Here is a 72,089-nt window from a genome sequence, read left to right on the forward strand (position 1 = left end):
CTCAGTACTGTGTTCAAGTGTCAGCCAAGATCTTGTACCCAATTTCCTGGGGTAGGTCTTCAACTGGCCCGAGCTGGTATCTGATACCTGGGTGGAGGGAGGTAGAGTCCGAGGAGCAGGAGAATCGACGTTTCAGGCATAAACCCTTCTTATGCCCGAAACGTCGATTCTCCTGCTCCTCAGATGCTGCCTGGCCTGCTGTGTTTTTCCAGCACCACATTTTTCAACTCTGGTACTCCAGCATCTGCAGTCCTCATTTTCTCCTGGCGGGAGGTAGATCTCTTGTATCAAGTGCAAGTCCAGCAGGACTAAATGTTCATGGACTGTGGTATTGAATTGTTAACTGTGCTTCCTTACTTTTCTACTTTTTAATAAGAAGGACTGTAATGTTTAGCTTTTAAACTCAGTTTTCTTTATTTTTCTGCTTTGTATCAAGATTCGGCACCTGAGGTGGTGTTATAAGTGGCAACTTGTAAACTTTTCACTGTGGTCATGTGGGTACATATGAAAATAAACCTAATTCTGATTCAGTTCAATACCGAGATTAGAAATATAGAATGTACAAGGGATTTAATTAAACAAAAGACCAGGTACATTATTAACTGCAAGCATCATTGATTGAAATGGATCTCATTGCCATTTTGATATTACATACACTGACCCCTCAACTTTAGACAATAGCCCATGCTGAAAGGCCTCCCAGACATTGATAGAACTGAGAGTGAAGTGTACTCAATTCCACAGCAGTCAGCCTTGGTTTCAATATACCGTACAAGTAGTGGCTAATACAATATCAGATAAGCAACATAATCTAAGGAGGCATTCCTAGAGTATTTGTCAGGTGTTTATCAAATGGTAAATCTGAGTTTACATTAATGAACACTTCATTTCTAAGAACCTTATCTTGTTGACTATCATTCACTCATCAAAGAAGCACAACCTTCTATTATTACTCCAACTCAAGAATATTTGCTTTGCAAATATAACTGGCCAAACAAAGCACAGTACCCTCCCTTAGCACTGTGCCTTATCATCAAAATATTAATTGTGTTCTTTCTGTGGGCAATAATTTGCTGTTAGGAATAAAATTGAACAGTTAGTGATTGCAAACAGTGGATTTCGTTTTCAATCACTTTCACTGTAAACTTCCTGTCAAAGAACAGAAACAGAAATTGCTGGAGAAATTCGATAGGTCTATCAGCATCTATAGAGAGGAAGAAAAGTCAATGTTTTATAGATTACCTATAGTATGGAAACAGGCCCTTCAGCCCAACAAGTCCACACTGACCCTCCAAGGAGTAACCCTTCCCTACATTTACCCCTGACTAATGCACTTAACACTATGGGAATTTAGCCAATTCATCTGACCTGCACATCTTTGGATTATGGGAGGAAACCCACACAGACACAGGGAGAACAGGCAAACTCCACACAGACAGTCACCTGAGGCGGGAATCAAACCTGGGTCCCTGGCACTGAGGCAGCAGTGCTAACCACTGAGCCACCATGCCACCCCAATTCAGTTCAGTGACCCTTCTTCAGCAGGCAAAAGCACAGCTTGCAGTTTTTTTAAAAATGATATATTAAGGAAAATAAGCAAAGAAAATCCTTGGCTTTATAAGTAGACCTTAGATGATGATAACTGCTTCTTCACTTCCCTAAAGACTACATCTTGACTACAAGGCCATTTCCAAGGGTGACCCTTTTTCAGGTTTGTGTTATAAGTTGAGGCTGGATAGCCGGGCACTTCTTTCAGTGGAGTGCAGGAGGTCAAGGTTGTAGAGATTTTTAAAATCAGGAAAACGATTAGTTGAAAGAGGGGAGCGAGAACATTTCGAAGGAATTTACACAGCAAGATACCATGTTTAAAAGTACCCCTGTCTCTACTCAATGTATTGTAAAGGTCACAGCAACATTGAGATACAAACAAATCATAAGACAGCAATTAACCAGAGGCTTGAAACATCAATAAACACACTCACAAACTGGGAGAGTCACTCATCCTCCCAATAGAGAGAGAGAACAGGGTTTGACAAAGAATCTGATAATTTCTTTATTCTCGTTGAAATTTAGATAAATGCGAGGTGCTGCATTTTCGAAGAGCGAATCTTAACTGGACTTATACACTTAATGGTAAGGTCCTAGGGAGTGCTGCTGAACAAAGAGACTTTGGACCTCAGGTTCATAGCTCCTTGAATGTGGAGTCGCAGGTAGATAGGATAATGAAGAAGGCGTTTGGTATGCTTTCCTTTATTGGTCAGAGTATTGAGTACAGGAGTTGGGAGATCATGTTGCGGCTGTACAGGACATTGGTTAGGCCACTGTTGGAATATTGCATGCAACTCTGGTCTCCTTCCTATCAGAAGGATGTTGTGAAACTTGAAAGGGTTCAGAAAAGATTTCCAAGGATGTCACCATTGTTGGAGGATTTGAGTTATAACAGGCTAGGGCTGTTTTCCCTGGAGCGTCGGAGGCTGAGATGTTTATAAAATGGATGGGGCGTGGATAGGATAAATAGGCAAGGCCTTTTCCCTGGGGAGGGGGAGTCCAGAACTAGAGGGCATAGGTTTAGGGTGTGAGGGGAAAGATATAAAAGGGACCTAAGGGGCAACGTTTTCAAGCAGAGGGTGGGACGTGTATGGAAGAAGCTGCCAAATGAAGTGCTGGGGGCTGCTACAATTGCAACATTTAAAAGGCATGTGGATGGGTATATGAATAGGAAGGGTTTGGAGAGTTATGGGCTAGGTGCTGGCACATTGGACTAGATTAGGTTGGGATAACTGGTTGGCATGGACGGGTTGGACCGAAGGGTTTGTTTCCATGCTGTACATCTCTATGACTCTATGACTCTATGAAGGATATAGAAAAGGTGAATGGCAGGTGTCTTTTTCCTTGGGTAGAGGATTTCAAAACCAGGGGGTGTATTTTTAATGTGAGAGGGGAAAAAGTTTAAAAAGACATGAGAGGCAACTTTTTTATGTAAAGCGGTTCGTGTGTGGAATGAACTTCCAGAGGAAGTGATGGATATGGGTACCGTTACAGTATTTAAGAGACATGTGGATAAGTACATGAATAAGAAATGTTTGAACTGATATCCACCAAGTGCAGGCAGGTGGGACTAGTTTAGTTTTGGATTATGGTTGACATGGACTGGTTACATTGATGGGTCTTTTTCCATGCTGTATGACTTTATGACTTTATAAATCATTGGTTAGGCCTCAGATGGAGTATTCTGACACCATGCATCGAGTAAAAATACTGAGGCTTTGGAGAATGTATGGAACGGATGTACAAGAATGCCACCAAAAATGAGCCACCTAGCTTGTAGGGAAAGAGAAGCTGGATTATTCTCCTTAACACAGAGAAAGTTCAGGTAAAATTTAGCAAAGCTGTTTAAAATTCTGAAGGATTTTATTGGAGTGGTTAGGGAGAAATTGTTTACAGTGGCAGCACCCAGGAGGCCCAGGCTTATATCAGTTGGCCAAAGAACCATGAGAAAAAAGGACAAACTAAACTACATAGTGAGTTGCACTAAAATCTCGAATGCATAGCCTGAATGGCAGCAGAATTTTTTAAATGGAATTGGATGCGTCCTTAAAAAGGCAACATTTGCAGGACAATGGGAGAGAGCATGGGATTGGGATAAAATGGATAGTTCTTTCAAAGGGTTGACATCGGCATCACGGACCAAATGACCTCTTTCTGTGTTATATGATTCCATGAAAGAGACACAATGACATTTATAAATGGTGTGATATAATTGAATGCTTGTTAATACACCATAATAATTTTGTTCCACAGCTCTACAATTTGAAGCATGTCGCATGGCAGCTCTCCAAGTTTCTGTAGTTTGAGAAATATAAACTCACCCACTTGAGTTTCATCATTAATCATGGTGCATGATTAGATTTGATTTATTTTAGAAGCAAACTAAAAGTGCACTGAAACAAAATAACAAATATGATAAGAATGTTAATATTTCCCTGTAGTATGTTCAAGGTTCACAATGCTGAAATAATTGGTTAAATATTTAAAAGATTGAACTTGAGAAGAATGAGAAGTACTCTAATTGAAATGTAAAATTCTTAAGTGGTTTGACAGGCTGAATACTGAGGAAATGTTTCCGTTGCTGGGAAATCAAGAATCAGAAATCACTTTCTGATTAGCTCATCGTCTACTTAGGACTGAGGTGAGGAATATTGTCTGTTTGCGAAAAGGTTGGGAACTTTTGCAATGTACCTCAGAGGGCTGTGGATACTCAATTGTTAGGTATTTTCAAGAGAAGTTCAAATGCAGTTTTATTTAGCAACTAATGGACAAAGGATACATGAATGATGTGGGAATTTGGAGTTAGGTTAGCCTATCAACCATGATCTGTGTCAAATAATGGAATAGGCTTGAAAGATTGAATGACCGAATCCAATCCTTATATTAAAATGTTCTTTTATTTTTACAACCAATTCAACACGTCCCAGATAATAAATCAACTTAGCAAATGTAATAATAATTGACATTTTTCAAAATATTTTGCAGTATGTTATTTCACCAGATGGTGTGTTAAATGGTTGGATGCTACATATTACTACCTTCACTGGCTTCTGTCTGATACATGTCAAACAATGTGAATCTTTGATATTGTTATTTCCTTTGGATACTGTTAACAGAAAAGGTTAATAGAAGAGGCAGAATCCTCTTGTTTAATTTAAACGGCCACATGAATACAAGACAGAGTTTCCAAACTAGAGTATAAGTTCCTGAAATTTCAGGTTATCGTGAAAGTGATATATGAGGCACACTTCTTAGTTGCTGAGGTTCTTGTGAGCGTATAATTTACACGAACCTGCCTCACCTCAGCTTTGCAGTCTCCTCACTAGGATAGTGAAGGAGGGAGGATGGATGAAACTGGATAGCACTCTGCACCCTTAGAGAACTGCAGCTGCTGCCCAATGCAGACAGCGAAGTTGTGAATCCATCAAGCAGCTAACAACAGCTTGTGCTTTCATGTTTGCACATTCACCCCGTGAACTGACGCAATTAGCCCAGGCTTACGTTTTTATCCATCATCTGCTATTCTAAGCAGCAGCCGAAGTGATCCGATATTGTACCTTTCTCCAGTCCCCATTTGGAGTCAACTTCCAGCACTTCAAAGAGAGAGGTGACCTGTTCCTGCTTGTGTCACATTCAAACTAAGAAGGCATTAATAGGTGAAAGCCAAACCTCACTGGAGAGAGGGTGCTCAGATGGCTCAATCCAAATAAACAAAAGCTAAGTCTGAGAGTTCATTGTCATTGAAGCCCTGACAAAATGATTTTCTTGTAAACACTTTCACCTAACTCGCTGTTTGGCAAGGTGCAAACTGCAGTGAAAACCTGATGGATCACATGAACACAGTTACCATATGCTGCTGTCCCTGCAAGCTGTTCTGTTTCCTTGCTATGAGGATCATTGCTGACATTGATGCTCCCTTTCAGCTAAGCCATGATGACCCTCCTCCCCCCCCAGTCTCCTCCAAACCCCCACCCACAACCCCACCCCTCACTGAAAGATTAATGGTGCTGCTCCACTGCTGGTAACATTGAAAGTGTTACCTGGCTACAGTGAACAGGTTCCAATGTGAAAACCAGCTGCGCATGAAAAATGAATCAGCTTCAACATGTTGCATTTTGTGGAGAAATAAATACTGCTGAAGGTCAATGAAAAATTGGTCTATTTTGTCTGAGAGTCATGTTTGATTCAGTCAGCACAGCATAATAAATATGAACACAATGGGTACATTGCAAGTTTACACATCAGGTTACTGTATGACTCAAGTCTGTGTTAAACCAGACTGCTCTTTGCTAGAACCAACAGATTACAATGTTGCGCATGTTCAAGCAGACGCCAGTGCTCATGTTTACGCTGATTTTATCGTAATCATCTGAATGTTTCACTGAATTTCACTGGACCAATGTCAACCAAATGCCACTTAGTATTTAACAGCTTCCCACCAATTGTGATACATGCTGAATGCTCCACCATAAATATGTAAGCATTGAATTAGATTAGATTACTAACAGTGTGGAAACAGGCCCTTCGGCCCAACAAGTCCACACCAACCCGCCGAAGTGCAACCCACCCATTCCCCTACACCTAACACTATGGGCAATTTAGCATGGCCAATTCACCTGACCTGCACATCTTTGGACTGTGGGAGGAAACTGGAGCACCCGGAGGAAACCCACGCAGACACAGGGAGAATGTGCAAACTCCACACAGTCAGTCACCTGAGTCGGGAATTGAACCTGGGTCTCTGGCGCTGTGAAGCAGCAGTGCTAACCACTGTGCCACCGTGCCGAATCAACTCCATAAACAAAACTGGTGTTTTTTTATTCACACATGGTTGAGGACATCGCTAGCTGGCCAGCATTTCTTTGTAATTGCCCATCCCTAGTTACATTTGAGAGCGTGGTGGTGAGCTGCCATCTTGAACCGCTTAAGTCCCTGTGCTGTAGGTAGATCCACAATGCCCAACACCAATATGGATCAAGGAATAGCAATATATTTCCAACTCAGGATGAGTGACTTGGAGAGGAACTTGCCAGTGGTGGTGTTCCAATATATCTACTGCCCTTGACCTTCTAAATGGAAGTGATTGTGGATTTTGAAGGGGCTGTCTAAGGATCTTGGGTGACTAGTCTGTGAGATAGCTCTCCCAATTTTGGCATTAGCCTCCAATGTTTGCAGAGACGACAGGGCTGCTTCTGCTGTTGCCTATTCCATTGCCCAGGTTCTTACTGGGTGGTCCGTCTGGTTTCATTGGAAAAGCACAGCAGGTCAGGCAGCATCCAAGGAACAGGAGATTCGACGTTCCAGGCATAAGCCCTTCTTCAGGCTTATGCTCAACACGTCGAATCTCCTGTTCCTTGGATGTTGCCTGACCTGCTGCGCTTTTCCAGCAACACATTTTCAGAGTCAACCATATAGCTATCTGTCTGGAGCCATATGTAAACGACACGAGGTGAAGATAAAGGACACTTTTGGATAATTGCATGCAATTCCAGTCTTCTTCCTATTGGAAGGATGATGTGAAACTTGAAAGGTTGCAGAAAAGATTAACAAGGATGTTGCCAGTGTTGGAGGATTTGAGTTATGGGGAGAGGCTCAATAGGCTTGAGTTGTTTTCCCTGGAATGTCGGAGGCTGAGGGATGACCTTGTAAAGGTTTATAAAATCATGAGGGACATGGATAGGTTTAGTAAATAAAGTCTTTTCCCTGGGGTAGGGGAGTCCAGAACTAGAGAGCATAGGTTTAGAGTGAGAGGGGAAAGGTATAAAAGAGACCCAAGGAGCAACCTTTTCACACAGAGGGTGATGTGTGTATGGAATGAGTTGCCAGAGGATGTGATGGAGGCTAGTGCAATTGCAACATTTGAAAGACATTTGGATGGGTATATGAATAGGAAGGGTTTGGAAGGATATGGGCCAACTGCTGGCAAACAGGACTAGGTTAGGATATCTGGTCAATATGGACAAGTTATTTCTGTGCTGTACATCTCTATGACTCTATGACTCTATTATTAAGCCAGATGGTGTTCCAACAATTGACAATAGTTTCATGATCATCTTAATTTATTGAATTCAAGTTCTACCATCTGGCGGGACTCAAACCTTTGTCCCCAGGACATTAGCTGAGTGTAATGATTGGAACCATGGACAAGTGGACTTCACTGACTATAAGATTCTTGATTAGAATTGTTAATCTGTGTCAATGAGGGAGCCCTGGCTGACAGATATAAACAGGAGATTTAGAAGGTCTCCTCAGTCTATTGACTGGCTTTGAGCTGGCTGGTCACAGCCCATTTACAATGTATATGTAAATAAAGGGTGACTTAGTGATGGGATACTGGCCTCTGACTGAGTTTTTCAATTAAAAAGTGGCAATAAAACCACAAGGCCACTGCCTCCACCTGCTGTCCTGAGTTTATGGCATGCCCCATGACTGATGGAGCCATTGTACAGGATATTGGGCCTTTGAAAAGTTTATCTTCTCTTCAGATTCACCTGTAAATCCATGTTACTACCCACATAATCTAACCACTAGGCCAGCAAGGGATCACCGTACAATATTGAATTAAAACAGATTAGAATTGTTATCTTTGGAATTCTACAATTCGATTGAGATTGCTGCCCTGTATGAGGAATAGAGAGAGAGAGAGAGAGAGAGAGAGAGAGAGACAGCAAGTTAAAAACAGTGAGCAATGTCTATTAATTGGCCATATGGTGGAACTGTGAGACACTGGGGAAGGATAGGTCAGGGGAGTTAGAGCAGACTCTTTCCAGTAGTCCAAGGTCTAAAATGTAGAAGGTATAGAATAGACAACAGAGGAGATGTATTCATATTCAGAGTCTTGAGATTATTAATTTCTCTTCTAGGTTTGGATAAGAAATATATAGGTGGGGTTGAGAGGGATATAGACCAAATGTTGGCAAAACGGACTCGGTCAGATTGGGATGTCAGGTCAGCACAGACAAGTTGGATCAAAGGGTCTGTTTGTGTGCTGTGTGACTCTATGACAGAAGGTTTGATTAGAATAGTGGATGAAAGGACTTGAAGCAATCTAGGAATGCCATCTTCTATTTCATGATTATCATGATCGTTGGCAAAAGGGTAATAGCATAGCTTGCTCCAGGACTCCTGAGCTCACCACTGTTTACCTTCAATTGACTCAGACGAGCTACAAAGTTCCGCCTCAAAGACATGATTTGGAGATGCCAGTGTTGGACTGGGGTGTACAAAGTTAAAAATCACACAACACCAGGTTATAGTCCAACAGGTTTAATTGGAAGCACTAGCTTTTGGAGCGCTGTTGACTTGATCACCTCTCATCTCCTAAGCAGCAGTCAGCCTAAAGTGCACGCCATGTTATTGGTGAAATGCAACAGATGTCATCTTGTTCTATAATTTGCACACGGTGCCCCTTATATTTTTAACTTACATCTCATTCTCACCATTGAAGAGTTTCACTGTAACAGCCTTGCGTATTTAATCATGAATGGCTTAATCTTTGAGACAAGAATATCCACTGGCAGGATCAAACAGGTAGCTGAACTGACAAAGTTCCAGGAATGACATTGAACCAGGACAATCCTAATGCCAATGGAGGTGTCATTGGCACCGTCCAGATTGGCAGGATGATGGCAGGCCAGGCTGTCACTTGAGGAAAGGTGAAGTTGAACAGCAAGTGGAGGGAAGCATTACATGTTAATTGAGCAATTAGAATGGTACAGCTTCTTCAGTTGTACAGAGGGTGCATTGATCATATAGGGCTGGAAAACTCCGATTATGAGATCTTTGTCTGAATGTTAACTGTTCTCTGGAGACAGGCTGAGACATGGGAGTGGGAGTGGCAGAAAGAGTTAGGGGAAATATTCCCAAAGGCAGGTAACATAATCCTAGCCGAGGTGTTCACTGGACAAATCAAGCCCCAGACTGAAGTCTAGCTTGATAGATCATTCTTTTTGGTTTAACTAAGATGATCTTTCACTGCGACACAAATACGCAATGCTGCAGCTTTGGATTTAATGATAAAACAAAAGTATGTTATGCAAATGAAATAAAGATAAAATAGAACTGTATATAATACAAATTTAAATATTTAGAAATGCATATCAACATACATTTCCTTTAATCATTTTTCAATACTCAAACCAGAGAGAACTCTGTCTTCTTTCATTTTTAAAAAATTTTTTGTCACCCTTTATTTCGGTGTGCTTAGTACTTGACGCTGGTCCAGCTCCCTCACAGCCAGCTCTCCAAGTGGATGGAAATCCTGACATCCATGTTCTCTTTTTTTTCCTTCACCCCCACACTACCACCTAACTGCGGTAGTGCTTATTTTTTCCCCAGCACCCATGTTGTGTGTGTGCAGGTGTGAGACACAGTGAAAGACACAAGGTGCACGATTCTTTATTCAAATTTCCACCACCAGGAAGAAAGGAAACACCCGAGTGGCCAGTGATAAGCAGTGCCCTTCACATCAAAGGGCAATGCTGTGTGATCAGTGAAGGGGGAGGGCAGGGATTAAATCAAAATAGAGTTGGAAGGGGAAATAATGCACTCCACTCCCTGTGGCACCCACCTCTCCCTGAACAGCTCCGGGGTGTTGGTGGAGACCGCGTACTCCTTCTCCGGAGACACCCGGGCTCTAGCGTAACTGCGGAAGAGGGGCAGGCAGTCAGCCCTAACGACCCCCTCCACGGCCCGCTGCCTGGACTTGGTTATGGCCAGTTTGGCCAGGCCCAGGAGCAGACCCATGAGGAGGTCTTCAGACCTGCCCTTCCCCCTCCGTACTGGGTGCTCGAAGATCAGGAGCGTGGGACTGAAGTGCAACCAAAAGCAGAGAAGAATATTTCCCTCAACCCCTTCATATGTATAGGTCTTGATTTAACTGTGGCTTTAATTCCTTGCCTTGCGAATTTCATAGCTTGTCTCTGGAGCATCCATATAACCTACATTGACTTTCTCAGCTTCAAATAACCCATTCAGCATTGTAACCAAACACCTCTGGTCTGGAGCTTTAAAGCTAAACTCTTTATGCTGAGATAATCTATTTTCTAATGGTTCTAAACTATCTCCCTACTATAGGAACAACTATTTTACACATCCAGTTTCAACCAAGACTTCTGATAAACAAAACGCAATCTGAAACTCAAAGCTTTTCTTTCAAACGAGGGGTATGGTCCCTAAATCCAGTCAACAATTTCAGAATATTCTATCTTAAAGTCTATTGCACTACATTGTTTACTTTGTTTACTTGTGAGTTCTCCCAATGTAAACAAATTTCTATTAGCCTGCACCAACTCTTTCTCTCAAACTGTGTATTTTAAAAGAAATGTCCATGGTAAATACAAGCTAATCAAAAAACCCATTTCAGGTATGTACATCAAGCCCACACACCACAACTTTAAAGTCCACATTAAATTATATTAAAATACATATACAACATACACCTCACATCACACAGGAATAGCAGCAGCTTGATTACCTGTTGATCAGAGACAGTGGTCAATAAACCTAATTAGCTTGTCAATTATCAACCATTAATCAACCATTAATCCTGAAGAAGGGCTCGTGCCCGAAACATCGATTCTCCTGCTCTTTGGATGCTGCCTGACCTGCTGCGCTTTTCCAGCAACACATTTTCAGCTCTGATCTCCAGCATCTGCAGTCCTCACTTTCTCCATTAATCAAGCATGGTCAGCCTGGTCTCCAGTGGACTCACAGGGGCCTCTCTGTTTGACTGCTCCATGCTGACAGAAAAGCCTGCCCCATGACAACGACAGCTTAGTTGCCAACATTGGAGGATTTATCCATCTTGCCTGATCCCTTGACTGGCCTTTAAGGGTATCTCGACATGAAGGCATCCTTTCCTTTTCCCAGCAGCCTCGCCAGTAGCCAGCCCTCTCTGAGGTTGTAGTGTACTGTCTGCAATCTGATTGGGCTGGCAGTTCTGAAAAGTGGATCATCCTCATTCTCTGGGTGATGGCCTCATTAGCAATCTCCTAACTGGCCAATGCTGGTAGTATCTGACTGAGACGCCACCGCCCACCATGCGGCTTCAGAATCCACCGTCAGTCCCAGTGGCAAAACCAGCTGAAAAATCCTGCTCCTCCTCTCTCCCAATGCTGATGGTGCAGCATTAATCTTGGTCTGTTGGGGGCAGCACAGGCCTCAGAGGAAGATCTATTCTCTGAAGAAACAAGCCATGCCCGTCCTCCTTAACACAGGGACATCACCACAATTGTTTGTGAACTAACACAAGCTGAGAAGAATGGCACATCTGACCAGGAGCAGGTGATGGAGGCAGTGAAAACTCTGGCCATTCTCCATCAGAAGACTGAGGTCAGCTCCAGCCTTGCTCAGCTCAACACTGGGGCTGAGCCCGAGGGGTCAGGTACGAGGTGGGTGCATGTGGAGTAGTAAAGGGACATGTGTGGCTGTGTGTCAGAATTTCCTGAGGCAGAACAAACCTCCAATGGAGTCACTCCAATGAAAGAATGGCTTGTTAAATGCCTTTATGATGGCCCAGCTCACCTTTTTAATTTTCCACTTCCTATTTTACCAAAGGCATTGAACAATCTCGCTGTGGAGAAACCTTGACATGGAAACTTGAGTGAGTACCTGCCTGTTCAGCTCACCGCTGGCTCTGACTAATGCTCGTGTCACATGCAACTAAAAGTACAGCTCAGGGCACCAGTCATAAGCGTCTGTTGGCCACAAACATTGGCATTCACCATTTGCAGAGCCCTGGTGACCATTATGCCACCTTTCTGATAAACTGCAGTACTGACCTGCATTGTAGGTCTGCATCGCCAGCAAACAGCATTGAAAGGCGGCTGCAAGGTCACTCTGCATAGTCAGACAGGCATCCAGCTTAAGGATCAGACCAGACTGTAGCTTAGGCTGCTCACTCACTTAGCCTCCGCTTGCATACTTACAACATACACCTCACATCACACAGGAATAGCAACAACTTGATTATCTGTTGATCAGAGACAGTGGTCAATAAACCTGCCCTGCCTTGCCTCACATTGCAGTGACAATTAACGGTTGTATGTCTTACTCCATTAAGGGATGGACATCTTATTGTCTGACATTGTGTTATGCCAATCTTACACATGCAGCACTTACTAACAGCTTATGTGGCAAACACACCACATATGCGCCAAGTAGGCGGCCATGTCTCCAAGTCTTAGAGGGAACCAGACAACCAAAGGATCTGGGTTCTTCCTGTCTGAGTGTGTCCAGTTGGATGGCTCAAGGGGGTAGGTCACAGTGTCTACATCCTCAGGAGGCTAAGGAACTTCAGCAACTCCACAATGACTCTTGCCCATTTTGATAGCTGCACTACAGAAAGCATCCTGTCTGGATACATTACGCTGTGGTTTGGCAACTGCTCTTCCCAAGACCATAAGAAACTACAGAGAGTCATAATGACAGCCCAGTCCATCACACAAACCAGCCCTCCATCCATTGACCCCCATCTATACTTCCTGCTGCATCAGCAAAGCAACCAATACAATCAAAGACCCCTCCCACTCGGTTATACTCTCCTGCACCCTCTTCCATCAGACAGAAGATATAAAAGTTTGAATACATATATGCAAAGTTTCAAGAACATCTTCTTCCCTGCTGTTATCAGACTTTTGAATGGACTTTTCAAATGTTTCTCTCTACACCTTCTCTGCAGCTGTAACACAGTATTCTGCACTTTGTTCTCCAAAGCTGGGGCACTTTGTATATTACAATCTGCTGATATAGCATGCAAAGCCCCATTTTTCACCGTATCTCAATATGTGTGACAGCAATCACTCAAACACAGAGACTGGTGAGAAAGAGGAGGAGGCAAGGGTGGTCATGCCCCAGGAATGAGACTGTGCAAGTCAGTCTTTGGGACTGGGGGGCTGCAGGCTGGGGACAAAGGGGAATGACAGTCATTGAAGAGGGCTGAGAATATCTCCTGTTATGTGAGAAAACATGGATGGAAAAAGGGTCACGTAGGATTGGGGCTCACGTCCTGAATTCAAGTGTTTGGTCACAGCTGGCATAGTCACCCCACATGCCAGCGGCTGGGTGAAAAAGCTGGGCAGTGCTGGCTCATGTCAACAGGAGAAAGCGAGGACTGCAGATGCTGGAGATCAAAGCTGAAAATGTCTTGCTGGAAAAGCACAGCAGGTCAGGCAGCATCCAAAGAGCAGGATGTTTCGGGCATGAGATTCCTGAAGAAGGGCTCATGCCTGAAACGTCGATTCTCCTGCTCTTTGGATGCTGGCTGACCTGCTGCGCTTTTCCAGCAACACATTTTCATCTCATGTTGACAGGGCTGAGTGCAGACGTGGGGAGGTGAAAAGTCAGTGGAGGTCATGTGGAGGGTGATGTGATCAGGACAGTGATGTGGGTATCTGGACACAAAAACTGCAAGCCACTCCATCGAGGCTGAAGGGTAAAAGTCAGCACTGGGGAAGAAAATGGCTGTGACAGTGGGATTAATGTGAGAACTGCAGTAGAATGAAGGGAGTGCTCACACAGTCAGTGGGACGTTCCATCCTCAAAGACTTTACCTTGCAGTCAACTCCTATACGATCCAGGATTCTGTCCTCATATCTGGTGTGGAGAGTAATGTCATGCACCCCTGCATAGGTTTTTTTCTGCCTTTTTATGGACTGCTGTCTCCTGGAATGTGGAAAAGGGATCGGGATGAGGTGAAGATAGGTGGGACAGCCGTTGTTAGCAGTGCAAGTGGCGAGAAGTGATGAGGAGTCCCAGGAAGTGAGGAGGCAGCACAGCTACCATACAGTATTAGTGGTGTTAGAGGTTGGGGGTGAGAGTCAATGAGGGAAGATGTTGCAGGCATTACTGAGAGTATGAGCCTTGGTGGGAGGTGGGTGCACTAGTAGAGACAGAGTGAGTGTGAGATGGCAGAGAGAAGAGTGTGACAATTACCCTGGAACGTGGAGATGGCATTGATTTGGTTGGCAATCTCAGACCAGGCTGCCAGGGCGTGGTGTCATGGCTTTTTCTGCCATTCATCGGGAAGAGGTTGCACCGTTTCCTGAACCCGGACTTCCAGACCCCTATTGGAGAATCTCTGGGACACCTTCCTCTTTTCCAACATGTTTCACAATCTGCCCTTGAGTAATTAGGGCACCTTTAAAAGGCCAGTGCTCATCTGGATACACAGCAGGTTTTTAAAGATGGTATGGGTGCAAGGTATGCCAGTGTTCTGACAGATATCCACTAAATCATGAGTTTTTCTAGGAATGGTACATAGTAAGATGGAGCTAGAATCAGACATGAAGGAAACCATAGGAGTGGGGTGGGTAGTCAATGAGGTCAGTTCAGTCAGATACAGTGAAAAAACACTTTTGGCACAAATCCCCCCAAAAATCTCGAAGTAACTTAAACATTCTCAAAAAAGATTAGATTCAGTGCATACAATGTTAAATGTGATTCAACATCAGAATGCTTTGTTTGGAGAAAGGGCATTGCCCTCGGTTGAAGCATGATTGTTTGAGGGAGTCGTGGGCTTCTCTGGTGTGAGGAGGTATGTTGGATTGTGATCCTTCGCCTGGCCATTACTGTCCTCTTCCTGTTCTGAAGTAGCTTGTGCCTCTCCAATTCCCACTGATGTTAGCGAGGCTGTGGATAGCATAGACAACCCTGCTATGTGGAAAACACTTGCATGTCTTTCTAGAAGGGCCAAAGCTTCATCTACTGTGGGGATCTTGGTGATTAGAAGACAACTATTGAAACTCTTATGTACTTCTGTGGTGGATTAGTGTATAAGTGTCATCAGCCAGGGCTTCAAGAATTGTCCCTTACCATCCAGCTACATCAGAACCTTGATCTCCATGTTGGCCTGGGGGTATCTTATGTGACAATGCTGTAACTTTAAAAAGGTTATTCTGTCCTTGTTTTTTTTTTGAGAGGGGTTGTAAAGGCAGAGGTGCTGAAGAATCTAGTTTAACAATGGAACGGTAGTGGCCAGTTCTCCTAGTTCAGGCTTTTTCTAGTTGTAGCTGTAACAGTCACAAGATGTGTAAGTCCAAGAGAGTTGCAAGCTTCAGTGAAGAATTCCTCTGATCTTCTGAAGTCTCTCCCTGGATGTTGTTCTGAACTGCCTGTAAGAATCTGTGTTAGAATTTACCTTTTTGCCAATGAATGTATTTATGGGATGTTACTATCTTGGGACAATTAAATAGTTTATTGCTGTATTGCAGCGGTTAAGTTTTCCAATAGTTATGTTATTCTAAATTCAGCTTTCTGTTGGTTCGTGTTTCAGCTGTAGTGTTTAAATAAAAACTGTTTTGCTTAAAGCCGAGCGGTTTGACCAGCTGCATCACACCTGGAATATCCACTTCACATCTGCCTTTAAAATAAGAAAACAGTCGGGCCTAGGCTACCTTCTTAAAACATTTTAAGGGGGTCTGGCCTGGTCCATAACAAACTGGGGGCTCTTGTCGGAATTTAATCTCTAATTCCACTTTGGATTTAGGGGTGTTAGTCTCAAAGGCGATGAGTGGTAGGTGTTCGTGTCTGTGTTCCGGGTGTTGCACTAGGTTGGTTTAAACAGTGCTTTATGTCGTAATGGCTCTTTCAGTCACCAAGAGATTTCTGGGGGTGGAAGAATTGACTTTGGGGGTTTTATAAAAGGTAAATTCAAATGCAGATTCTTCCAGGCAGGAGGGAACAACTTCCAGAGAGAGGTTTCAGAAGAAACTCTCAGAAATGTTTTACTGAAGCTTGCAACTCCCCTGGCCTCACACATCTTGTGACTGCCATAACTAAACCAAACTAGAACAAACCTGAACTGGGAGAACTGGCCACCCCCTTCCATCGTTAAACTAGATTCTTCAGCACCTCTGCCTTTATGACCTCGCTTCAAAAAAACCAAGGACAGAATAATCTTTGTAAAGTGGCAGCATTGTCAAACTTATCAGTGAGGCAACATTATGGTCCTTCGCACTTGATAGTCCTGATCAGAATCAAAATTCATGCATTCACTGATCTGGGACCTCTGTCACCACATGGATAATTAAGGTTCAAAATGCAGGTTGTGGGCTTTTGCTGATGTCAACAGATTTAGGAAGCAAAATGTAAAATTATTTAATGTTTCACATCTCCATGACACTGGACTCCTTTGGCTATAAATTCTCTGATCATGATCTTATTCTCCACAACCACCTGATGAAGGAGCGGCACTCCGAAAGCTAGCGCTTCTAAATAAACCTGTGAGACTATAACCTGTTGTTGTGTGAGTTTTAACTTTGTCCAATCCAGTCCAAAACCAGCAACTCCAAGTCTTTGTTGGAACTGTTAGTGGTCTATCATTTTGCAATTAGCAAGCCAGATAATAGGGACTAATAGATGGAATGCATATGGGTTTTCAGAAAACATTCAATTAAGGCTGAAAAGAAAAGCTGATTTCTTTTTAAATAGTGAAAGAAATGTTGGTACCCTCAGGGGACCTCATGAATCTCAGAAAGTTAATATGTCAATTGTAGCAGGCAGTTAAGAAGGCAAATGATCTTTTTGTCTTTATCTATCTCCATATTTCTGTAAGATCACCCAGCCCCACAAAGCTCCAAGATGTCCGGAGTCATCTAATTTTAATTGCTCTTCCAGTGTTGGCTGTACCTTTAAGTGCTCACAATTCTGAAATTCTGAAGTATGGCAACTCCTTGCGAGTTACCTATGGCAGATTGTATTCTTGCATATCTTACAATCATTCTGCTCTTCTCAAATGTGTTAACTGGTAAATCAATATGGAATTTTGCTTTAATATGCACCTGTGAAGGGTCGGTGAGTGTTTTTATTTTAAAGTTGCTAGGTAAGTACAAGCTGTTGCTATTGTAGGTTTTGGAGTGAAAGAGTAAAGAAGTCCTACAATGATATCCAACACCTTGGTAAAACTACACCTGGAGTGTTATGTATAGTCTTGTCTCCTTATCCAAAAAAGTAAGTATTTACTTGAGAGAGAACACAACAAAGACTCAATGTATTCATCGCTGCAATGAGGTGTTTGTTCTATGAGGAGAAACTGAAAGACCAAGCCGATATTTCCTCAGAATTTAGAAGAATTAGAGGAAATGTAATTAAAGCAATTAAAATTCTTAAGCAATTGACAGAGCAAATGTTGAATTGAATTGAATTGAATTTATTGTCATGTGTACTGAGGCACAGTGAAAAGCTTTGTCTTGTGAGCAATGCAGGCAGATCACGTAGTTAAGTAGCATAGATAAGTAAATAATAGGTAAACAACAGCAAAAACAAAAACACAGGTACAGGCAAATGTTAAGAGTTTGTGAGTCTATTCAGTATTCTAACAACAGTCAGGTAGAAACTGTTTCAAAACCAACTGGTGTGTGTGTTCAGGCTTCTGTACCTTCTCCCTGATGGTTGAGATTGTAGAACAGCATTGCCAGGGTGGGATGGATCTTTGAGAATGCTGGCGGCCTTTCCTTGATAGTGGGCCTGGTAGATGGATTTTATAGATAGGAGGTTGGCCTTTGTAATTGTCCGGGCTGAGTTCACCACACTCTGTAACTGTCTCCAATCTTGAATGGTACAGTTGCCATACCAGGTAGTTATACATCCAGATAGAATGCTCTCAATGGTGCACCTATAACAGTTGGTAAGGGTATTCACCATCATGCCAAATTTCCTCAGCTACCTGAGGAAGAAGAGGCATTGTTGGGCCTGTGTGACCAGTGTGTCCACATGAAGAGTCCAAGAAAGCCTGTTGATGACCACTCCCAGGAGCTTGACACACTCCACTCGTTCCATCTCTGTGCTGATAATGTGTAGGGGGGCATGAGTAACATCCGCCAGAAGTCAATAATGAGTTCTTTGGTTTTGCCAGCATTGAGAGCTAGGTTGTTCTCAGTGCACCATTTTCCCAGGTCTTCCACCTCCTGTCTGAAGTCTGTTTCGTTGCCATCTGAGATTCAACCGACTATGGTGGTGTCATCAGCGAACTTGTATATAGCATTAGTCTGGTATTTGGCAGCGCAGTCATGGGTATACAGTGAGTAGAGGAGGGGACTGAGGGGGGGCTCCAGTGATGAGTGTTAGTGAGGATGAAATATTGTTCCCAATTTTCACCAAATGTGGCCTGCGGACAGGAAACTGAGGATCCAGCTGGGTTTAGTCTGAGATCACTAAGTTTAGTAATCAGTCTCGAGGGAATAATAGTGTTGAAGGCTGACCTGTGGTCAATGAGTAGGATTCTTACGTAGCTGTTCTTGGTGTGAAGATGTTCTAGGGAGGAGTGAAGAGCAAGTGATATGGCATCTGACGTAGATCTGTTGCCTGATAGGCAAATTTGAGTGGGTGGGGAGACTGGAGTTGATTAATGCCATGACCAGCCTTGCAAGGATATTTCTCCACAATGGAGAGTCTAGTACCAAGAGTCACAGTCAGGATAAAGGATCAGGCATTTAGGATTAAGATGAGGAGAAGTTTCTTAATGCAAACACTAGAATCTTTGCTAGAGATCTGTGTGGATCTGTGGGTGTGGTTGCAGGACTTGAGGAGGTTAAACTGGAGATCGGGACGGGTGCGGCTATGGAAAGAATCAAATACAGCATGGGAATTTTCAATTCAAGACATTGTGGATGCTTGAATTCATGAAAGGTTTGTGACATTCATGTTGTTGTTGGTTTCGGTTGGAGTAGCAGAGTTCTGCATAACTGAGCTGACACTGCACAGCTAAATTGGAATTCCTCCAGGACTGCTAGAATTGCAGACCCACAGAAAAATGGGTTAGGGAAGACATTTAGTATCGGAAAGAGCTTGTTTGAAGATGTTTTCGTTCTCAACCTGCCGAGGCAAGTGATTGCATAAATGTAGATATTAACTCCAGATGTTAAACAGTGTCATCTTAACCTTGAGATGTACATCATCTCAGAAACACACCAATCTGAGTTCCTCTCTACAATGTATGGAGGAATAGTTTGTGAGAAAGGAAGGGGGTACCATTTATTATAATTCATCACAACCTTCAAAGAAATTGTTTTAACTTCCATCTGTTATACCAGAACAGATACAATAAAATTTATTTATTAAATATGTTAAACAAATGGGGTCTGTGTTACAAAATATTAGCGTATTGGAACAATTCAGAAATGCTAAAAATTATTTAATATCCTCGAACGTCTAGTGATGTGTAAAAGCCTTGAAGAATTTAGGATAAATACCAACACCGTTTGGTTAGATGAAAGGCCCGTATGTGTATTGTAATTTCTTTGAACTTCATTGTAACACAACTCTGTACACTTTATAGTGACACTGTCATAGAGTCAGAGAGTCATAGAGACGTACAGCACGGAAACAGACCCTTTGGTCCAATTCTTCCATGCTGATCAGATATCCCAACCCAATCTAGTTCCATCTACCAGCACCTGCCCCATATCCCTCCAAGCCTATTCATATACCCATCCAGATGCCTTTTAAATGTTGTAATTGTACCAGCACCCAAGACTTCTTCTGGTAGCTCATTCCATACACGGACCACCCTCTGCATGAAAATGTTGCCCCTTAGGTCTCTTTTATATCTTTGCCCTTCCACCCTAAATCTATGGCTTCCCCCACCCCAGGGAAATGACCTTGTCTATTTACCCTATCCATGCCCCATATGATCTTATAAACCTCTATAAGTTTATCCCTCAGCCTCCGACGCTCCAGGGAAATCAGCCCCAGCCTGTTCAGCCTCTCCCTGTAGCTCAGATCCTCCAAACTTGGCAACATTCTTGAAAATCTTTTCTGAACCCTTTCAAGTTTCACAACATCTTTCCGATAGGAAGGAGACCAGAATTGCTTGCAATATTCCAAAAATGACCTAACTAAAATCCTGTGCAGCTGCAGCATGACCTCCCAACTCCTGTATTCAATAATCTGACCAATAAAGGAAAGCATACCAAATGTCTTCTTCACTACCCTATCTACCTGCGACTCCACTTTCAAGGAGCTATGAACCTGCACTCCAAACTCTCTTTGTTAAGCAACACTCCCTCGGACCTTACCTTTAAGTGTATAAGTTCTGATAAAATTTGCTTTCCTAAAATGCAGCACCTCTCATTTATCTAAATTAAATCCCATCTACCACTCCTCAGCCCATTGGCTCATCCGATCAATATTGTGTTGTAATCTGAGGTAACCTTCTTTGCTGTCCACTTCACCTCCAACTTTGGCGTCATCTGCAAACTTCCTAATTATATCTCATGAGCTCACATCCAAATCAATTATATAAAAGATGAAAAGTAGTGGACCCAGCACCAATCCTTGTTGTAATTGTACCAGCACCCAAGACTTCTGGTCACAGGTCTCCAACAACCCTGAGAAACAACCCTTCACCACCACCCTCTCTGTCTTCTACCTCTGAGCGAGTTCTGGATCCAAATGGCTAGTTGTCCCTGTATTCCATGAGATCTAACCTTGTTAATCAGTATCCCATGGGGAACATTGTCAAATGCCTTACTGAAGTTGTTGTGGTTCTGTTCGTCGAGTTGGAAGTTTTTGTTGCAAACGTTTTGTCCCCTGGCTAGGAGACATCATCAGTGCTCTGGAGCCTCCTTCGAAGCACTTCTTTGATGTTTCTTCCTGTATTTATAGTGGTCTGTCCTTGCCGCTTCCGGGTGTCAGTTTCAGCTGTCCGCTGTAATGGTTGGTATATTGGGTCCAGGTCAATGTGTTTGTTGATGGAGTTTGTGGATGAATGCCATGCCTCTAGGAATTCCCTGGCTGTTCTCTGTCTGGCTTGCCCTATGATAGTAGTGTTTTCCCAGTTGAATTCATGTTGCTTGAATGCTTGAACATGAATTCGACTGGGAAAACACTACTATCATAGGGCAAGCCAGACAGAGAACAGCCAGGGAATTCCTAGAGGCATGGCATTCATCCACAAACTCCATCAACAAACACATCGACCTGGACCCAATATACCAACCACTACAGCGGACAGCTGAAACTGACACCCGGAAGCGGCAAGGACAGACCACTATAAATACTGGAAGAAACATCAAAGAAGCGCTTCGAAGGAGGCTCCAGAGCACTGATGATGTCGCCTAGCCAGGGGACGAAACGTTTGCAACAAAAACTTCCAGCTCGGCGAACAGAACCACAACAACGAGCACCCGAGCTACAAATCTTCGCACAAACCTTGAGCCTTACTGAAGTCTATATAGATCACGTCTACTGCTCTGCCCTCATCAATGCTCTTTGTTACTTCTTCAAACAACTCAATCAAGTTTATTAGACATGATTTCCCATATACAAAGCCATGTTGACTATCCCTAATAAATCCTTGCTTTTCCAAATACATGTAAATACTGTCCCTCAGGATTCCCTCCAACAACTTGCCCACCCCTGACATCAGGCTCACTGGTCTATAGTTCCCTGGCTTGTCCTTAATATCTTTCTTAAACAGTGGCACCACATTAGCCCATCTCCAGTCTTCTGGCACCTCACCTTTGTCTATCGATGATACAAATATCTCAGCAAGAGGCCCAGCAATCATATCCCTAGCTTCCCAAAGAGTTCTAGGGTACACCTGATCAGGTCCTGGGGATTTTGCCCCTTGCGTTGAAATAAATGCAGTTTAATTTATCAGCCCTATCCTGCGGCTTTGTTCCTGTTTGAGTCGCTTCTTTTCTCAACTGCAGCAGTCTCAGATTGACCTTTTTCCTCACTATCGCCCTGGGTCCCACCCCCACCTTACTAGTTTAAATCCTCCCAAGCAGCTCTAGCAAATTTCCCTGCCAGTATATTAGTCCCCTTCTAACTTAGGTGCAATCCGTCCTTCTTGTACAGGTCACTTCTACCCCAAAAGATCTTCCAATGATCAAAAAATGTGAATCCTTCTCCCATACACCAGCTCCTCAGCCATGCATTCATCTGCTCTATCTTCCTATCCCTGCCCTAATTCACTTGTGGCACTGGGAGTAATCCAGATATTACTACTTTCGAGGACCTCGTTTTTAAATTCCTGCCTAACTCTCTATATTCTCCCTTCAGAATCTCATCTTTTTCCCTTCCTATATCGTTAGTTCCAATGTGGACAATGACTTCTTGCTGGTCCCTCTCCCCTGTGAGAACATTCTGCACCCTCTCTGAGACATCCTTGATCCTGACACCAGGGAAGTAAAACACCATTCTGATTTTTCGCTGCTGGCAACAGAAACATCTGTCTGTGCCTTGGACTGGAGAGTCCCCTAACACAATTGATCTCTTGGAACCCAACATGCCCTTCATTGCATTAAAGTCAGTCTCAATACCAGAAACTTGGTTGTTCGTGCTACATTCTCCTGAGAATCCATCACCCCTAGATTTTCCACCTGTCCTTGCCGAGACAGTTCCTTGAAGAGGAATGGATTCAGGAGGCATTTGTATGCCTCAATTATGGACCCCCATTAACATGAGCATTATGTTCATATCCACAAGGAACTAACATTGAGCCTTGAATGTATTTGCACAAGGTAGCCTATGTGATAAAAAGTTACATAAATATTAGATTTTTTGACTGGATGCTAAAATAGTGGCAGATGGATGTTGGTGAGTTCTGTAAAGGTTTGTTTTTTAACAGATCAGAAAGTTATTTAGCACAATGATCTAACAGCATTAATTCCAAAATAAATCATGTGACCAAAGTTAGTTTGCTGGCAGGACTCCTGCAGAGTAAAAAATGAGGTCTGCAGATGCTGGAGATCACAGCTGCAAATGTGTTGCTGGTCAAAGCACAGCAGGTTAGGCAGCATCTCAGGAATAGAGAATTCGACGTTTCGAGCATAAGCCCTTCATCAGGAATAAGAGAGAGAGCCAAGCAGGCTGAGATAAAAGGTAGGGAGGAGGGACTAGGGGGAGGGGCGATGGAGGTGGGATAGGTGGAAGGAGGTCAAGGTGAGGGTGATAGGCCGGAGTGGGGTGGGGGCGGAGAGGTCAGGAAGAGGATTGCAGGTTAGGAGGGCGGTGCTGAGTTGAGGGAACCGACTGAGACAAGGTGGGGGGAGGGGAAATGAGGAAGCTGGAGAAATCTGAATTCATACCTTGTGGTTGGAGGGTTCCCAGGCGGAAGAACTTGCGCCCACACCTCCACACTCATTTCCCTCCAAGGCCCCAAGGGATCCTTCCATATCCGCCACAAGTTCACCTGTACCTCCACACACATCATCTATTGCATCCGCTGCACCCGAGTGGCCTCCTCTATATTGGTGAGACAGGCCGCTTACTTGCTGAACGCTTCAGAGAACACCTCTGGGCCGCCCGAACCAACCAACCCAATCACCCCGTGGCTCAACACTTTAACTCCCCCTCCCACTCCACCGAGGACATGCAGGTCCTTGGACTCCTCCACCGGCAGAACACAACTACACGACGGCTGGAGGAGGAGCGCCTCATCTTCCGCCTGGGAACCCTCCAACCACAAGGTATGAATTCAGATTTCTCCAGCTTCCTCATTTCCCCTCCCCCCACCTTGTCTCAGTCGGTTCCCTCAACTCAGCACCGCCCTCCTAACCTGCAATCCTCTTCCTGACCTCTCCGCCCCCACCCCACTCCGGCCTATCACCCTCACCTTGACCTCCTTCCACCTATCCCACCTCCATCGCCCCTCCCCCTAGTCCCTCCTCCCTACCTTTTATCTCAGCCTGCTTGGCTCTCTCTCTTATTCCTGATGAAGGGCTTATGCTCGAAACGTCGAATTCTCTATTCCTGAGATGCTGCCTAACCTGCTGTGCTTTGACCAGGACTCCTGCAGAGTTAATGCATGGATTGTTTATACTGCTGTGTTTACAACAGACCAGAAAGCACAAAGATATGCAGATTAGATGGATTGGCCATGCTAAGTTGCCCCATAGTGTCCAGGGATCAAAGAATCCCTACAGTGTGGAAGCAGGCCATTCAGCCAATCGAGTGTACACCACCCCTCTGAGGAGCATCCCACATAGACCTATGCCCCTTACCCTCTCCCTGTAACCCTGCATCTTCTATGGCTAACCTGGACTTCTCCAGACACAATGGGCAATCTAATAAGATCAGTCCATTTTACCCGTACAAGTTTAGACTGTGGGAGAAAACCCACACAGACGTGAGGTGAATGTACAAACTTGACACAGACAGTCGCCTGAAGCAGGAATTGAACCTGGGTCCCTGGCGCTGTAATGCAGCAGGGTTAACCACTGAACCATCATGCTACCCCACATATGCAACTTAGGTGTATTAGCCATGGTAAATGCAAGGTTATAGGGATAGATTGGGGGCTGGGTCTGGATGGGATGCTCTTTAGACGGTTGGTACAGACTCGATGGGCTGGATGGCTTCTTTCCACGCTGTACGGCTTCTATGGTTCTCTGATTAGTTTAGTTTGGTTCTTAATGCCTCAGCTCTGAAGATTCAAGAGTTCAGTTCAGAAGGATGAATAGAAGGAGAATCAAGCTTTTAGCCCAGTGGATCTCCTCAATTGTAATTGAAACCACTTACTTGGTAAAACTTTAAAGCCAGGTGAGTTTAAATAGAAATTGTCATGTTGTTTGAACTGAGAAAGTCTCAGTCAGCAGAAATGTGAAAAGTTTATGCCAATGCTCTCAGAAAGGAATCATTCAATTATCCTCAGGGAAAAAAAACCTAGGAGGTGTCAATTACATGAAAACTTAAAGATTTGAGAAAGGAATTATATTCATCGGGAATTCAGCATCTGTAAAATGATAGTGTTCAGAATCATGTTGAAACTTTGTTTTGCTGTTTGCATTAAGATCTTTCTATCTCATAGTACCTTTTTGTTTGTGTGTTAAATTTATATTCTATTGCTAAAGAACATCTGCAGCCTCATGTGAATATGCTTCAGTGACTAATCACCAAGGTAACTCACTGCAAGTATTAAAACATATTAGCTAAAAAAACAGGTTTCATCCTGACATCTGACTTGTCCAGTGTTACGAACAGCTAGGATCAAAACTAGGTAGGGGCTCTTTGGCCAGGACTGAAATTGATTGGATTTAGGAGGGATTTGTATCTCTTTTAATGAATTGAGTACATGAAGGTTCTGATCATGAAATCGTGATGCAGTTTATTGTAAGCATTGGACTTTAACAATGACTTGGAATGTTGCTTTTCTAGGAATAGAAGACATAAGACTAAACCTTGACTAAGTTTAGCTGAAAGAATTAGCAGATAAATTGAAAAGAAAAAGCAAGACCTCATAAAGATGAAACGTATAAAGTAATTGCTGAGCATCTAGAACTAAAAGAATAGAAATCTGAAATTGAGACATCACAGTGAAAAAAATAACTCAGGTTCAATTAGAAATTGAGAATAAAAATCTTGGCTTAAAAGAGAAAGGGAAATGAAAAGACTTGAATTTGAGAAAGAGAGATGGAGAAATGGAATTAAAGAAACTTTATCTTCAGTGAGAGTAAAATCATGACTTGGCAAGAGCTTAGAATAGAGGAAGGAAGTTATGCTCATAACTCAGATATGATTCCAATTCCATTGAAGGATTTGATTCAAATGCAAACCTATATTTTGTGCCTAACCTGACAGAGGATGGAGTTAAAAGATATTTCCCTTCATTTGAAAAGGTGGACAACGTGGTCAAAAGATGGTTGAAACTTAATATCACAGAGTGTTTTGGCCTGCAGGGTATGACTGTATACACCAGTTTGTCAGAAGAACAGTCTATGATAATGTGAAAAATAAAATAACAATACTCAATGCTTATGGACATGTACCTGAAGTTCACCAATTAAAATTTGGAAGAAACCTAATCAAACATTTGTAAAGTTTTTGAGAGAAAAATCAATGAGATGTTTTCTGTAGTTTCAATCACTGAAGTTAGAGAAACATGATAGCACCTGGATAGCAGTGAGTTGAGGGGTGCATAGGTTAAGTTAGCATATTTTACATTAGGATTAAACCTCGGCACAACATCGTGGGCTAAAGGGCCTGTTCTGTGCTGTACTTTTCTATGTTCTAAGATTACAGAATATTTCAGAAATAGTATGCTGATAGATCTTAGGCTGAGTACCAAGTCTCAAAGGTCTGAAAAGCGTGAAAGAATGAATGAGTACATGAGCAAGAGTTGAACAGGTGCAAGGTCACATCCCACATCCAGGAGATATCTGGTACACATGGATCCACCACTGAACACATGGAGCTGCACTGTAAGGATGGTTCAAACGGCATATTACAAGCAGACAAGACCCTTCAATCTATCTGTTCTCTCAAGCTGCTCCGGGTCATGCTGTAAGACAGGGAATAGCAGAGACTGGCAGGAAGCTGACTGCATCTGAGAAAGAAGAAGGAATCTCAAGATCTGATTCTCTTCCTCAACAGATCAATAGCCTGCTTGGTGTCATCCAGGTTAGTCTGCAACAAGTGTGGTAGTTCTCTTCTGGCTCTGTGTGTGAGGTCTTCACAGGCATAATGTCCCGAGTGCAAAGTGTGTAGCAATTGTCTCCAAGTAGCCAGATCTGATGGTGCACAGGGGGCTGGATATGTTGTGGCATCTCCGACAGCCTAACCACGCCAGTGTCACAGTTAGGTACTGCGCTTATAACTCATGATCTATTTGCCCTGGTTATAGGCCAGCTGGACATTGAGGAAGTAAAACCTTGTCCCATTGGCTGCTCGTTGGGAACCTTGCTGGCACGTTTGTACATTTATTGACACCTTGTACATTATGGATGATGCGCTGTGGATAGAAATGATGGCCCTTAGCACGTCCAACAAATAACCAGGATTTGGACAGAGGCAAGAATCTCAAGCACAACAGGCACACTTCTGAAAAGGACCATTTATAAGTGAATATTTTATATATTTGCATGAGAAGTCAATAAGTTCAATATTTTACTTTAAATTGTGAAGGCAATTTAAATACAATGAATTGACTATTTATAATTGTACAAATTATTCAAAAGGGCTACAACGCACTACAGCACTCCTGACCTATGAAGGGAAGAAGGACACCTCAACAGAGTATTCATCAAGAATGGATATCCCCGCAACTTCATCCACAGATGCCTAACAGACAAACAATGCAACCAGGACATACCATGACCTAACTCAGTAGCCATGCTACTTTACCTAAAAAATGTCTCAGAATTGATAGCCAGACCACTCCGAACGCTTGGATTCATGCCAGCCCATAAACGGACAGGCACACCCAGACAACAACTCACCAGGACAAAAGATCCGACACCCATTATGTGCAAGGCTAACATAATTTGCAGGATTCCATGCAAAGACTGCACAAAACACTACATATGGCAGACAGGCAGACAACTAGCAATCTGCATCCATGAACACCACGAGCCACTAAACACCCCGATCAGCAATCCCTAGTAGCCACACACACAGAGGCAAGGACCACAAATTCGACTGGGACAACACAATGATCATAGGACAAGCTAAACACTGGAAAGCCGGGGAATTTCTAGATGTGTGGCACTCAGCCACGGACTTCAACAAGTAGCACATTGACCTAGACCCAATATACCACTCACTACAACAAACAACCGGAACCAGCAACTAGAAGCAGCAGAAATGGAACCAAATAAATTCCAGAAAACACAGTAGAGCAGTGCTCCACAGGAGGCCCCAAAGCACTGAAGATGTCACACAGACAGGGGCGAAATGTCTACAAATCAACTTCCCAGCTCAGTGATCATATCCACAACCACTACAACCAGCACCTGAGCTACAAATCTTTATGCTAACATTTTACAGACATTAGAAATGAGATCCAACAAATATCATTTTGTAGCCATTGACCTTTCATGCTTTTTTCAGGATCACACGATGGTGGAAATCCTTATTTGATATCATAAACAGCAGGATTTATATTGCTAATATCATCAGGAACAGTCAACTGAACCGAAATTAAAGAGAACTGAATCTGTAAACTATTGTACACACATTCAAATATCCCTGGTGCAACATTCAATTACATCGGTGCGAGAGGTATATTATTATGCACATGCAATTTTTGGGCAGGTTATATCCAAACCGATTTAAAACCCTTCTTCTAATATGCATCCAGTAGCCCTCAGTGTTGGTGTTCAGATTGCTACTCAATCCCACTTGTAATCAAGCATCATGTACTGCTCTTGTCTGCATATGATGAAACAACATTTAAGCAAGTTGGATTGTTTCTTCCTGAATCATAGAATCCATACCAGTGTGGAAGCAGGCCATTCGACCCATCAAGTTCACACCGCCCCTCCAAAGAGCATCCATCCTCCTACCCCACCCTGTAACCCTGCATTTCCACCTTACCTGCGCACCTTTGGATTTTGGGAGGAGATTGGAGCACCCAGTGTAAATCTGTATAGACACAGGGAGAATATGCAAACTCCACACAGGCAGTTGCTTGAGGGTGGACTCAAACCCGGGTTCCTAGTGCTGTGAGGCAGTAGTGCTAACCAAAGAGCTATCTTGCTGCCCAAGGCAATAGCCTGCAGTACCAATGGCTGTCATCTCTCCTCTGTCATCACTGTCATTATAAGACTTTAATGGGAGTATCTGAGAACTTGAGACACACAAATCAATGTCACCTCTTTCTCCATAAGCAAACAGTTAGTTTTAGATCTTCTCCCTCCCGCCCACATAATGTCTCCCCTTGAAATGGTGCTGTGACCTTCAAACAATAATTTATATAGTACTTTAAATGTAGTGACTGATCCAAAGATACTTCACAGCCGCATTATCATGCAAAGTTTTCCACTGAATTACATCATATCAGATGTCAAAATATTTGACCAAAAATTCTCCAGAGAAAATGGAATGGGAAGCCCAGAGTTCAGATTCTAGACAGCTGAAGGTGTGAAGGCCAACGGTGGAGGAAGTCAAGGATGCTCAAGACACCAAGAATTGCTATTTCTTTGGTTATACACACAATTTTTTTCCCTTCCCTTCAGTCATTACTGAATTATACCTAATGTCCAAAGAGAGGAATAACACAATCATCTCCTTATAAAGGGATGAAACTGGATCTTAAACTGTGTTTTTTGTAAACTGCAGAGTGATCTCCACAATTAGTTAATCCCGTTCTGCTATTTGTGGGTTGCTAGTATCAAAAAGCTTTCAAAGCCGTGACAGGGCTTCAGCGGCTGGAAGTAGGGTTAAAACTCACTACTACCACTGAGATGAATGGTTTATTTTTGAAGACATGGTAAGGTGGATGCATCTGCCTTTGAAATGTAGATCTGACAAACTAGGACAGCAGCTGCAATTGGACACAGGCTCAGTACGGTAACACAAATTAGAACATTGATCTAAAAAGCTTCCCTCTTACATGACCCAAGGTAAGAGTTAGAATCTATCACAGCACCTTCACCTGTTGCTGAGGGCTGCACCCACCGTCTGCCATCCAGCGTCTGGCAGTTTGAGGACGGGCTAAAACAGATGTCTCTAGTGACAGGCAGAAGGACTGTGAAACGTTCAGACCTCAGAAGTGAAATCTAAAACAACAGATCAACCTTTAACAAGCAGGATGGTATGCAGATGAACAGATCAACGTCCAACATGCAGGATGGTATGTCTTACATTTATTTGCTTCAAAAATGGTATCCTCATGCTATAGTTAAAAAAAAACTCAACTGGAAGAATGCTGTAGGAAGAGGGTTAATGTTTCTGTCCATTCCATCACTGAACATGGCACCATCTTCTCTCTTATCCCTTACATTCGTTCCATCTCTGCATCTGTACCCACCTCCCATCAAGGCTCATACTTTACCACTTTCATTATAAAATGTGATATTTTCCCTCACGTATTCTCATTCGCTACCAACCCCCTATACCACTAACCCTGCATGCCCTCTGCACAACCTACTCACAGACTCAGGACACCTCTTCACTTGTTGCCAACAGTAACAGTGAGGGGACCCAACTTTATCTCCTGTAACACCCTATCTCTCATTCCAGGAGAAAAACAGGCCACAATAGAGCCGAAAGAGCAAAGGTGGCTAGTGGCTGTCATTCAGCCCCATGACCCAATTGTCGACAGCCTGATATAAAGGCTGATATGATCATTCCCCTTGGTCCTGATCTTCCCTTCATTTTATAACACATGCAAGTGTATCAGTGTCCTTGCTTTAAGGATGGAGTCCAAAAGTCCAAAATTGGAATTAGCAGTCTGGAATTCCTTTGCGGGATGATTGGCTAGTTAGGAGTTGAGGAGTTGTAGGCTGTCACTTCTCTTCACAAAATCCTTTTCAAAGGTTTTTTTGAGGATATTTTCATTGAAATTTGACTTCTACTTAACAGTTCAGGGAAAAGGAGGTCTTATCTTCCTCATGCATTAATACAAGTTGGTGATGCTTTGAACAGCTTTGTTTTTTGATCAGTTAGAAATGTTTATTGGATTTGATGTAGAGCAGCACTGACCTCAACTGTCTGTTATTTCAAAATTGTCTAGTTAAAAGGGCAGTTGGGTACGGTAGAAATCACGCAATCGTGCAATTCCATTGTGGAAAGGATTATTCTTGGAGTCAATAATAATTTGCAGATTATAACACAATAGTTAGCATTCCAGACCCATCAGGACGTTGATATTTGGCTGACATTCACTGTGGAAAAGTTTCTGGAAAGTTATTGCTAAATCCAGTCACATGATTATAGCAGTTATCTTTATTGGGCTGGTAACTGTGATTTTAAAACAGTCACTAGAAATGTATAACGATACATATTAACTTTTTTGTACGTTAGGTAGGGAAATTGGCTGCTGACTTTCCTATGTTGCATTATTAGTTGGCTGTAAATCACTTTTGGACATCCTTAGGCAGTGAAAGGTGATATATAAATGCAAGTTGCTCTGTTTCTTCTATGATATTTCTTCCTCATCAGCTACACAGTGCTGGTTGAATCTCTCAACCACTCTAATAACGTCAACTAGCTTAAATCATGGATTCTCCTGTTGAAGCTGTTGTTTTTTTAAATAAACTCAGTGACGATCCCCAACAAATCAGAAAATGTTGGTTTCACTCAGTAAGGCAGGCAAAGCTCAATAAAACGTAGAGGGAGTGATAACTTGTAGCAGATCTCTGTTACTTTGAGTGTTAACATTCTTTTTTTTACAGCTACTGTCTGACTTGCTGTGTGTTTCCAGTATTTCCCGACTTTGCTTCAGATTTCCAGAACCTGCAGAGTTTTTTGATTTATTTTTGGCTCCATGCGTTTCACATCTGGTTTTCTTGTTTGGATGCCAAGCTAAAGCAGGAAATTAACTCCCTCCAGGAAAGAGGGTGACAGAGTAACACAAAGGCAATATCAATAGTGGTGTCACATGTCAAGCATTGTTCTTGCCGGTAGGTTTGTCAAAAATATTAAGGCAATATGTCAACTAATTAACCATGTCCAAATATTACAGAATTTGTAGTAGCTTATTGACATACCATGCTGGGACTGATATATGTCAAAGTTTGTGAGAAGATTTGTAGCTCAGGTGCTCATTGTTGTGGTTCTGTTCGCCGAGCTGGGAATTTGTGTTGCTGACGTTTCGTCCCCTGTCTAGGTGACATCCTCAGTGCTTGGGAGCCACCCGTGAAGCACTTCTGTGATGTTTCCTCCGGCATTTATAGCGGTTTGTCTCTGCCGCTTCTGGTTGTCAGTTCCAGCTGTCCGTTGCAGTGATCGGTATATTGGGTCCAGGTCGATGTGCTTATTAATTGAATCTGTGGATGAGTGCCATGCCTCTAGTAATTCCCTGGCTGTTCTCTGTTTGGCTTGTCCTATAATAGTAGTGTTGTCCCAGTCGAATTCATGTTGCTTGTCATCTGCGTGTGTGGCTGGTCGCGTCATTTCGTAGCTAGTTGGTGTTCACTAGATATATGTCACTCAGAGGAATGCTGTATCAGATTATTAATGTACTGTGCTAAGTCTGTGACATACTGTACTGGGTTACTGATAAACTATATTAACAAGAAGACATAAATACTAAGCTGTGGTTGATGTTCAATATATTGTACCAACACTGAGCTATACTGTACTCGATCGTTGATTAACTGTGCTGGCATTCTGACAGAATGTATTAAAAGATACTGTATTGGACTAGGGGCTACTAACTGCCACAGAGATAAATTCTATTGATAATAGGAAAGCTAGATTGATTTAGAGGTTTCTGGACTGGTGAGACTAGGATGTGTTGCTCTACAACTGTCGAAAGCACAACATGATGTTACACTACTTTCATTCAGTGACTTGCCTATTGATGTTCCAGTTATTATAAAATACTGTTAACCTTTATGTAGTATCATGGCGAGGAACAATCCATGTTCAATATATAATTTGACAAACTTCCTCTGATTATTGCAAACTTGTATTTTTAAGCAATGCAATACCAGTATGATTTGTGCGTCTCTTGTGAAGGGTTCGGTTCCTGAGGGCTTGGAATGCTGCTACAGTGCACGCAAAGTGCTGCCTTTATGCTTCTGCTTATACATTAGCAAAATAACGGTAAAAAAACTTTTAAAAAGACATCATGAATATTTGCAACTCTTCAACTCCGATGCATTGCAAAACGTAAATTCTATGGATTATTTTGCTCTCTTCATGTTATCTTTTAGCTCTTGCTGTGTCAGCCTTACTGCTTGTTCAGGTAAACTGAACCATTGGTCAAGGCTTGGAAAGGGATAGACTGACCTCTTTGACCGCCTCCCAGACTTGGGTGTTGGATGAAGAAATTATTAGGCTCAAGTCCCATAACTTTATCGATGAATTTGGTAATTTTGGTAATCAAAACAAGGACAGAACTTATGCAACTAAAGGTCGGGCCCTGGGGATTATTGACAGAAAGTGAGGACTGCAGATGCTGGAGAGTCAAAGTTAAAATGTGCGGCACTGGAAACGCACAGCAGGTCAGGCAGCATCCATGCGGGAGGAGAATCGACGTTTTGGACATAAGCCTTTCATCAGGAATGCTGGCGAAGGGTTTATGCCTGAAATGTTGACAGTCCTGGTCCTCAATGCTGCCTCACCTGCTTTTCCAGCACCACACTTTTTGACCCTGGCTGGGTAATGTTGTAGAAGAGAAAGACCTAGGGGTTCAAGTACATAATTCTTTGAAATTTGCAATACAGTTAGACAGTGTGTTTAAGAAGGTGTTTAACATGCTTGACCTCATTGCTCACATCTTTGAGTATCGGAGTTGTGATGTCATGTTGAGCTTGTACAGGATGTCAATGAGAACTGTGTGCAGATCTAATTGCCCTATCATAGGAAGAATTTTATTAAAAAGAAGAGGATTCAGGAAAGATTTGCCAGGATGTCACTGGGAATGGGGAGTTTGAGATTAAAAATAGACTGGGAAAACTGGGACTTTTTCACTGAATTGCAGGAAGTTCGCAGGTGACTTTTTTGAGGTTTATAAAATCATTAGGAGCATCGATAAGATGAATGACAGGAGAGGTTAAAAATTATGGAACATACTTTTAAGGTGAGAGCAGAAAGATTTAAAAATGACACATGTGGTAACTTTTTCACACAGTTGGAATGAAGTGCCAGAGAAAGCGATGGATGCAGGTACAGTTACAACGTTTCAACGAAATTTAGATAAGTTCATGAATGAGAAAAGTTTGGAGGGATATGGGCCAAATGCAGGTAGGTGGTACTAGTTTAGTTTGGGAACATAGTTGGACTGGTTTGACTGAAAGGTCTGATTCCACACTGTATGACTTTATGATTCTATAATTAGAGTGGACTGATGAAGTGGTAATTGGTTGCATTGGACTTAGCAAGTTTTATTTGAGTATATGAATACCTGGACAATTTTCCATTTGTTTGGTTTGATGTTGTGATTATAATTGGATTGGAAGAGCTTGGCTAGGCACATGGCTGGAAGACAAGTCTTCAGAACAACAGGAGAAGTGCTGTCATGGCACATGGTCTTTGTAATATCCACTCTCTTCAGCATTTTATTTGACATTCCACTGAGTGAATTAAAATCGCTAAAGTGTGGCAGATGTGATGCTAGAGGAGGTCAAGAGAAATCATTCACTTGGCACTGAAGAAGGGATCAGGTTGTCTGCAAATTGGGATGCCTAGGGAAGCCTTTCGAAATATTAGGCAGGACCCAGTTTTAGGATTCCCTTTTCTGGCAATGTTTGCAAATATGGGAGTATGAGTTGGCCATCCTGCATTTGCCGTCTCCACTGTTGGGTTAGGCAGTTAAAACTCTATTTCAGTTGAGTGAAGTCAAGCTCTCTCATTAGTAAATATGGTTCATGGCTTCAGGGAAGAGTTTATCAAATTCAAAGAAGTTCGTTTCAGAGGGGAGAATTCATGCTGGGAAGCAAGAAAGCAATCTTGTTCTGGTTCGAATGAAATTAAGTAAAGCTTTAAAACTTGGTACAAACTGGAAAGTGAACATCTTCTTACTCTACTGCAATATTACAAAGTCTCCTATTGGGTAGGCTGGTCCAATCAGGAGAGAGGTTTATCGCTTCACTCAAATTGGGAACCTATAAAATGCATATTATTCTGATTCGATTTCAAGGAATAAAAATGTTATGAAGGGAAAGGGGCACAATAGTAATAATTGTAGAATTATATTTGTGAGACCGCTGGATCTAAAAGAATAGTTTGGATTACTGCCTTGCAGATCCCTCATTTCTCTTTACACTCAATCAAGCCTCTCCCTCCTAACTTCCTGTGGTTGGGATGGTCTCTGGACTTACCAGAGTGGTGCCAGTTTTGAATGCCCACCTATTGACATGTTAATGAAACCCACCTTCAAACTGAGCCAGGTGCCGACAGAGAGATTGGCAGGCCAGCACTCATGGAACTCCTGCTCCATCTTAATTATTCCTTTCTGCCTTTCCTGTAACCATTATTTTTGTCAAGATATTATAGCCTGGAGCCTTTGAGTACCTAACTACTGGGACCATTCTTTCATGTTACTGCAGGTTGATTAGCTATGAGTCATAAGACTTCAGTCTTCATCAGGCAATACACACTATCTGAGAGAGTTATTAATCTATGCGCACCTTTCCTGAGTTTCACTTACCAGATTGGACAAAGTTTGCCCCCTTATTCATGTGCTGTTGCTGAGTTGTGCCAACTTCCATGTGTGCTATAGATATCCCATTGTACATAAACCCTTTTCTAAGCTAATGTTGCATTCCTCTCTCAGTGCCCGAAGAGTGCAGTTTGATGGCTGTAAGATGTTGCAGTCAGTTTGAGATAGCCAAATACAGCAAGAGGTGCACCCATTCTGTTTCTGCAGAAAACTCTGACTCCCAATCTGTGAGCTACATTTTGCAGCCCAAACCCACAGAGGCAGGACTGAATTAAATTTGGTCTGGTGTCCATTTATAGTTGCTGCAAAGCTCTTCAGCATTGCATGAGTCTATTTTAACAGTTCTGCTTTATTTTTTTGCTGGGAATGGTGATCAAGTTCAGTCAAGCCATATTGAACTCTGAGGCTAATAGGTGTATCCATCGACTTAAACTTGATCTTTTTGATGTGTTATGCGAACAGTTTTAAGTTGTAGTGTTGCAGGGAGTGCAGGAATGGAGGAAACTGGAAAGATGTCAGTCTGACTTGCTGAGACTGGCTACAATGACTGAGCGTTAGACTTTAAGGAGCTACTGAAAGGAGGCTTTCCAGCCTTCACTTCAATATTCTCTGCTAAGAATCGTACCAACATCACATAATAACAACTCAAATGAAACTGCTGGACAGGAGAATGCAGTGAACATTAATGAATGGCACTGTCAAAATAGAAACAGAGAATGAGAGTGAGCTGGGCAAAATCTGCTGAACTAACCACCTTTGGGGAAAGAAACTGCCACCTTTACCTAGTCTAGCCTTTATGTGATTCCAGACTCACAGTAATTTGGTTGACTCTTAATTATCCTCTAGGCAATTAGGGATGGTTAATAAATGTTGGCTCAGCTGGTGATGCCTTCATCCTGTGAATGAATTTTTTGTAAAAATTACCTCAGTGATATATGATATAGTGTCAAGCAATTATTATCTTCAACAACTGATAATTTAACCATCTCCCTTTGACATTCAACAGCATTGCCACTGCTACATCCCCCACCATCCTGGCGACATTGACCAGAAAGACCAGCTATTTAAATAGTATGCTAAAGAGCAGGTCAAAGGTTATAAATTCTGAAGTATTTAACTCCCTACTCAATTCTCCAAAGCCAGTTCAACATTTACGTAACACGTTAGGCATGTGGTGGAACACTCCACATTTGCCTGAATAAATGCTTGTCCAGCAATACCTAGGCAGTTTGAAACCTTCTGGGGACAAAAACCACTGTTGGACTGATATGCTAATCACCACCTTAAACATTCACTCTCTCCATCACCAGCACTCAGTGACAGCAAAGTGTGCCATGTATGAGATGCATTGCAGCCGCTCCTTCATCAGCATCGTCCAAACCTGTGACCTCCACCACATAGAAGGTAAGGGTCAATTGGCTTGTAGGAAAATAGCCATGTGCAATTTTGCCTCAAGTCATATCCCATCCTGACTTAGAACAATACCATCCCTCTTTAATCATTGCTACATCTGGAGCACTCTCCCTGATTGCATTCTGGGTGTACCTACACCACATTGACTGCCATAGTTTGTGAAGAATTATATTTACAGATACATTCTGTTTTGCTCATAAAATGCACCATCTGCAAGTAGTCAATGCAGACAGCCAATCCATGGAATATTTTGTAAATTCCACTTTGGAAATAGAACCAGTCTGACTCAAGATTGGGATACAGACTGACTTTAACCTCACACCTTTAAAGCATTATCTGAGCTGAGATGTCAACTTTTGTTACAGAACCTTAAGTTATTTTGAGAAGGTGATTAAAGTTCTGGATATTAATGAATGGAAACCTGCAACCCATTCTAAAAGATGAAAGACTTAACAATCCAGATTTGTTCAATATATCACTGTAATCATTTGCTATAAATTCTGTGTCTTATGATCTTACACTTTACAACCACCTGATGAAGGAGTGGAACTCTGCAAGCTAGTGCTTCCAAATAAATCTGTTGGACTATAACCTCGTGTTGTCTGTTCAGGAAGGCAGCTTGCCACAATGTCCTTGAAAGGAGTTAGGGTTGGGCAGCAAACACTGACCTTGCCAGGCTTGCCCACATCCAATGAATGGGCAAATAAATTATCAGATGAAGGAGGATGGTAGATAGTAATTAGCAGGCTGTGTTTGACTTGGTAGCATGAGAACCTTTGGCATCTACAGTCTATATCCCAGGTCATTCAATCCAGACTGACAACGTGCCACCATCCTTAATGGCCTGCCCTCTCAGTTGGATAGGAGAAAGTGAGGGATGGTGTTATACAGGGTCTGTACAGAAGGTATATTCTGAATGACTATGTCAGCCTGTTGTTTCACTCATCTATGGTATAGCTGTCCCAATGGCACAGACACCAAATGTTTGCTGGGACTTTACAGGGTCGATGTCAAATTGTTTGTTTTATTCTATTCTTCCTGGACTTTTTTGCTATTATTGTCTTTCTGGGCATTTACAGGGCTTTTGCAAATCAGCAACATTGCTGACAGTCCGCAGTAGACAGGCAGGCAGCTGGAAGAACACAGCAAGCCAGGCAGCTTCAGGTGGTGGAGAAGTCGATGTTTCAGATGTAACCCTTCTTCAAGAGTGGGTGTGGGTGTGGGGGGACCTGCAGATAAAGGGAGTAGCAGGGGCAGGGTGGTGAAGTGGTGTTAGATGAAGACAGATAGAGGGTACGACCTGCTTGGTCAATGGGAGGAATGAATCTGGTTGGTGGCAGTGAGCAGTCACATACAATTCAGACCCTGTAGAGACAGCAGATTTCCCACCCTGAAGTGTTGTTTTTTTTTGCGACAATCTGGAGTTCTTGGAGCAATCTGGAGCAATGCAATCTTTTGATTCCAGATTCATTTGAATACAATTGTCTCAGTTTCAATGTGAGCTCAATGGACAGCAAAAAGGGTTACCTCAGATTACAACAGGATCTGGAACAGATGGGCCAATGGGCGAGAAGTAGCAGATGGAGTTTAATTCAGATAAGTGCGAGGTGCTACATTTTGGGAAAGCAAATCTTAGCAGGACTTATACACTTAATGGTAAGGTCCTAGGGAGTGTTGCTGAACAAAGAGACCTTGGAGTACAGGTTCATAGTTCCTTGAAAGTGGAGTCGCAGGTAGATAGGATAGTGAAGAAAGTGTTTGGTATGCTTTCCTTTATTGGTCAGAGTATTGAGTACAGGAGTTGGGAGGTCATGTTGCGGTTGTACAGGACATTGGTTAGGCCACTGTTGGAATAGTGCGTGCAATTCTTGTCTCCTTCCTATCGGAAAGATGTTGTGAAACTTGAAATGGTTCAGAAAAGATTTACAAAATGATGCCAGGGTTGGAGGATCTGAGCTACAAAGAGAGGCTGAACAGGCTGGGCCTGTTTTTCCTGGAGCGTCGGAGGCTGAGGGGTGACCTTATAGAGGTTTACAAAATAATGAGGGACATGGATAGGACAAATAGGCAAAGTTCTTTCCCTGGGTTGGGGAGTTCAGAACTAGAGGGCAGAGGTTTGGGTGAGAAGGGAAAGATATAAAAGAGACCGAAGGGGCAACTTTTTCACGCAGAGAATAGTACGTGCATGAAATGAGCTGCCAGAGGATGTGGTGGAGGCTGGTACAATTGCAACATTTAAGAGGCATTTGGATGGGTATATGAATAGGAATCGTTTGAAGGGATATGGGCCGGGTGCTGGCAGGTGGGACTAGATTGGGTTGGGATATCTGGTTGGCATGGATGGGTTGGACCAAAGGGTCTGTTTCCATGCTGTACATCTCTATGACTTGATGACTCTATAACTAATGTTGGCCTCTGAATTGCTCCTTCAGTAATCACACTCCTACCATTCCTGATAACTATAAAGAGAAGTAAATAAACAGGTTGCTCACTGGAAGAAACCAAAGATAAGAGAATTTTACATAACTATAACACCATCCCCTTCATACAGGCTCACTGCTGACTTAATGGAAACTTCTAAACTCAGATGGAAGGGTCACTGCAGCAGTAGACGGAATGTAGACATGTGCCGGTAACTAGATAAAAGAATTAGTTGGGGCAAAAAAACACGTTTACTGGCACACATTAACAAATTACCTGCCAGGAATTGGCAGGGAAATCATTTCAGAAAGAAGTATTTATACAAGGCAATGTTTAACATGGTGCTAAATGCTTTGATTTATTAATTGTTTCCTGCAAGTGTTTATTTCTGGCCTATTAACAAAGGCAGGATTGAGTGAAATGTGATGACAGGAGTTGAGAAAACATGATGCAGCCATGAGTCAATATTCCTACTGGTAAATCACCTTGAAGAATAGCAAGCTTAAGCACAGGATATGGATTCAGCTGTGTTTGCTTTCAGTCATGGGGGCTCGGATAGCTCCGGCGGCTAGAAAACTAGTATGCGGTGCAAATGCAAACAAACCAAACGGGATCAATCCACACACCCACTGGGGTAGTTCATGGAGGCATTTCTCCATGTTTGTGGAGTGGTTACCCTCAAGTTGTACAGAATCTATTGTTCCTCTCTCTGTCTAACGGAGCCAGAGGTGCTTATGGTCCTTTGTGGAAAATGGTTCCTTGCTAGCTTGCACTCAAACCTTCAATCCTGCTTTGGAGACGCCGGTGTTGGAATAGGGTGTTAAAAATCACACAATGCCAGGTTATAGTCCAACAGGTTTGTTTGGAAGCACTAATGTTCGGAGCGTTGCTCCTTCATCCACCGCTCAGAAAGTGAGTACTTCCAAATAAACCTATTGGACTATAACCTGGTGGTGTGTGATTTTTAGTGTTCAATCCTGACCAGCTTTATCCATGGGAAAAGTCTGTAGGTAGTCCAATTAATAAGCTTTGTTCCCATTATTCAAGTCATTTGGGTAAGTGCAGTGTTTCGGGTATTGGATGAGACAGCCAGACAATTTGAGTTGAAATCCAAATACAGCATTTTGAGAATGTTGTAATAATAATTTGATATAAAGTTGTTAATTTTTACAAAACCCCAGTGTGAGTGCTGTCACAGTAACAGCTTAGTTTGTCCTGTTTTTTTAAAAAGAAGTTGGAAGGCAGAGGTACTGAGCTGGCTACTGAAAACACCTTTTTTTTTAACAGCCTGAAGGAGTGTGGCCAGCTCTCATTGATCAGGATTTCTGGGTAGTATCAGAAGCTATAGGATCTCACTAGAGTTAGAAGCTTCAGTGAATGTCTCCTGGCTGCTACTCTCTCTGGACTTTCACTTGATGTTTTTTTTCCTCTTTGATTGGAGAATTGCATGTGAGAATCTGTGTTTGAATTTGCCTTTTTTGCCAAGGGATGTGCTTATGGGATGTTGCCGTATTGGCTCATGAGTGATAGTTACTGTATCTATTATTCTGTTAAGTTTTCCTATGGAGTTAAGTTATTCGAAATGCCTCTTTCTTCAGTTGTATTTTAACTACAGTGTTTAAATAAATAGTGTTTTGCTTAATGGTGAGTAGTTTGACCAGTTGCATTGCATCTGGAACAGACACTTTATATTTTCCTGCAAAATAAGAAAAAGTTAGGGTCTACGCTACCTTCTTAAAATATATTAAGGGGGTCTTGTCTGGTCCATTGCACCAGCTAATAATTCAGTAATATTCTTTCGGGAAGAAAACCTGGACTGGCCAATACCTGGATCCAATCCCATATTCACATGGTTGCACTTGGACTGATCTCTAAAGTAACTTTGAAATCCATTCAATTGTACCAAGTCAATTACAGGGACAGTCAGATAGGCAATAAGTACCAGCCTTGTCAAAGGTGCTCACATTCTCGTCCTGAATTTGAAAAAAACTCTGGAGTTTGTCACTGAGGAAGTCATTCCTGGTGCAACTTTAATGCGACTGCTTTCCTCTTTCAATAACAGTGACAATAGACTGCTCTCCATTTTTTTCTGTAGAAAGAAATTGCAACTGCAGTGTAATGAGTGCTCAAACACAAATGCTACAAGGTCTTCAGCCCAGTTGGAAATGAAAAACTAATACAGGTATCCAGCTTGTGGCACCCAATGGGGGTTTGCTCAAGCAGTCAAATAGAAGATTCTAGAAGGTCAGGATGAAAGATTGGTCTTCAGTCATCTTCTTTTCAACCAGTAGACCAGAAGATGATAAAATACTGGAGCAGATTAGGCCATTCTGCCAATCAAACTGCTCCACCATTCAATGCAATCATCACTGATCTGATAATCTTCAACTCTCTTATTAATTAAATATATGTCCATTTCAGCCTTGAATATATTTAATAAAGACAGCCTCTACATCGGCAGCAGTAAACAATTCCACAGATTCACTACTTTCTGAAAGAATAAATTCTTCCTCATCGCTGTCTTAAATGAGAGACTCCTTACTTTGAGGTTATGACCTCTGGTTCTAGACTCCCCACAAAGAGAGGAAATCCTCTCCACACCTACCCTGACAGGAGCCCTGAGAATATTACATGTTTCAATAAGGTTGTCTCTCAGTCTTCCTAAATCCAACATATCTGCAAGCCCAGTTGTTAATTTTTACTTTAAATAGTGACTTTTGGGATAATTCTTTGCCTCGCAAATTTTAACAGATTACAAAATGGGATGAATCTTTTCTGTGTTGCTGGTTTAAGTTGGATTCTTCCCTTTTTGGAGATTGGATTACGTTATAGAAGGCCGTGGCTAATTCTATCCTCAAAGAGATCCATTTGTCAATTCAAAGGAAAACATCTCTGAAAGGAGAGGGTGGACTCTCTTTTGCAGGAGACTCATCTCAATGATAAAGAACATTTGAAATTGCAGCACATTGGGTTTGATTGAGGATATTTCGCTTCCGTTAACACTAGGAGTGGTGGGTGGGGCGCGGGGGGGGGGGCGCATACTTATCAGGAAGATCTTCCACTGAAGTTGCGAGAACAGATTAAAGATGAGTATGGGAGGTTTGTCATTCTTCAGGTATCAATATGTGGAGAAGAGTATGGTATCCTCAATGTGTAATGTCCCCCAGCACATCCTCTTAGATTTCTGATGGATGCATTCTCTAAATTGATGACAGCTTATTATAGGGGGAGACTTTAATTGCCTTATGGACCCCCGCAGTGGATAGAATGCTTTAGAAACCCCTCAACACATTCTCCACAGTCTAAACAGCTTGTGGATTTATATGTAGAATTTGGATTGGTGGATGTTTGGAGGCGTCTCCACCCATAGGTAGGGACTTTACGTTATTTTCTAATCCACACAAAGGTCATATCAGGATTGATCTCTTCCCAGCCTCTGCATTATCCTTGGATTTTGTAACATCCTGTGTAATTGGAAATATCGCTATTTCGGATCATGTGGCAGTCTATTTAGAGACTGAGGTTGAGGATAGTGTGGTAGGCTGTCGACATTGGCGAATGGATCTCTTCATTCTTTGGGATAGTAAGTTCATTGAATATTTTCTTAGCGAATTCAAGGTATTTTTATCCATCAATTCGGACACGGCCAGTAACCCATCCATTGTTTAAGGCTTATGGCAGGGGGATAATCATTTCTTACTCTGCTAGTCCGTAACAGCAGAAGAGGGAACAACAACGCCTGCTTGAGGCATGGTTAAAGACCACTGAGAAGGTGTATTTTGATAAGCCATCGTTGGTTAAGCTGCAGCGGGTTACAGCTCTTCGGTCCACCTGAACTCTGTACGTACACAGACGGCAAGAAAGAGACTCTACTTGGCAAAACAGCGACTGTTTGAACATGGTGACAAGCCGGGCAGGTACCTAGTGTATCTTGCCAGGAGAAAGAATGCCCCCAGTCCATTACCTCAATCAGGGATGGGAATGGGATGGTCACTTGTGACTCTAAAAAGATCAATGCGACATTTGGGAAATTCTATTTTGAGCAATACCAGTCTGAGTGTTGTGAGGATGGATGGGCTAAGATGGAGTCTTTCTTTAAGAACTTGGATCGTCCATGTGTTACTCCTGAGCAAACGTCTTTTCTTAACGGCCCTTTAACAGTACAGGAGGTACAGGAGGCTGTGAGACAGATGCAGAGTGGGAAAGTGCCTGGCCCTAACAGTCTCCCCAGTGAGTTTTATAAGGAATTTATAAGTATATTGTCAAGACTAATGCTAGACATGTATAATGACTCGTTCAGTCAAGATCGTCTCCCACCATCTTTGGGAGAAGCTAATATCTCTCATTCTTAAGAAGGGGAAGACTCCAGAAGAATGTGCCTCTTATAGGCCCATCTCACTCCTGAACCCTGATTTTTAAATGTTGTCCAAGGCTCCGTGGTGGACCCAGCTCTCACATTAAGATTGGTAACTGTGCTGCCTTTCATTGTTAGGGATGATCAGACTGGTTTTATAAAAAAGCCTTTGATCCTCTAATAATGTCAGGAGGTTGCTGAATATGATTCAAGCTTGTCAGCAGCATTTGGTCCAGGGATGAGTGGTCTCCTTAGACGCAGAAAAAGCATTTGATTAAGTGGCCATACCTTGCGTGATTTGGACTGGGGGAGGTTTTTATTAAGTGGGTGAAGCTCCTCTGTACTGACCCCCTGGCAGCAGTTCTCACCAATGGTGTGAGGTCCTAGTAATTTCAATATTTGCAGTGGCAGTCAGAGGCTGTCCGCTTTCACCGTTACTTTTCACGTTGGTGATTGAGCCGCTGGCAGAGGTGATCCTTTGGGATCCTAACATAGGCGCCCTGAAAATAGGATCTAAGTTGCATAAGGTCTTATTATATGCAGATGATGTTCTGGTTTTTCTGTCCAATCCACAGGTTTCGGTATCCTATCTTATACAATACATCAACTCATTTGGCTCCTTTTCGGGAGAGAAGATTAATCTCTCAAAGCCGGAGGCTATGCCTATGGAGGGTCTTCGGAGAATATCTGAGGTGGACGGTGAACTACGTTTATCCTTCAAATGGTCACAGGAGGGGTTTTCTTATTTAGGCATCTATATTACTCCTGATTGGTTGTTTAAGGCCAATTTTGCTCACTTGCTTGGCAGGATTAAGCAAGATTTTCAGCAATGGGAAGTGATTCCAATATCCTGGCTAGGCCCGGAAGTCTTATCAAAGGAATGTTCTCCCCTTTTGCTCTATCCTATATAAATGCTTCCTCTGATTTTCCCAAGGCAAATATTCCAGAGACTTAATGGATAGTTTAACTCTTTTATTTGGCACTGTAGGCAGCCTCTTATCAAGTTGCCTAAACTACAGTTGTCTCATGAGTTAGCGGGAGTGGATTTCCCAGATATTAGAAGTTACTAATTATTTTCTCTTCTATCGTTTATTAGTGATTTGGCCTATAGAGACCCGGCATCAATGTGGCTAGGTATTGAGGCCTCTCAGGCAAAATGTCCCCTCATCAGCCTTTTATTTATAGATAAAATGAAGATTGTCATGAAATATTGCCATAATCCGATTGTTATTAATATTGTTAAGGCATGGAGGATAATGTGGCAGAGGGAGGGTAATATGTTAAAAAATTCATTTCTTACCCCAATATGGATATGCTGGGTTTTCAACCGGGAGATAATGGATCCCAGATTTAAGCTCTGGGCAGCTAGGGGAATCTCTTGTTTGGGTGATTTATTTGAAGGTGAAGTAATGATGTCCTTTGAAAAAATAATTTGTAAATAAGGTCTATTTAACAAAGACCTTTTCTGCTTTTCTCAGGTCAGGGATTTTATTCAGAAAGGGACCATGTTCTTGACCAACTCCTGTTGATCTACTTTGGAAAAGAGGGTACTTTATGCAAAAAATACTCTCTCTATTAGTACGCTTTATCCTATGCTGGGAGGTGATCCTTCAGAAGACATTGAGCAGCTTTGCGGGGTTTGTGAGAGGGAATTAGGAGTTGAAATTTCTATGGAGGCATGGGGGGACATTTGCAAGAATGCGAGGAAGATCTCGATTTGTAATAGGACTCATGCCATACAGCTAAAGATTTTACATAAGGTCCATCTGGCCCCAGACTGTCTCTCAAAGTTTAAGGTGGGAGCATCCCCCATTTGTCCTAAGTGTAAGATAAACATCAGTATTCTTACTCATTGTTTATGGTCCTGTCACAGGCTCTGCATATATTGGAGTTATGTGGCAGGGGTTATAGAGAGGGTCTTGACGGCAGAGGTTAAGACAGACCTTATTGGATGCTCTTTGGATACTCATGGAGAAAAAAGCTTTTTATTATCCTCACTTTCTGCACTAGGAAAAATATTTTAATGTGTTGGGTTTCTGAAACCCATCCCCAAGTCTGTTGGGTTGGCATAGGCTTATTTTGGAACATATCCCACTGGACATTTTCACAAATATGGTGCACCGGAAAACAGAAAATGTTTATAGGATATGGCAGCCCTTTTTGGACTGCTCGGATGCAGATTTATCTGCCATTTTAACTCAGGCTTTCGTGTAGCCATGGCATTCTGATTTAGTGTATTTGATGTCCTTGAAGGAAGAATTCCGAATATTTTGTGGGCAATACTTAGCGCTCTCGGAGGTCGACAGTGAGTGTTTTGTTATGCTGAGCTGTTTTGCTTGTTCATTTGTTCGTTAACTACCTTTACTGATTTTCACATGAGTATTGCTGTCTTTTGGATGTATTGTTGTTGCTATTGTGGGATTATTTTTCTTTTTTTCATGGTTATATGTATGCTGGTATTGTAATTTATCTTCCTTTTATTTATGGTTTTGTAAAGAAAGAAAAGTTTAATAAAAATATCTATAAAAAAGATAAGGAGATCAATGCTGTTCACGGTTCTTCAGGTGTGGTTGAACTAATACTTTGTGTAATTTCAGCTAATTATCCAATTCCTTTTGAAATAAGTGCAAACATTTAATTTGTCCTCTTAATTACTTGCTTAATTTGTGTAACACGTTTTTATCCTGCCATAATGCATAACCTCACATTTTGCCACATTATATTCCATCTGCCAAGTTTTAGTCCACTCACTTAAGCTGCCTATGTCGCTCTGCAGACTCTTTATGTCATCCTTACCTTCCCTAACCCTACTGCCTTTCTATGTCGCTGCAAAGTCAGAGAACACATTTTTGAAAAGATTTGTAGCTCAGGTTGTTGGTAAGTATGGAGGTTAGCTATATTGAGAATGTAACTTTCAAAAAGTTCTGGGATTTACATCTGAAGGAACCGACATTAACATGATCATTCTAAAAGATGCAAGACTTAAGCTAAGTTTCTGAATGTAGGTTTGCTCACTGAGCTGGAAGGTCCATTTTCAGACGTTTCATCACCAATCTAGGTAACATCATCAGTGAGCCTCCAGATGAAGAACTTGTGGTATGGCCCACTTTCTTTTTATGTGTTTGGGTTTCCTTGGGTTGGTGATGTCATGTCCTGCGGTGATGTCATTTCCTGTTCTTTTTCTCAGGGTGGTAAATGGGAGCAATGTCTGTCACTCAGATTCTAGCTCCTCAATTCATATACAAAGTTCCCATGCTGCAAAGACGTACTATTGATACATCATCTATAAAGCACAAGTGATGGAATACTCCCCATTTTCTGGATGACTTCACCCCCCCACCAACACTCAAGGAGCTTGACACCATCCAGTACAAAACAGCCCCTTAGTTGGCAATACATCCACAGACACCCACTCCTTCCACAACTGATGATCAGTACCAGCAGTGCCTGCTATCTATGAGATGCATTGCAGAACTTCAGCAAAGATCCTCAGACAGCGCCATCCAAACCCATGACGGTTTCGCTCTAGAAAGATAAGGATGGCAGGTACATGGAAACACCATCACCTGCAAACACCCCTCCTTCCAAGGCACTCATCATGCCGACTTTGAAATATATCACCGTTCTTCACTGTTGCTGGGTCAAAATCCTGGAATTCCGTCCCTTAAGGCACTGTGAGTCAACTTACAGCAGGTGGACTGCAGCAGTTCAAGAAAGCAGCTTACCACCATCTTCTCAAGGCAACTAGGGACGGAGAATAAACCTGGCAAGCCAGAAATGCCCACATCCCATGAAAAAAAATGTGTTCCCTCTGGATCACCTTAGTGTCCAGCAGCTTCCACATGCTGCAGCAGCAACACATCACCCACCCTGCCTCCACTATCATATTTAATTTTTAAAGTAAATACTCGACATTCCCTTCCTTTACATTTTACTGTTGGTAATACCTGTTAGAAAAGAAAATCACTTGTATCGGGCTTTGGCCCGAAACTTCGAATTTCCTGTTCCTTGGATGCTGCCTGACCTGCTGCACTTTAACCAGCAACACATTTTCAGCTCTGTATCAACTTTATACTCAACCAGCAATTTTTAAGATAGAGAAGAGAAACGATGGGGACATAAATGCTTTTGTTTTACTTTATTGACCAATCATCCTTACTACCTGGTTATTTCCCTATATTCATGTCACACTGTGGCTTGAGGTGTTACTCTGTCACTGGTCTCACATGAGGATGTTCTCTCAATCATTGCCTTTTATCCTTGCCCACTCAATCCTCATTCTGGAATGTTTCATTCTCACAGTAAATTTTAGTTAAATCTCACCTCTGACCCCGCTTCCACAAATTTGCCACTTGCACCAAATATCCTGTCCACATACTTAGCCTTTGTCTCATTCAGCTGAAGTTTCCGTCACGCTGACTGTGCGCTTGACAAACTGCCTTGTGAAAGAAATGCACTTGAATGGCTTTGGTTCCTTTTGTTGGTCTGTCCTCTCCATGTGAGAGGTTTATTTCTCCTTTCCAATCACTGTATGTACCACAGATTGTTCATCTGAGCCCAGAACATCGATATGGGAAAGGAATGGAGTGGTTTGGAGCTCATTGCAGACCAGTGCATTAGTCCCCATTGTGCTCTGTGAGGCTAAGTTCATATCAGTGATACATAAACTGAATTTAAAGATCATAAGATGTTATGCTCAGTTCATTTTTGACTCTGTTTGAATACTCTGTGTGATATGTACAATGACTTGTGTCAGGAATCAATTAAGTCTATTTTGTAAACTAGAGTAAATTAGATCTTATGACAAGCCAGAAAGTAATTGATTTATGCCCTGTTACAGGAGTTGAATAATGTATGTAAGCTGATGCTAGCCAGGATTTTCTATTTTTTTGACAAAGTGTGGGTTTGGACGATTTAGAGGGAGAGACCATCCTGCTCCCCCAGTGAGAAAGCCCACTGAATCAAAAGCCAACCAGGCATTTAAGTAGTGACCAAGTCGGCTTCTCAGCCAATGAGGTTCCACGGCTGAGATGTTCTGTCCTACCTGAAGCTGCTAGCCAATCAGTGGCAGGCAGCCACTGATTACTGCAGTAAACATAGTCGGGTCCAGGTGGCTGGTGACACAGTGACACTGAGGATTGAGGCAAGCTGAAAAGTAAGGGTTGTTAATGGTTTGCAGAGTGGAGGGGGATGCAAACTGTGGTTCTTAAGGCACGGCTGAGGAGAGGGGATACAGGGAGGTAAGATCCAGTGCAGGGGACAGTCTTCTAGTGGTCATCCCCTGCACACCCATGCAACACCTCCCCCCCCTGCCTTGCTCAGATTTGGGCATATCATGAATCACACTCCTCCACACCGCCAACCCAGAACACAGGCCACATCTTTTTTCCAACTGGGAAGGCAGCCACATCTCTCACCTGCTGGGAGTTAGGCAGTTGAGGTCCTTAGGGGCCAGTTAATTGCCCCCTTAAGGCATTTAACTGGTAGTTGGCTGAGAAAATCAACCATGGACCTTCCTGCCCAGAACTTAATTGCTGAGATGGAGGCAGCTGGCCTTTTAGTACACCAGATTATTTTCCCTTTCTACCATCTACCCCATCACATCGAGAAATAGGAACATAAGACTTAATGTAATCAGTGCAAAGGAAACACTACATAATTGGGCATGACATCTTTTGGATAAAACCTTAACCATGATCTGCTCAGATGGATCTATATGATCCTGTGGCACAATTTAACATTTTCAAGCAACGCGATTAACTGTCTATTTTCCAATCAAAACCAACAAAAACAAACATCAAAGAAGGGATAGTCAACATGGCTTTGTCCATGGGAAATCTTGTCTCATGAACTTGATTGAGCTTTTTGAAGAAGTAGCAAAGAGGATTGATGAGGTCAGAGCAGTGGATGTGATCTATATGGACATCAGTAAGGCATTCGACAAGGTTCACCAGGGGAGACTGGTTAGCAAGATTAGATTTCATGGAATACAGGGAGAACTAGCCATTTGGATACAGAACTGGCTTGAATGTTGAAGACAGAGGGTGGTGGTGGAAGGTTGCCTTTCAGGCTGGAGGTCTGTGACCAGTGGAGTGCCACAAAGATTTGTGCTGGGTCCACTGCTTTTTGTCATTTATGTAAATGATTTGGATGTGAACACAGGAGGTATAGTTAGTAAGTTTGTAGATGACAAGAAAATTGGAGATGTAGTGGACAGCGAAGAAGGTTACCTCAGATTACAAAATGATCTTGATCAGATGTGCCGATGGCTGAGGAGTGACAAATGAAGTTTAATTTAGATAAATGTGAGGTGCTGCATTTTGGAAAAGCAAATCTTAGCAGGACTTATATGCTCCTGAGGAGTGTTGCTGAATGAAGAGACCTTGGAGTGCAGGTTCATAGTTCCTTGAAAATGGAGTTGCAGGTAGATAGGATAGTGAAGAAGGCATTTGGTATGTTTTCCGTTATTGGTCAGAGTATTGAGTACAGGGGTTGGGAGGTCATGTTGCGGCTGTACAGGACATCGGTTAGGCCACTGTTGGAATATTGTGTGCAATTCTGGTCTACTTCCTTTGGAAGGATGTTGTGAAACTTGAAAGGGTTCAGAAAAGATTTACTAAGATGTTGCCAGGGTTGGACAATTTGTGCTATCAGGAGAGGCTGAACAGGCTGGGGCTGTTTTCCCTGGAGCATTGGAGGTTGAGGGGTGACCTTATAGAAGTTTATAAAATCATGAATAGACAAGGTCTTTTCCCTGGGGTTGGGGAGTCCAGAACTAGAGGGCATAGGTTTAGGGTGAGAGGGGAAAGACGTAAAAGGGACCTAACGGGCAACTTTTTCATGCAGAGGATGCTGCGTGTACGGAATGAGCTGCCAGAGGAAGTGGTGGAAGCTGGTACAATTACAACATTTAAAAGGCATTTGGATGTGTATATGAATAGGAAGGGTTTGGAGGGATATGGGCCAAATTCTGGCAAATGGGATTAGATTAGGTTAGGATATCTGGTCAGAATGGATGAGTTCGATTAAAGGGTCTGTTTCCATGTTGTATGTCTCTCTGACTCTATGACTCTATCTGATTTTCATCAATTTGCTATCCAAGAGGCCTTGCTCTTTACAAAATGATTGCTCCATCTGTCCATATAAAATCAGTGCCTGAACTTCGCCACAATTAATTTGCCGTGAAGAACTTTGGAAGTCTTGACTGGTAGCTTCCATCAGCTGAGAAGGTAGCACTCAGCTCAGTACTAACCATGGTCTGATGCGTCTGAGGACCCACATTCTGAGATGACAGTCTCTGTTTTTATTGCACTTTATAGACCACTGACTATAACTAATTTCAATGAATTTAATCTTAGTAATTCCAATGTTGAGAACAATATGATAGAAAATATGCCCATTTAGAGGAATTTTCACATAGACTTTGACGTGGATTTGTAATTAAAATTAACATCAATGTGGAAACAATTATGTAATTGCTTGAGTGCACTTGTCCACCGTGATAGGGGAGATAGGACAAGAACATAGAATGGAAATCCCCCACTGTTTTTAAAGTGTGGGAGCGAATGTAATGGGGGTCCATTAACTTGCCACTCATACCATGTATCAGTTAGTAAGAGCTGACCAGTGAGGCTCAGCAACGTAGCAGAGCTGGAGTTCGGGTTCTAAAGTCTGCAGATTGAGGGCTACCTCTTGAGGGATTCAGTGGTGAGAAGGTAAGAACCTTTCATAAACGTCTTGCAGGATTGGGGTCCCAGGGAGTGGGGTGTCAGAGACGAGGCAAGCAGAGTCACTTACAGAGGCCCTCCTCTTGCCCTTTGCCCCCAAAGCAGACCACCAACTGCCCTTAGATTGGGGCAATTAGAGGCCTCCACCCCAACCAAGCCAGCAGTATGTCCAGTCAGGAAACTTATCAGCTTTCTCATATGGCAGGGAGGCAGATGTTTGGAGATGGGGGGGTGGGTTGAAGCCAACGAATGGTCACAATTAACCACTTCAGAGCTTTAATTGCTGGTTGGTTGAGAAAGCCAATCATTCTCATGATTTAACCATATGAAAAGTTTGCTGATAATGTGGTCCAACTCTTCCACAGAGCAATGCAAATTGTATAAATGGATAAAATTCACTAAAATGACCAACTTGCTTTGCTGACTGCTATTCAGGACAAAAGCAAATCATTCCATATTTTACTGCAGTAACATTAAAATAAAACTCAATTTATTGCATTGCCCTTAATTTATTTGTGCAGCTTAAGCAATACTCCTTCAAAACTCCAATCACAATTAATACAGACAATAAAACAAATAGTTTAACACATACATTATGATAGAAATAAATATGTATTGAGTAAACACATTTCTGAAGATCAGAAGTCCAGACCATAAGGTTGGAAGTTATTTTCCTCATAGCCCCTTTGATTTTTGCAGTGATGAGATGTTGTCTGTAGAATGAAGGTTGTCTTTCGACTTGATGGTTGATTGGGTGGAATCAACACTTTTCTTGTATGAATTCCAGCTTCAAAGTTCATTGGAGTTTTCTGTCTTTTTCCACACAAGGAGGAAGAGAGAGAGAGAGATAGAGAGAATGAATGTTTCGTGTCTGCAGGCACTGGATATTTTCCACTCTCTGCTGTTCTTAACACTGACCGCACTTATTAACACTCTGCAGTTAACTGTTGCCATTTTCTTTAACTCAAAAGACTTTTGGTGCTGTTCAATCTCAAATTTTCCCTCATACTGGAACAAAAGACAACATTGTACAGAACAACCTCAATTATCCGAACATCAATTATCTGAATTTCGGATTATCCAACAAGATCTCAAGGTGCTGTAAAAACGCTCTCCATTATCTGAACTCTCAGTTATCCAAACAAAATACTCCCTGCCCGGCTCATTTGGATAGTCAAGGGTGTTCTGTATTGTACTGCTCAACGAAAGGCAAGAATTGATTTTTACATTGTATAACGTTTCCTGATTATCGCATTCTAATTTTCTTTCTGTTTGCATTTACAAAAAAACTAATAATATATAGCTTTTTATGCCATGGACATTTGTGTAAATAACTTGATTCATGAGGTGGCAAGAAGGAGCTGAGTGCTTCTCCAGGGACAAACACCTAATTATTTCCACTTCTCGGCATTATTCATGTCTCCGTAGAGAGGGGAAAATTAGACCAACAGGAATGTAAGCCACTTAAACCAAGCTTGCCAACATGCTATGACTATCTTGTACTTCCTAGATATTAATGATTAAACTCCAAGACTTTGCTTTGAGCAACTCATGAAGACACATATAGAACATCAAACTAAACAGACTTTTTTGAGAATTCTAAACATAGTCAGGATTATGGAGACCATGTCTTTTTATTGTTCTTAAACATGGGCTGAATTGAGAAAAGAACAGTTTTAAAGTCAAGGATAGTGGAAGGATTATTGCAGATCTAAAAGCAAGTAACTTGAGACTCTCGGTTAGCATTGTCTATACCGCTGCTTTCTCAAGCAGCAGTTGAAGTATAGTTTGCAGATGACTTAGAGCTGAGGCATGTGTACAAATAGCAATTCAGTCAGCCACAAGTAGCTAACTGGTCAATGGACTAGTGACCAGTTATTGATGACAAATACTCTGTGTGTACAAATATCTGTCTGGTTAGTTGTCAAGTAACTGAACACCTTGGGGCTGTGAACAAGAGAATGAAAAGCCAACGTAACTCCAGCAGCTCAACAGTTCCCTTTATTCTCTGCAGTAAAAGCCCTTATAAAGTGAAAGAAACCCAGTTTATTTTTAGTTTAGCAGTTGCTGTAAGCTGTAATTTTTAAACAATAAGGCAGAGTTATTTTCATAAGTGTCTCCTGTAAAACCAGCAAAGGCATTCAGAGAAAGAAGATTAAGAAGTAGCATTCTGTTCAGCACCAAGAACCATCTCAGCAGATCCACTGAGCTGCTTTTCTCAGTCTTCCCTCTATCCATAACACCCATGACTTTTACTTCTGCCGCTGTCTGTGTGTGTTAGGGGCTGTTCATAAGGGATTCAGGTTTTAATGAGTAGAGTTATATGCTGACAGTTCATAGTTGGTTGGTTGCAGTGAGACTCTATTTATTTGTAATAAACAGTAAATCTTGTTCAGTACAGAAAACTGATCTATCAACCTGGGTCTGAATGTCAGGTTAATAGGAAAATATGTCTCTTTTGTTTATAAATCTTTCGCTTCTGTGGTGACTCCAGTAAAGCATTCAGTTGATGAACCATCATAAGTTTATTTGAATGCAAATCTAACTTAAATAACAGGAGGTTGGCTTACACCTTTATACTTAAAATTCAGGCTCTATTAAGCTGTAAGTCTTGTATTTCTGATCCAAACATTTTTTAAAAAGCAAGCTTTCAGGCTGCTTGCCAATGTAGAAGCTAAGCCATTGTCGTTAAAAGACTTCTCATAGTTATAAAAACAAATTTTTTTTCTAAAAGGCTTCCTCCAAGTTTAAAACTAACATTGACAGTCAAAATATACTGGCAGTTTTACAAAGGTCCACCCTCATTTGAAAAACGTAAACAGCATTTTAGGCAATAAAAAATGATGTTCTCACCTAGAGAAGATTACCTGTGTACAATGGGTGGTTAATTCCAACTAGTTGTTACCTTGAATTTGCCACCAAAGTAAGTGTGACATCGTCACTCCTTATTTGGTGTGAACTTCCCATAGTGACTGAAACCTGTTACTGCTGACTTTATCTCATTAAAACACAAATGTACACATAGAAACATCCTTAAAGAAGCTGCAGTCATCCTCTTTTACAGAATGGAAAGCCTATTGCTTTTGTTTTCGGAAAGCTCTTTCACCTATGCAAACCAGCTATTCCTATATAAAGCATGCGATGTTAACTCCGATATTTGGTATTATATAACTTCACACCTACTTATTCAGCAAGAGCTTCTTCTAGAGGCTCACTGAAGATATTACCTAGTCTGGTGACGAAACATCTGAAAATGAACCTTCCAACTCAGCAAGCAAACCTATATCCAGAAATTCACTGTTGAATTTAGTCATTAGCCACTAGAAATGATTTGTCATAACCCTCTAAAGCAAACACTGTCAGGCTTTCAGCAATTACTTGTGCAAGGATATCACTTTAAAGTCAATAAAAGTCAGACATCTGGATGAATACATTTCAAACATTGAAAAAATTATGCAACCCATTCGAAGACCAAAATGTCTGTCTTACTCTACATGTTGCTGAGATTGCAGAGGATTGAGTACAGGAGTTGGGAGGTCATGTTGTGGCTGTACACGACATTGATTAGACCACTGTTGGAATATTGCATGAAATTCTGGTCTCCTTCCTATCGGAAAGATGTTGTGAAACTTGAAAGGGTTCAGAAAAGATTTACAGGGATGTTACCAGAGTTGGAGGATTTGAGCTATAGGGAGAGTCTGAACAGGCTAGGGCTGTTTTCCCTGGAGTGTCAGAGGCTGAGGGGTGACCTTATAGAGGTTTACAAAATCATGAGGGGCATGGATAGGATAAATAGACAAAGTCTTTTCCCTGGGTTGGGGGAGTCCAGAACTAGAGGGCATAGGTTTAGGGTGAGAGGGGAAAGATATAAAAGAGAACTAAGGGGCAACTTTTTCACGCAGAGGGTGGTACGTGTTGGGAATGAGCTGCCAGGGGAAGTGGTGGATGCTGGTAAAATTGCAACATTGGATATATGAATAGGAAGGGTTTCTAGGGATATGGGCCAGGTGCTGGCAAGTGGGACTAGATAGAGTTGGGATATCTGGTTGGCATAGACAAGTTGGTCCAAAGGGTCTATTTCCGTGCTGTACACCTCTATGACTCTATGTTCTCAAGATGGATCTGCTACACTTTAGCCAAAGCCAGTGTGAAAAGTTCGAATAGTCAAATGACAAAAGATGGGCAACTTCAAGAGTTGCAAAAAACTTATGCAGGAGTATCCTTACAGTATTAAGACTTTGACTCTACCGAGATTATCTTAACATAACTCAGCAAGTCTTTTTAAAGGACAAATAGGTTTTAATAACAAAAACTTGACATCAAGATATCACACCCATGTTCCACCAAAGAAACATGGGTAGTGAGCTCAGGAAAGTTACGCCCAGGGATGAATGAAGATATCCAGCAACTTGTGACTACTTTAAGGTATATTGACCCCAGCAGTGGAAGAAGCCTTTCTATTGACACATGTTCCTCTCTCTTGTTGGGCAAAAATAGCAATGGACTTATTGAAAGTACATGGGGAAAGTTACATCCTTGAGAGACAGTACTTCTCCAAATTTCCCATTGTTCAATGGCTAAGCAACAATAACAATTGCAAATATTATTGAAACAATGACCACCGTTTTCAAGTTGTTTGTTGCACTGAAGTGCATTGTATCTGACAACAGACTGCCATTCACCGACAAACCATTCCAAGACATGTGTGCTAATGGGGAAATGACCCAGGGCACATTTCACCACATTGTCACCAAGTTGACAAGATGTGTGTTAACTAACAGATGTCTGTTTGAGATTTCTTTTCTTTAAATAAAGGGGGATACTGTGTAATGTGTCACAGCAAATACATTTAAGGGACATGCTCATGACACCATCATGACATATAACTTAATGGTATATCAGTCTCCACCTTACAGAGTCCTCTTGCAGTTTGACACTCTGAGGGAAGCATGCTATAGTCCATTCTAATTGTTTAGCTTGAGCCCAGACATCCAAGTAGAGTCATTATGAGGTACATCTGTCAATTCCAAGGGCCTAAATAAAAGCTCATTCAATTCTGATGATCTTGGGAGTCGGTTAGCTCAGTCAGCTGATTTGCAATGCATTGTAATGCTAACAGTGTAGGTTCAATTCCCACACCAGCTAAGGTTACAATGAAGAACTCTTCTTCTCAAGCTCTCCCCTCACCTGCGGCATGGTGACCCTCAGGTTAAACCACACCAGTCATCTCTCTCTGTCTCTCTAATGAGAGAGCAGGCCGATGGACTGGTAGGATTACGGCGACTTTATCTTACATGACTATGTAACCCACATCTCCTATTTAGGTTCACAGCACAATTGCTGCATCAACTTTCCTATCACAGCAGGCCATGGCAGGAGCATGGGATTGAGCAGTTATAGGTAGACAATTATCTGATGAAAATTCAACAGTACGTCTAACCAGAGTTGGTAACCCTAGTTACGGTCAGATCCACAGAGTCCTCTAATAATTCTGCTGAGGCAATTACCACCACTGACTCCAGATGAAATCTTAATGCTGCAGAACAAGTCGTTTGATTTTTAGCTGCTAAACCACACACACTGTGTTATTTTATTCCCTTTATTGTGTCACTGCATGGGTGTGTACGCTCATTAAGATGAAGGATGACTGCGATACAGAGCTGAACATTTTTTTCACCTAAGCAGCTGCTATAGAATAGAATGGGGATGAAGCAACTTGATTGAAATCCTCTGCTTCATACCACTGTCCTTCACTAAAGTATTTTCAATAAGACTTGAGCAGAGATCAATGTTATGGTTCTATTCATGTGACACAAGGAGAAAAAAATTCAATTTTTTTTTTGTTTGCACCAGTTTTCCAAATTGTCGTCTCTGAGATTGTTTATGAACTGGGAACAATGTTTGAGCGAGAGATGAAGTGAGTGGGGGGGTTGGGGGGGGAAGAAAACTGATGAAATTGACCACTATTTACACAAAATTAATAGAAAAACTACAATGAATTTGAATAAAAACAATTTGTTTTGGCATTTTGTCAGGGTAAATCCCTTAAATCGCCAGAGTGACACGAGTAGGGGAGATGGATTTGCTGTCAGCACTGCCGGTGATGTATCTATCGTGGGTGCGATCATTATTATTTCTTCTCGGAAATGAAAAAGTAATGACCTTAAAATTGCTCAGGAAAGGAAAGGACTTACATTTATTTCAGAAGTCGCACAACAACAGGTTATAGGAGACTTCACCTGATGAACGAGCAGTGCTCAGGGAGCTTGTGATTTCAAATAAACCTGTTGGATTATTACAATTAGAATCCCTACAGTGTGGAAACAGTCCCTTCAGCCCAGCAAATCTACACCGACCCTCCAAAGAGTATCCCATCCAGATCCATTTCCCTATTACTCTGGCATTTCTCCTAACTGATGTACCTAACCTATACATTTCTGAACACTACGAGCTATTTAGCATGGCCAATTCACCTGACCTGTGGGAGGTAACTGGAGCATCCAGAGGAAACCCACACAGATACTGGGAGAATGTGTAAACTCCACACAGACAGTTGCCCGAGGCTGGAACCAAACCCGGGTCCCTGGCATTGTGAGGCAGCAGTGCTAACCACTGAGACATTATGTTGCCTGAGTATAACCTGGTGTTGTGTGACTTCTGGCTTTGTCCACCCCAGTCCAACAGCGGCACCTCCACATCATTAAATTTGTTTAATATCCTTCATGGCTTCAGATTTTCACAAAAGATTATTTTTGTGATTTTTTTTTAGATTTGATTAGATTTACAGTGTGGAAACAGGCCCTTCGGCCCAACAAGTCCACACCGACCCGCCGAAGCGCAACCCACCCATACCCCTACATTTACCCCTTACCTAACACTACAGGCAATTTAGCATGGCCAATTCACCTGACCCGCACATCTTTGGACTGTGGGAGGAAACCGGAGCACCCGGAGGAAACCCCCGCAGACACGGGGAGAACGTGCAAACTCCACATAGCCTGTCGCCTGAGTCGGGAATTGAACTCGGATCTCAGGCGCTGTGAGGCAGCAGTGCTAACCACTGTGCCACCGTGCTGCCCACCAGCAGTTGAGGGATAACTACTGGTCAAGAAACTAGGAAGACCTTCTCTGCTTGAGCAACATAGGATCTTTGATGTCTACCTGAGAAGTCAAACAGGGCCTCAGTTTAATGGCTCATCCAAAATATGACACCTTTGATAATGTGACATTGTATCAATACTGCAATGAAGGGTTAGCCTGGATCTTGTGTTCAAGTTTGTGAAGTGATTCTTGAATCCACACCCTTCTCACTTGGAAGTGAGGGTGCTACTCACTGAGGCAAGGCTACCATCACAGTATGCAGCATGAAGGGCTTATGCTCGAAACGTCGAATTCTCTATTCCTGAGATGCTGCCTGGCCTGCTGTGCTTTGACCAGCAACACATTTGCAGCTTTGGCATATGTAGCCAAACACGGTCTTCATGAGCAATGGACCTTTAAGGCAATTTTAAAGGGGCCACGCAGTACAACAAATGGGCTATGAACAAATGAAGAAATATGATGAGGAACATTGTTGCTACCCTTTGTGGGTGACACCATGACAGTAGATTGGGAGAGTCTTGCTGGTGGCTGGTGGCTGGTGGTGGCTGTGAGATTCCATGCAGATTAAAACGGGAAAGGTAATATTTTTCTTTTCTACAAAACCCTTTAACATTAATCTTTGGACCACACAGGCAGAATTTTCAAATTCCCCAGGAATGTGAGCATAATTTTCACCCCTGCAGGTCTATTTTCATATTGGTTTCCCAGTACAAACGACCTTTGTGTTGGTATTTGCAGCATGTTGCCTTGGTGCTAAGCCTTTGCTCCATCTGCTACTTCTTGCCTCCAGAACTACCAAGGAGAGATTGTTTTGCTGCAGGAAATGATTCAGGGCTTGTTTTATCTTTTTCTTTCTGTACGCCAAAGCCTTCAGGCCTAATTGAATTGACTGTATTATTGGCACTTTTCCCTTCATAAGGTAATTTCCCCAGCTGACGTAGAAACGTATAGGTCTGTTATTGCCATGCATTCTTACACTGTTAATAACAACAGCAATGGGGTTCTGCTGATTATACTGATGGCTTGTTAAAGTCACCTGCTGGGACCAGGAACCCTGCCAGTAAAGGCGCAAAGGAGAGCAGTGCAGACTTACATAGGTATAAGGGTTCCAGGATTAACCAGAAACATTTAAGAGATTAAGCAAGGTTTAAAATGCAAAGCACATTTAAAATACTCGTGACGCAAAAGGATTAAGTACTGCAGTTAGCTGGCCCAACTAGCTAATGTGTGCAAGAGCTGCTTAGTGAGTTAAGTAACATATTAGAATTTCTGATCTGAAATACTGTGAATAAATATGTGTTGGATCAAATATTCAAATGCCCTGTAGCTATAATGACCCCTTTAAATGGTAATCAAAGAGTGGAAGCAATGTAAGTGAGGACACTGACTGACTGAAGAAGCTCTCACAATGGAGTATACTGCAGCAGAATAATGCTTGCCAGTGATGCCTTTGCTTCTTGTGTTCAACAAAGGTAACTATATTCATGTGATGACTTTAACACAGACAAGGTGTTTCACAAATGGAGGTGAATAGGACAAATATATGCCAAACAGATGGAAAGTAAATTTAGTTAAGTTTGTCCAAAATTTCAAAGGATGGGTTTTAAGAAGATCATTGAAGTAAAACAGAGAGAAGGAGAAATGCAAAGGGACTTAGGAAGGAAGTTCCAGGGAAAAGACTGAGAGGTACACCAGTTTCAGCATTGACAGTGGGGCAAACATAGAGGAGATATCCAAAAGGTTGGAGTCAGTGATGAGGACTGGTTGTAAAGACAGACAAGATTATTTAGTTAAAATGGAGTAAAGCCATTGAGTGTTTGGAGGAAAACTATGATCGTTATTGTAAGTTATTATGTGACATGGAGTAAATAATGATGGGAAGACAAACAAAGAGAACTAGATGCAGGTACTGAATCCCTCAGAAAATTTGATATTTGTGGAGGATGACAGATGGGAGCACAAGGGCATAGAATGATAGACTCTTAAGCTAATCAAGTTAAGACATATTTATGCCAGAAATAAATGACTGAATTAGAGCAATAACTAATTCACATTTTATAGAAAATTGGTCAATGTGAGAAGAACATGTTAGTGAATTGCATTGTGGGCCCAACAGGATTGGTGACAGCTGAGGAACATGCTGTTTGTGTTGTTAATATATCAACCAGACCAATAAACAAAAGTCTTTATCAATGAACAGTTTCATCTGTACACAATAGGCTACAGTATTTGATTCCGAATTATGGATTTTTTGACAATATCAGATTGCTTATAATCTAAGATGACTCTCCAATATGGAATACTGAGGGAGCACCGAATTCTTAGAGTTACTGAATGTTAAACAAAGGTCTCCTAAAAAAAAACGCAACTTTGATTCTTTCCTTTCTGTTTACTCTCAAACGTTGATCTTCTCTGCCCTGCACATTATGTCACAGCATGTCCCTCTGGGTCAACAAGATTAACGTGATACTTGTTTCAATTAGCGTGATGAATCTAGTCTAAGTTTAGGTATTGAATACCTGTTTTTTCACCTTCCCAAGTTTATGCTTATGAAGCTTGCAGATAAATCATTGACAAAAACAAGAAATGGAAACAAGGTTCAACACTTAGGTTTTATTAAGTTGGAGGCATCAATTTTTACCAAGGTCAGAATCAAGAAATTGCAGATTTTTCACTTGACGTCAGGTAAAGGCATGTTGCCAGAAGACATCATTGTGAAATAGGTTGTACAACCAATTAGAAAGTAAAGACTTTCAGCTGCTTGAAATGGAACTTAAAAATGTGTTGCTGGAAAAGCGCAGCAGGTCAGGCAGCATCAAAGGAACAGGGGAATCGACGTTTCGGGCATAAGCCCTTCTTCAGGAATGAGGAGTAACCCTGACCTGCTGCCTGACCTGCTGCACTTTTCCAGCAACACATTTTCAAGCTCTGATCTCCAGCATCTGCATCCCCACTTTCTCCTGCTTGAAATGAAGATCTCATTATAACAACGTGGTTGTTTTTTTTTGAGGATGCTGCAGTTTTTAAAAAGCTTTTAGTACCCAAACAAGAGGCTACTAGATAATATTGATTTCATCGGCACAAAAACAGAAATTGCAGGAAAAGCCCAGCAGATCTGGCAGCAGCTGTGCAGTGAAATCAGGGTTAATGGTTCGGGTCCAGTCACCCTTCCTCAGTACTCAAAGTTTTTTATTGGATTTGGGTTTGATTTTAGGTTTGAACTCGTTGCAACCTGCAGAAAAGAAAAATTATAATTCCTGTTCAAACCAAATCTTTCGAATGTACTTTTTGGTGATTTCAGTTACTTCTACATTTTGTTTATGAGGATAAAAGATGATGGTGAGTGATATTGATTTGCTGTTTTCTTACTTTATGACTAAATTCTGTAGAACTTGTTCTTGTATCCAGAAAAATCAATATAGCACTTGCCTGCAATTGCTACCCTGTCTGTTCCATTTGCTTTGCACTTAACAAAGAAATATGAGCAATTTATTCACAATTATATTATCGCTGTCATTTTAAACCAATAAATGAGTGTTGTGTGCAAGGAGTAAATTTTTTTTTAAGAACCAGCTACTCTCCCACAAAGTACTGTCCAAAACCATAATGACTGCAAATGTGAAAGGCAGTTCCTGGCTGTCAATGTTTGATCTGGTGCACAACTGGGATTTAAACATTGTGCCAACACTGAGAAGGTCACAGCAGTGGCAAATATTTCTGCTGTTACTAAGTACAGTGTAGCCTAAGTGTAGCAGTATAGAGGTGTGGTACATAGATAATGAGATGAGCAATGTACAATTGTGTGAGGAAACCCACCACAGCTCACAAAGGGAAAGCCTGCCTGAAACTGTCCAAAATGGAGACTGAGCTGCATTTTGGTGAAGTTCAGTCCTTATGAGACCTTTAGGACTGACAGTGACCCACTCCCCAGATTGTATTAAGGACTCCTTAAACTGGATACCCTAAGAAGCCGAATGACTGTGTCCAAGACCCTGGACTGATGTTGTCCTTGACTAACTGTTTTTGTAACTTATGACTGAAGACAATTCCTGCAGACTTGACTGAGAACTATTACCCTTAGATTTTGAGACAATACGATTTGTTTGGAGCATGTTCTGTGTGTTTACCCTGTAAGGTGCAGGCACCTGCTGTTGGTGTCACATTGACGTAGCACATACCATATAGCAACACATCCTCCCCCTTAAATGGTCACGGTCACTACTAACAGCCATGACAAGCTGGCTGGCTTGGCCTCCACTAAATGGCAAGATAAGATGGAAGACTCTGAGGCTGTGAGTTCTGAATGAGGTGGCAAAGCACAAAAGGGAAGGCAAGGCAACGCTTGGCAGGAGACTGCGAGCAACTAAGTACGTACAAAGTGAGTGAGCGTTAAGAAGGCTCTGTGATGTATCAGTCCATGAGATGGGTGCTTGTCTCTGTTTGCAAAATGGCCTGGCCGCAGAATTATAATGCAAGATGTTGGTGCCCTCCTAAGTGAAGTTTTGAAGTGGAGAACTGTATTCTAACTGAGATGGAAATGTGCTGTGATGATGTGGTGAGGCTTTTACGTGCTCAATGCCACCTTCCATGAACCAAGAAGCTGCTGCCCATGGAGTATGCCCTGAGATGTTGCTGACCAGGATGGAGCCTGAAGGAGCAAGCAGCAAGATGGAGCTCTGGGGCTCTGCTCTGACCTATGGAATCGTCACCATCTAGTGGCACAGGGGCTAGCACTGCTGCCTCACTGCACCGGGGACGTGAGTTCGATTCCCACCTTGGGCAACTGTCTGTGTGGAGATTGCACATTCTCCCTTTGTCTGCGTGGGTTTCCTCTCACAATCTTAAGATGTACAGGTTAGATGAATTGGTCTTGCTATATTGCCCACAGCTAGGGGTAAATATAGGGTAGGGGAATGGGTTTGGGTGAATTACTCTTCAGAGGATTGGTGTGGACCTGTTGGGATGAAGGGCCTGTTTGCATACTGTAGAGAATGTAGATTCTGGATTAGTGGTGCTGGAAGAGCACAGCAGTTTAGGCAGCATCCAAAGAGCAGCGAAATCGACGTTTCGGGCAAAAGCCCTTCATCAGGAATAAAGGCAGTGAGCCTGATACGTAGAGAGATAAGTTAGAGGAGGGAATCTAGTCTAGTTTCTTTTTGCCGCGTGGGAGAATAAGAAATCGCACATGCATGAGGCAAACCTCAGTACCAATGAGACACAAATACATACAATTTCACCTCCACCACTCACTAGTCAGATTATCATCTTGCTGTTGAGTGAAAAATTGGACATTATTTTTCCAATCTTACATCGCCAATCTCGCTACATTTTCCCAATTGTCACATCATTGCCCACATCATTCAGGGCCGGAAAGACACAGCACATGGTGTCTATTTAGTTGGACTGGAAGTCTGACATGTGTGTGGACAACAGGTAAGTTTCTTGTCTCTCTGAAAACATTGACCTATTTTGTTAGAATGATCCTGTTCTTCACACTTGTAATTGGAAAGTTGGCAAAAACAACTTCACAAAGAATCCTACGTGGCCATTAAAGTGCTGAAGTTTTGACTGAGCCAGCATATGATTTTATTCAGTCTTTATAGTTATCAAAACCAGTCCTCAAGCTGCCTACTTCCTGCCTCCTCTAGCCTGGTAATGAGTTTTTGACTGTTGTCAGTGTCTACAATATTCACACAAATCACAATGATTTCTACAAGCCATGTACCAATTCAAAATGTTAGAACCATTCATTTGCTCGTACATCTCACTGCTATTTCCTGATGCTTGCTGCAAATGGTTGTCCCCTTTCTTGCATTACAATGGCAGTTCCACTTCAAAAATGCTTGAAAGCTGGTAAAGTTCTTAAGATGGTAAAAACCCGATTGATGAAGGGCTTTTGCCCGAAACGTCGATTTTGTTGCACTTTGGATGCTGCCTGAACTGCTGTGCTCTTCCAGCACCACTAATCCAAAGTTCTTAAGTTGTTAAAATGCTATGTAAATGCCAATGTTAAAACAAGCCTGGAGCAGCCTCTTAAAGATGGCACAAACACAAAGGGTGTCAGCCTTTCAGCAGATATTCACTGCATGGCGGGTTGTTCTGGGACTGGTACATGTCACTGGTACATGAGACACTAAATCAATACTTTTCATCAGTGTTCACTCAGGAACAGGACACTGTTGCTGATGTGAATATGGAGTCACAAATGATTAGAATGGATGGCCTGGAAATATGCAGGGAAGAGGTTCTGGGAATTTTGGAGAGGATGAAAATAGATAAGTCTCCTGGGCCTGATGGCATTTACCCTAGGATCCTATGGGAAGCTAGGGAGCAGATAGCAGAGCCATTGGCCTGGATTTTTATGTCGTCATTGTCAACGGGAATAGTACCAGAGGACTGGAGGATTGCGAATGTGGTCCCCTTGTTCAAGAAAGGGAGTAGGGATAGCCCTAGTAACTATAGGCCAGTGAGTCTGACTTCAGTGGTGGGCAAAGTCTTAGAGAGAATGGTAAGGGATAAGATTTATGAACATCTGGATAGGAATAACGTGATCAAGGATAGCCAGCATGGTTTTGTGAAGGGCAGGTCGTGCCTCACAAACCTTATTGAGTTCTTTGAGAAGGTGACTAAGGAAGTGGACGAGGGTAAAGCAGTAGATGTGTATATGGATTTTAGTAAGGCGTTCGATAAGGTTCCCCATGGTAGGCTAATGCTAAAACTACGGAGGTATGGCATTGAGGATACATTAGAGGTTTGGATTAGGAATTGGCTGGCTGGAAGGAGACAGAGGGTAGTAGTTGATGGACTATGTTCATCTTGGAGTGCAGTTACTAGCGGTGTACCACAAGGATCTGTTTTGGGACCATTGCTTTTTGTTATCTTTATAAATGATCTAGAGGAAGGGCTTGAAGGCTGGGTAAGCAAGTTTGCGGATGACACAAAAGTCGGTGGAGTTGTGGATAGTGAGGAAGGAAGTGGTAGGTTACAGCGGGATATAGATAAATTGCAGAGCTGGGCGGAAATGTGACAAATGGAATTCAATGTAGCTAAGTGTGAAGTCATTCACTTTGGTAGGAGTAACAAGAAGATGGATTACTGGGCTAATGGTAGGCTACTTGGTAGTGTGGATGAGCAGAGGGATCTTGGTGTCCATGTACACAGATCTCTGAAAGTTGCCACCCAGGTAAATAGTGCTGTGAGGAAGGCATATGGTGTACTGGGCTTTATTGGTAGAGGAATTGAGTTCCGGAGTCCTGAGGTCATGTTGCAACTGTATAAGACTCTGGTGCGGCCTCATCTGGAGTATTGTGTGCAGTTTTGGTCGCCATACTATAGGAAGGATGTGGAGGCATTGGAACGAGTGCAGAGGAGGTTTACCAGGATGTTGCCTGGAATGGTAGGAAAATCTTATGAGGAAAGGCTGAGGCACTTGGGGCTGTTCTCATTGGAGAAGAGAAGGTTTAGGGGAGATTTGATAGAGGTGTATAAGATGATTAGGGGTTTAGATAGGGTCGACACTGAGAACCTTTTACCGCTAATGGAGTCAGGTGTTACTAGGGGACACAGCTTTAAATTAAGGGGTGGTAGGTATAGGACAGATGTTAGGGGTAGATTCTTCACACAGCGGGTTGTGAGTTCATGGAATGCCCTGCCAGTAGCAGTGGTGAACTCTCCTTCTTTATGGTCATTTAAGCGGGCATTGGATAGGCATTTGGAAGTTATTGGGCTAGTGTAGGTTAGGTAGGATTCGGTCGGCGCAACATCGAGGGCCGAAGGGCCTGTACTGTGCTGTATCTTTCTATGTTCTATGTTCTATGTTAAGATGGGGCTGGAATCAGACATGAGGGACAATACAGGTGTGGGGCCGGTAATAAATGAGGTACATTAGTAAGATACGACAAGTGTGGATTGGACTGATTGTGTGGAGTTTGCACATTCTCCCCGTGTCTGCATGGGTTTCCTCCGGGTGCTCCGGTTTCCTCCCACAGTCCAAAAATGTGCAGGTTAGGTGAATTGGCCATGCTAAATTGTTCATAGTGTTAGGTGACGAGGTAAGTGTAGAGGAATGGGTCTGGGTGGGTTGTGCTTCGGCGGGTCAGTGTGGATTTGTTGGGCCGAAGGGCCTGTTTCCACACTGTAATTAATCTAATTAATCTAATCTAATAAATAATCTCACTAGGCCATGCAGTGGTAATTGCTCCAAGACACACTATACAACTGACACTCAGCTAAAAGAAACATAACGTGTAGTCTCCAATAAAACATTGAAAGAATGTCTCACAGAAACATTTTTAGATTGAAAAATAGGTTAGAGCTAAAGAAGCCATTAGGAAAACTGACAAAACCTTGCTTACAGAAGAACATTTCAAGAAATATCTTCAGAAAGAAAAGAGAGAGAGATGCAGAGTTTAGGGAGACAATTCTATGGATTACAGAAATAAACTGGGATTAGGTCATGGAAGAACTCCTGTTGCCAGGAATCAAAAGGAAAGACAAACGAGGTAAAAAATAGAAAAAGAAATTCTATTTTTCTAATGTTGGATTCCTTTTCCATCTCTGTTTTTTGTACCGTGGCATCAGATGCTAACATAAAAATAGTGACGTGACTGAGATTGGGAGGCTGTACTGTTTTTTTCTATTCCCACTCCTCCACTGGTCATAATAAACTTCTAACTTAATCAGCTTGATGACGTGATCAATTGTGTCAGTCTCAGATTATATCTAGGTTAGTATTAGAAACAAGCCAGTCAATTTTCTTCAGTCAATAAAAATAATGAGCTAATTATAAATTAAACATCTGGAACATGCAAACATTATTGACAAACAAAATTTAGCTGGAGCAAAGATCTGTACAATAGAGATACACTCTAACATCACAAAAATAAGGGACAAACCATGGTCAAACATTCCTTAAAAAACATTTTTTAAAAATACAGAACAACCTCGGTTATCTGAACATCAATTATTCGAATTTCCGATGATCTGAACAAGAAATTGAAGTAGGAAAATTCTATTCCGCATCCATTTAATGCGACTTTTACTAAATTTGAACAGGAATATGGATGCAAGTACCCTTTAGTAAAAGGTTAACTTCAACTATATACTTGAGATGTGACGATAGAGTTTTTACACTTTTTATAAAAAGGCTTTCCAACACTTATTCTCCCAGAGGGCAAAGGTTTGTGACTGTGAACACATGAGAATAACATAGGGTGCAAGCCTGAGCTGTGTGCTCTAACAGTAAGATTCGCTGTCAACATTGAGTCACTCCATTTTGCAAACTCAATTATTTTCCTCAGCTTATTCTCCAGAGACTTAAGTCAAAAAATGCGCTCACACTTTTTGTTTCCATTGCTCTTTCCTCCTGTTATCCCATGATGACTTTTTTTTCCAAACAAAAAAAGTTCAATATCTTTCAGCTGACAAGAAAATTTAATGTTAACTTTTTTGTGATAGGGAGAGCAAATAGTAGTGAGTTAGCACACGTGAAAATAAACAGGAGGAAAACTTGATGGGAGGAAACACGAGGAAAATATTACCTCCCTAAATTGATGGGAGGACGGAAACTGAAGTCAGCGAAAAAATCTTCCTTCTCTCTCATGTCCCCCCTGTATTTTGCGCCTTTCTTCGCTCAGGGCTCAGCGGTCGCTGAGGGAGGGAGGGAGGGACAGCACTTGGTTAGTCCGGACGGCAAGACGATACCAAACAGAAAGATGCTGGCTGCTGTCGAGGACTGGGAAAAAAACTGAGGAAAATGTCCACAAAACATTTCAGTCAAACTCTCGCCAAAAAGTGATTTTATTTGTAAAATATCATGAATTTTTAAGCAATATCCAGTGTTTGTACACATTTTATCGAGTGAACGAAATGAAAACACTGTAAACATGTTTTTTACATAATTATGTTCAGTATCCCTTCCTTTGTTTAAGATCAGATCAGTTATCCGACTAATCAGTTTTCTGAACAAAATACTCCTTGCCCATCCCGTTTGGATAATCAAGGCTGTTCTGTACTATCAAGACAGATCCCATGGTCTTCTCAACTATTGACTTACGAGATATTAATGATCCTGTGCATCACAGGTCTCATTAACATTTCACAAGGGATTCTAACGTTCACTTTTGACAAATGCCCTCGGTCAGTGTCAGGGATTACCTCAACAACGCCTCACATTTTTGTGGTTCAACGTCTTTTCCTGGTGCTATGTTCCTGAGGATTTTGGATGTGTACACCAGCAACTATGCACATGAAAAGCTTGAACATTTTCTCAGTTAGCTTCATCAAGCTTGCATTGCGCTGATTTCTTTTCTCACAGGGCTCTGATTTTGCTCAGTTGCCCAAATCAAATACTTCTGTGGATTTCCTCCCTCCTCATCCTGAGCTGTGCTGAACTATTAATGGTGTATGACTTTTTCCAAACTGTCAAGCTCCCAAGACTTTTGCTGATACTTAACTGCAACAATTAGCTGGATCTAATGATTCTCAGAGCCCTTACTACATCGGCCCTACCCAGCATTCCCTATAATTTTTTTCCCCAGCTGAGGGACCTCTGAGGGCCATGCATGATAGAGGTTGCTGGGATTGGTGGTTAACGCTGTGATTGGTGTGCAGATGCTGATCACAGTGTGTGGAACCTTGCGTACGGAGCTGCACAATATAAAGGAAATCTTGATCCTAAATTGCATTTACAGCAGCACAAGTTGACTGTCCATTCTGCAGTAAGCCTCTGACTACTTCTTAATGACTTCCAAACCAAACATTTGTCATCGTTGACCCATAGTGAACTATTGAAAACATTGCAACAAGCCCCACCCCTGTTCCTAGGAAACAATTGAATGCCAATAACATATTGGAATAGTCAAACATATAGAATCACCAAAATGTAGGAGCAGGCCATTCAGTCCATCAATTCCATACTGACGCTCTGAACAGCATCCCACCCAGACCCACCCTATTCCTGCACTTCCCATGGCTAATCCATCTAGCCTGCACATCCCTGGATACTATGGGCAATTTAGCTTAGCCAATACCCTACCTAACCATATTTTTGGACTGTGGGAGAAGACTGGAGCATCCACATGAAACCCATGCAGAGACTGTCTGAGTGGAGTTTGCAGAAATGAGGGTGGAATTAGACCCAGGTCCATGGCGCTGTGAGGCAGCAGTGCTAACCACTGAGCCACTGTGCCACCCAGGGATTCATTAGGATTCTATGATCCTATGATGACTCTATAATTCAATGAAATGTAGCAACCCCTTACAGCTAACCAAAATCCTAAAGAACTGTGGATGCTGTAAATCAGAGACAGAAGTAGAAATTGCTGGAAAAGCTCAGCAGGTCTGGCAGAATCTGTGGAGAGAAATCAGAGTTAATGTTTTGGGTCAAGTGACCCTTCCTCAGAACTCAGGTCACTGGATCTGAAAGGTTAACTCTGATTTGTCTCCAGAGATGCTGCCAGACCTTACAACCTTCTGGTCCCTGAATGTTAACACTTTAGGCAAAGGCTGACTCCGACAGCACAAATTCCTTAAAAAAAAATGGAGTTTGACTCAACAGTATCTCTAATAGTTTGCTGGAAACCTAGACACACTTTTATTCTCTCGGACCTCAGGCAACAGTGCGATTGGTTTGTCTTTCAGTGCTGTGTTACTGCACTGTCAATTTCTTTGCCCCCTTCCTGCATCTTGCTAATAATATTTCTGTATCTTGCGCCAATGAAAATCTATTTGTGTGCTGAAAGATCAGTGACAGTGCCCACTGAGACATTACAAAGCAGAGCCTGAGAATATGAATGAGCTTAAAGAGCAGAACTTCCTTTCTTTAAGTGGAGCTCTTGTCTCCCCGAAATGGAAAGGGCTTTCTCATTCAGGAAACTTTAAATTGCAAAAATACTTAAATGGATGCATGTGGATTTTCTTTTCTTTCTGTCTTTGTGTTTTTTTTTCTCTCTTTTTCACTGCTTGTTTTGTTCCATAAATTGTATTCTCAGGACATTATACCCTTCCAAAAGTTAACTACAAGTTGGAGCAATTAAGGGAATTACATAATAATTGAAATGAGCCTTTCTCATTTCAACTGTGCAGCTCTAAAATGCAGACAGTACATCAAAGGAATCGGTTTCCCTCAACTATTCAATGATTGCTATACAGAGAGTGTAATCTTGTATCAACCTGTGTGGATATGCAGCACACATACAATGGGGATCCCATTAGTCAGTGAAGTGATTGGAATGTAGGGCCTGTGTTAGATCTGTCAAATGATTAAAGAGTTAAGAAATTAATCTTAGACAGCATTAGGAGCAATTTGCTGCATTAGGTTGAATTGAAAGATGAATTATGAATGAAGAGTCTTCTCATTGCTGTCTCCATCCAGGAAAGCATTCTTTGAAAGAATGACTGAAGACTGACCATAGCGGTCAACATGCTTACAAATAGAGATTTCAACTTTGAGTCATTTAACAGGAAGTATTAATGCAACTGAAGGAACAATGCATCTGAGCCAATGCGTCTGGGGACACTTTCTACACTTTCCCTGACTCCTGTCTGAACCCAGCAAGCTCTGCTGCATGATCAGGTTTAGCAGGAGCTAGGCTCCAGGCAGCAAGTGACTGCTGACCTTTGGGTGTCAGACCCAACAGTAAGGATTCTGGATTTGATCCGATGAAGGGAGGAGTTGCTTATGGTGTCAAACATCACTATTTGAAGCAGGATTTCACTGTTTCCCTCCAGGTGTCCTGTTTACATTCTCAAAAGAACAAGCTAACATTGGGACATGGTGAAAAGTCAATAATTTCAAATTAGATAATCTTCTGCCTTCAGTTTAATCATTCTTAATTAATTCTATCAAATAGGGAAAAGTTAAAATCAAGATCAATATTTGGTTGTGTTCTATTAGGCGTTTTGAAACACCAAGCATATCAAAAAATAAGGAATCAATCTGGTGAAGTTACAACATAGGACTACTTACATGCTGCATATAATGTTCATTACACAATGCAATAGGCAGAGAGCTAATAGAGCTAAGCAATCCCACAGTTAAAGCCCTGAAGTCTTGCCAATCCGGTCATGAATGGTGGTGGATAATTAAACAGTTGAGGGTGAAGCTCCAAAAATATCCTCATCCTTAATGATGTGGCAGAATAACACATCAGTGGAAAAGATAAAGCTGAAGCATTTGCAGCAACCTTCAAACAGAAGTGCCAAGTGGATGATCCATCTCAGGCTCCTTCAGAGATCCCCGGCATCTCAGACGCCAGTCTTCAGCCAAATCAATTTGCTTCACATGATGTCAAGAAATGGCTCATGACACTGGATACTGCAAAGACATTGGTCTCTGACAAAGTTCAGTAATTGTACTGAAGACCTGTGCTCCAGAACTTGTCACACCCTGAGCCATGTTGTTCCAATACCTGACAATGTGGAAAGTTGCCTAAGTATACCTTGTCCATATAAATTCGGATACAGTCAACCCAGGCTATACCACCCCTTCACTGTTCTCTAAAGCAAGGTGTTGGAGGTGATATCGACAGTGCTT

Source organism: Hemiscyllium ocellatum, chromosome 34 (assembly GCF_020745735.1).
Source record: "Hemiscyllium ocellatum isolate sHemOce1 chromosome 34, sHemOce1.pat.X.cur, whole genome shotgun sequence".
NCBI classification, from domain to species: Eukaryota; Metazoa; Chordata; class Chondrichthyes; order Orectolobiformes; family Hemiscylliidae; genus Hemiscyllium; species Hemiscyllium ocellatum.